This window comes from Grampus griseus (genome assembly GCF_964374135.1).
Source record: "Grampus griseus genome assembly, chromosome: 3".
Classification (NCBI taxonomy): Eukaryota; Metazoa; Chordata; class Mammalia; order Artiodactyla; family Delphinidae; genus Grampus; species Grampus griseus.
The window spans coordinates 44,741,406-44,813,494 of NC_139019.1; the positions used below are offsets into that span (position 1 = coordinate 44,741,406).

A 72,089-nucleotide genomic window follows, 5' to 3' on the forward strand; every position below is an offset into this window, starting at 1 on the left:
TCTTATAAATAAAAGCTTGTGGCCCAAGATCCATAAATATGAATCTGCAGCGTAGATTAGATGTCTATCCTAAACTCAGAAAAGGATAAATACTATTAAAATTAGTGGTAGTTAAGAATCCTAACATAATCCTTTCCCACAGCCTATATAACATTTCATTGCCCTTTTTAGAACATTTTAATCTACCACCATAATAATATAAAATTGAGAAATCAGATCAGCTTAGTCTGGTATTGTATGGCTAGCCCATACCTCGTTTTGTGTACAAAGAGACTTGACCCTGAGGTGCTTTGTAAGTAAATCTTGTAACTGAAGTAAACTACAAATAGAAATAACTGAATAATGTGAAAGCTTTCTCCTTTGCTGTTAAACAATAGTTTTATCTCCAAATAATAAAAATTGGCTGGATGAGTGTTGTTTTGGGGCATACACTCTGTTCTGAAGTTGGCAGAGAAGAATATAAAATGCATAGACGGTGCAGACAGTGCAAACACGGCAAACAAAAATCTGTTACGTACTTCAGAATAATCAGTGGACATGTTACAGGTCTCAGTCACCTAAGTTTTTAGAAGTTAAACAGAAATGTCCTTAATAGGAGAGAAATGAGTAGGAAAAGAATTCTTATATGAGAAGATTCCAGAAATACACCAATGATCAGACAGTTCTGAGAATAAACATGCAGTACTACTGAGGCCAGCAAGATTCCTCGTCAGCAGTCATCAACTCTGATGTGTTCCTTGTGAGGTTAAAATTGTCTGAAAGCGAGCTTCCCAGCTATCCTATTCTCCTAACATATCAGCACGATCTGGCATGCCTAAAGGAGTAGAGAGTCCTAGTTCATAAAACATTTAATAAATCAATTCTATCGTGCTCTCTATTGATTACCCTCTCAAATGCGAATATCACAGCAAATATTACCCAGGAAATGGAATTCAGGATCTTACTGTGGATTCACCATAATAAACACCTCCCATAATCATATCAAAGCAATAAGAAGTGTTTAACAGAGTGCTGGAAAAGAAAGAATTTACAGGGCATGGCTTTATTCTAGTACCTGAATACGTTGACTGGAAGGACAAAATACAAAGTGCACAGACTCTGGACCCAGACACTCTGGGTTCCTATCTCAGTTGTGCCGCTTACTAGTTAGTGAGCCCAGGCATTCCCCGACACTCAGTGCCTCTGAGGCCCCATCAGAGCAAATGGGGGTACTACTGGTACCCACCTCACAGGGCTGCCTGAGAATTAAATGAATTACTATACGGTAAGTGTTTAGAATAGGGAAGAAAACATAACAAATGGTATGCAAGCATTAGCTATGATTATTGGCGATGAGAAACTGACAATGTGGTCTAGACTCTCCTTTATTAAAAACCATCCTCCTTTATATATCTGAAAAAAGTGTATATATAGCTAATTGAGTTCTTAGTATGTAACAGACTCTGTTATAAGCAGTGCAGATATTTTTTTGTGTGTTTTTTTTTGTTTGTTTGTTTTTTTGCGGTACGCGGGCCTCTCACTGTTGTGGCCTCTCCTCTTGCGGAGCACGGGCTCCGGACGCGCAGGCTCAGCGGCCATGGCTCACGGGCCCAGCCGCTCCGCGGCACGTGGGATCTTCCCGGACCGGGGCACGAACCCGCGTCCCCCGCATCGGCAGGCGGACTCTCAAACACTGCGCCACCAGGGAAGCCCGCAGTGCAGATATTTTAAGTCATTTAATATACAAGGGAGATTTCTAATGAAATATTATTTGAACTCCGGTAGAAATAAAAGATATTTCTTTTAAAATTTATTTTAAAAATTACTTATTTTAGCACTTATAGAGATAATCAGCTCCTGAGAGATGTGTAGAAGTTCCATTAATCAAGGTTGGGGTAAAAAACAACCTTTATGAAGCTCAGAGGTGATATGTAGCATACAATTTGAAATTTCTACTGTTCAAGACCAAAGCTAGCACAGTCTCCTTAACTACTAGAAAGGTTATTTTAAATGCAGGCCAGACAGGATCCAAGCTAATTTAGGGTCAACTGAAGCCATATATACTCCAAATCCAAAAAGCGTGCCTATTACCCCTCTCTCTTTTACATACAAGAATATCTCAATCTGTTCTTGTATCAGCATAATTAGCAACTTATGTCACCCTGGCTCTGAGATAAATACTAATTAAAGAACATTTTTGTGCCAGTAAACACTTGCCTCTCAAACCAGCACTTTGAATTGTGTTATCACCTGGTTCTATAAAAAGCAAGCTTGGGGGGCGGCTCCCAAGACAAGCTGGTGTAAATACTTGCCCCTCCCCTAGTGGGTACTTCTTTTGCATACAAACCCCTTTGTAAATATAGCTCACAATTGTTGATATGAAGCACAGGGAAATGAGTTTCTGCGAAGAAAACAGAACTGTTTGCTTATCCCCACAGATCCGGCAATTCTGTGCACTCAGTGACAGCTGGCCATTCCAGAGTGGACAAAAACATTTCCCCCGGGGCATGTTCTCTTCACTGGCCTATGTTGAACAGAGGCCAAGTTCATTTATAGCTATTTCAAGGACAGACTTAAGATTATTTCAAGTGTTCTAACAATATTTACTTTTCTAAGGAGGCTCTGCATGATATCCCATCTCGGTTGGCTCAAATAATGACACCTAGGACATCTCTACAGGCTGGCAAACGTTCATAATTATAAAACACACACTCTTGCTATCCAGAAGCCTTAACAAAACAACTCAAAAACAATGTACATTTTCTTCATTTCCTTCGATATAAACTTCCTCAGAGCACTCTCGGGTTTCTTGATAGCAGAAGGAGGTTAAGTAAATGTTGAAAACAAACCATGAGACTTGCCAGGCTGGATTTTTGAATGCCCTCCAAGTTCCAGCACGGCCACTTCTTTCTGATGTGCCCCTTTTAATCCTAGGATATTAAAGCAGTTGGTAAACATTAACTCACAGATCCTCTTAAAAATCTTTCTGGGTGGTAGATATCTGAGCTTACAACCAGGAAAGTATGTTGACAGGCCATCCCTTTGCAGATCATGGCTAATTCCTGACCATCTCCCAGTCAGATGGGGCAGGTGCATTTTCCCTTTTCACAGGGGACTGTCTCTGCCTGAAGTTACAGTTCAAGTGCCCAGGACAGGGCCTGATGCCTCGTTGATGCTCAGTGTACCTTTGTTGAATGAATGAAACTCTGCACATTATTAAAGCGATTTTTTCTCCTGTGACTTTGGTGTCATTTAAAGTCTAGATCAAGAACGGAAGGGTCCAAATTCACCAGGAAAAATCTATTTTTTAAATTCTTAAGGTGAAGTACTTACACTTGTGGAATAAGAATTTGAATCCTATTTCTTTAAAATCAGTTGAACAATTTCCTCCACTATCAGCTTTAATGAGATATAATTGACAAATAAAATTGTAAGATATTTAAAGTGTACAGCATGATTTTATATACATATACATTGTGAAAGGATTCCCCCATCTAGTTAATTAACACATCCATCACCTCACACATTTACCTTTTGTATGTGTGTGTGTGAGAGAGAGAGAGAAGCATTTAAGTTCTACTCTTTTAGCAAATCTCAATTATATAATACAGTATTAACAATGATACTCTCCGTAGTATACATTAGATCCTCAGATCTTATTCATTTTATAACTGAAAGTTCGTGCCCTTTACAAACCTCTCCCTCTTTTCACCACCCCCAGCCCCTGACAACCACTTTTCCACTCTATTTATGTAAGTTGACTTTTTTTTTTAATTCCACATATAAGTGATACCATGCAGTATTTTATCGTTCTCTGTCTGGCTTATTTCACTCAGCATAATATCCTCCAGTTTCATCCAAGTTGTTGCAAATGACAGGATTTCCTTTTTTAAGGCTGAATAATATGCCATTATATATATACACCACATCTTCTTTATCCACTCATCCACTGACAGACACTTAGGCTGTTTCTATGTCTTGACTATTGTGAATATTGCTGCTATGGACATGGGAATACAGATACCTCAGCTGAACAATTTCTAACCAGTGTCTTCTTTATCCCCTGAATGCTCCCTTATTACAATTTCCTGAACACTTTCTCAGAAATAATAAACACTGGATGTAAAGCTAAGAGTTCCAAATGTGTCCCATAAAACTAGCATGAAGCATTTTTGAATCCTTCAACCTTGTAAATTAATGTGAAGCAAATTAATTAAAAGAACAAACTGGTCATCACAATCTTAAAATTATTCCTTGCATTAGTGTGGCATTGCTTCTGAGCCCCTAGGTTTCAGTGCTAGCAACAATTTCTTGCTATACTGTTTTCAGCTTTATGGTAAAAGGGCTAAGAAAGAATGTGTGGGATTTTGTGGAGAAGGTGTATTTCATACCTCCAGTTTTAAAACTAATTTCTTCATATTAAGGACTTAATGTTCTCTATAAAGGGCCAAATAGTAAATACTTCAGACTGTTGTGGGTCCTACAGTCTTTCTCACAGCTCTGCCACTGTAGCAACAAAGCAGCCACACACACAATATTGAACAAATAGGCATGGCTGTGTTCTAATAAAACTTTATTTACAAAGGTAGGCCACAGGTTAGATCTGGACCTCTCGGCAGTAGTTTGCCAACGCTTTTTTATATCATGCTTCTTGAACTTGGTGATACTAAAAGAATATCATTCATCAGGAAAGCTGGGTTAAAAAATCTTTATTGGATGTTCTGCATTTTATTAGACTAACGAGAGAATGTTCAGCCGTACAATGCGAGTCTAGAGATTGTATCCTGGTGCTCTATAAGTAACGTGCATCATAGCTTCTCCTTTCTGGAAATATATTTTAAAAATTCTATTAGCTACATGGATTTCTTTTAAAAAGGCAGAAGGTAGGCGCATAGCAAAAACACTTCCAATGCCCCCCAAATCCTCATTCAAATGGGAAAATCTCAGGGGATTTGGTACTTGGCAGTCACCCTAGGTCCCAATGACAGTCGTCAATGCTCGGCTTCCCTCTCCCTTCCAACCCTGCCCCTTCATCCCCACCAACGCCACAACCCTGGCTCCTAAGACCTTGCTCCAAGGGAGGAATGCAAGGATGGATCATGGGCCAAAGCTGGCCTCCCAGGAGTGCGTTGCCGGGGAAGCTTCTGAGCAGGTGCGTCAAGAAAAGAAATAGCTGCCTGTGCATCTTCTGCTCATCCCGACTTTCTGTATGTAGTTGAAACCACCTCTTGAAAATACTATGCAATTGGTTTCTTCTTTGCTCGTGAAACATTTGCTTTGCCTGAAGGATCTGATGGTTTTCCACACTTGCAAACACTTAACATGGTTTTCCACACTTGCAAACACTTAACATCATTTTGAGATTTTGGTTATTGTTGTTGTCAACACCAAAACATATCTAAGTGATTCCACCAAAGACAGGCAAGAATAAAGGTCTCGTCATTAGCCCTGATAAATACTACCCATAACTACAGTTTCTAACAATTACGCTTCTAGCCCATTTATCAACTACAATTTAATATTGTTAAAATTTCTACAAAACTTAATGTTGGTAGGACTTCACCTCTTAGTATTAGGGCAAATATTCTCAAATCATTAATATACCTTTTTTTAGTATATGAGGCAATGGTGAGATACCCCATGCCCAATAACTTAAAGATAGAGAAAATAATATAGTCATTTTAGAGTTAAATTGGCAAAACACTAACAAAATCACACTCTGTGTGACCGTCCATCTATGACAATTAACTAAGAACTTTTCTGTAAGCCTGTGTCTCCCCATCTAGCACTCTTGTCACAATGGGGATAACTCAGGGAGCCAGGCTAAGTAAGATAAGACTGCATTTTAGTACGCAGCAACTTAATCAACTGCACTGTACTTATTTGAGTGAAGGCTATCCAGTTTACTGAGTGTTTACCAATTTGTAAATATTTCTTTATGTTCATTTGTTTGCAGTAGGGTGAATGACCTTTCTCCCCATCAAATTCTAACACCAGCAGTGGCAGGGATAAGTGGAAAGCCTGCCCGTGCCCTCAGAGAGCAGGGCTGCCCCCAGATACACATTCAAGGTGGCACTTGTTTTTTTGGATGCATTGAGGTCCAGGGTCTGGCTCTCAAAGTTACAGGCTGATCTTTTGTCACACAGTTTGTGTGAATATTGGGAATTCACAATAACCACACTCAGAGAGACTGCTGGATTAGCTCAATAAAAGTGCTGAAATGTTTGGAGTGGCAGGTCAGTACTCTTTCCTGGAAGGCAAACTACTTGAGAAGTCACATTTTCATAACGTTTCGTGAACCAAAACCAGAACAAAGGGAATTCATTATTGAGCAGGAGTGTTTCATAGTGTTGGGGGTATCATAATTTACATCTCTATAAATGTTCATATCTGTTGCAAATGTAGACCCCTTCCAGGCTGGACAGGTACTACTCACCTAAATCGTGCTCGAATGGGTACAGTTTATATTTTCAACCTGTGGGTTAGTGGTTCCCAACCTTTATGAGCAGCAGAATGTCTTACTGAGCTTTGAAAAGTTAAATTCTTTAATCTCCCATGTTCTTTCTACCCCAAGATCAAATGAATTATAACGGGGGTGACCCAGAATTCTTGTTTAGGGGATTCTGATACAGATAGCCTTAACATTTGGTAACCCAGGTTCTCCGATTCAGACAGACTTGAATCAAAATTCTGGATCGGGTCTTCCCTGGTGGCACAGTGGTTGAGAGTCCGCCTTCCGATGCAGGGGATGCGGATTCGCGCCCCGGTCTGGGAAGATCCCACGTGCCGCGGAGCGGCTGGGCCCAGTGAGCCATGGCTGCTGAGCCTGCGCATCCGGAAAAAAAAAAAAAAAATTCTGGATCTGTCACTTAGAAAAAGCAACTTGGGGGAGTGAAATAATCTCTCAGAGCCTCTTGTCTCTTCATCTGTAAAATGGGTATGATAATGCCTGCCTAACCAGGATGTTGGAAGAATTAAAAGAGAATTTTAAACCCAAGGCTAGCTAAACATTCAGGAAGCTAGAGAGCTGTTTGCTGTCTTCCCCCAAATGGGGTTTGACACAATTGGTTAGGTTGTTGCTTATTAAATTACATTCCTGTTGTAGCCCTGGATCCCTGAGCCCTGAGAAATTTCCTACTCATTCTGATTGCAGTCTAAGTTATACAGATACATGATTGCAGACAAATTCTTGGGTTGTTTTTCAGAAGTGGTTGTGTGGGCTTTACTAATTTAATAGCCCAAAGGCAGTCTTCTTTCCCCTATTCCCAAGTTCTTGGGGGTAGGTGTCTCCTAAATGCTCCCATAACATAGATGAAAAATATCTTTTTGTCTATTTTTATCCCAAAACACTCAAAGCTCTATCAGTGGGTTGAGTATTTCAAAAGAAAACAAGTTTCATCAGAGTCATATTTTGAGAAAATGTTAATGTGCAACTTGTGATGATTGTTAGAAACATTAGTTTCAAATAATGGGCAAAAGGTATATATGACCATTTTGTATTGTTTTTTTGATGCATGTACAGAGCAGAAATTGGCGGGAGAAAACAGGATAATTGGTGTCGGAAAGAAACATACAGGGCAATGCCCTTCCTCATGCCAAATACCTCCCACTAATAGCCTAAAAGTGTGCAACTCGCTTAAGTAGCCTCATTTACTAAAGGAGAGTCCCTTCAATCCTGAAGGGACTCTAATTCACTGAATGACAACATGGGTACAACCCATGCTTCCTCAGGTTTCACAAGCCTAGGGGTTGTAAATGCTATGACCCTAAAAGAAAGAAACTCCACCTCAGCGGATGTTCCCATCCACTCCCAGGGGACTCCCGCGTGCATCAGGGTATCATTAGGGCATTTCTTGGAGAGCCCCTGAATCCTCACACACATGGCCAAGGACAAGGTCTGGCAGTGCCTGTGTGGCCTGTCTCCTCTCACAGTCCCCTCTTGCCTTACGCCCCTTTGGCCTTGTCTGCTGGGACGTCGGGTCCACCGTGTGCTCCCACCAGCCTCTGGCCGTTTGTGCCACACGTTTTGGCTGCTACTGAAATTGAAAAGTCATCTTGATGGCAGACGAGGCTGAGAAGGCTGGCGTCCTTCAGGGGCTAAATCCAATCTGTGTCCCATGTGAAAACAAAAGAATCTCTCTTCCAGCTTTGGTGTTAAACTTCAGAACATGAGCGGAAAACATTGCTCTAAATGCCCTTCCAGAGGGTTTGGTGGAAACAATCCTTTCAGTATCTATCACAGCACCATTCTCCCATTCCCCACATCCTCAGGACCCAGGCTTAAGTCCATGGTACCAGAGACAAGTGCTGGCCTCTTCTCAGTAGCTACACAGCGTTGTAAATCAACTCTAATACAAAATAAAATTTTAAAAAAAGATAAAATAATGTTTTGCAGTGATTTCGGAGGGGATGGAATTAGTCAGGACTGTGAACCTTACATGGTATAATTGTGTTTCACATCCTGAAGGCAACAGGAATGGCAGTTATAAATGTGGGGATGGTGATGCGTCTATAATTTTTAGCTCTTAGGGCAGCCTGATGGATGAAAGGGTACCAGAGGTCTTGGGCCAAAATTGGCAGAGAATCAGAAAATATTTTAATACTTACCTTCCCATTAGGGTATGTACTATATGTTGTTATCAATATTTGATTTAGCTACACGCAACAAAATTCCATTATTTGTATTTATGACATAGATGATGATTTATTACTTTCATATACATCCTGTCGTTTGATCCATGCAAGACAAGTAGCACATTTTTCATTTGTTGGATGAGGCAGTTAAAGCCCAGCGTAGTCTGTGTTAGAAGATAATGCTGCAGCAGGGACAGAGAAGTCACAAATTCCTTATCCTCAAGATGTGCCTGTCACCTGGGAACCACCCGGAGCTTGAGAGAGAACAGAGGGACCTCCACATCCCCTCTTTGCAAGAAGTCTCTTCCCTGCTCTCCTCCCTAAGATGTACACTTTATAGTAACGCAGTCCCAGAGAGTAAACATTTGAAAGAAATTCTCATTCATATCACCTGAAATAGAAACAAAATCAGATTAGTTTACTTTTCTGAACCCATATGTGCGAGTACTCTTAAATCATACAAATATCTCATATTGAATAGTCTTATTAAAATTCAGTTACTATATACATCAATCTTTTTTCCCCCACACCTCTTTACCTACCTCTCCAGGGCTATTCCATGTCTGCTAAATAGATACAATCCCACAGGAAAGTGACACCACGGAAAGGGCAGAGTCTTTTCCCAATACCCTTGGGACAGCTGCCAATAAGAGCTGCAGCTTAGAGAAGACCCCAGGGCAAATAGATACAGTGACAGGCCAGCTGACTGTGACCCGAGAGGTTTGCTTTTAGCTTAACAAGTTCTCAAGGAATTCTAGAGGTCAAATCTCTGCATCTCTATGTGACCCAACATCATGACGTTAACAAAATAAGTATAAATTTAAACAAAAAATCATCCAAGCCATTTGGCTTCCTATCTCCATCCCACTAACAAGTCCCACTTCACTTGTACAAAGACACAATTATTACTCATGAAACGTTGTTTTTGTCTAAAATCTTTAAGGTGACTAAAGCAAAGCTCGTAACGTATGTCAAACCCATTTCTGTGAACTGCTATACAGAGTTTATTTTCTTTTATTGACTCAACTTCTTTAGAAAGTAAAATAAAATACAAACCAATGCTCTCATAAGTACATAGACCCATGAGATCATGCTTCCACTCCTTACTGTGGCTAGATGGGGGAAGGGAGATAAGAGGACAGAGAGCAGGCAAGAGAGAACAAGGAAACAGAGAGCAACAGTAAAGTCGCTGATAAGAGTACAAACGTGAGGTCACATCCTGCCCTTCATGTAAGCTTCAAATTTTTCATTAAGTTATCTAATAATTATTAGTCCCTCCCTAAATTCTAAGATAATCGTCTATATTATATAATGAGAAAAGTCTACCGAAGTGAAATTATTCTTTGGGTATAAGAGCTTAGGGAGGACCCCGTGCTTCAAAGGGCCTGCACTTGGTTTAATGCTCTACTGTTTTGATATTTCCATTCTTAAGAATTTGTGAACGAGGGGCCCTGTATTTTCATGTCACACTGGGTCCCACAAACTGTATAGCTGCTCCTGGACATCATGTCAAGCTACAGCCTTGCTACCTCCATTTAAAAAAAGTGTATGTGTGTGCAATCCTTGAAAAGAAATAGTGTTAGAGTATTTCCCAAAAGGAAGTATCCTTATATTTAGAACCTATAATCTTCTGAATTTACCAGCTTCTATGTTTGATGTACTGTATTTTATATTATTTTTAATGAAAATTTTCTCTTCACCCGGTTTTAGAGGGTGAAGAGAAAATGCATGGGAAAAAAACATGTGAATGAAAAATATTTTTCATTATGAATAACTGTGAAGATTACAAGAATGGCAGTTATAAATATGCAAACACAGGTGCAGCTAGCATTTACACTTTTGGGGGCGGTCTGGGGAGGAATGGGTACTGAGAGGTCCTGGGTCAAAGGGAGCCTGGCATCGAAAAATAACTTAAGGAAATTCTCTACATTTATCAAATCGATTAAGGTTTGACTTCAACGTCTTTCCCCAAACCAACTTTCTCACTCCCAATTCCCATATTTATTTCTAGATCTTTCATAATTGGAGATTGTGTGTGTAATGTCAGCTACTCACTGTGAGAATTGTTCCTTGTGCAAGCTTCTTCATCCTCTTGCTTGGTTGGTGTTAGCTGGGAGATGCAAGCAGCTGTGTAGTCAAGATGTTGCCATCTTCTCAGAGACTAATTTTATTATTCCAAGCATTTTTTTGGCTCCAAATGTTATGGGTTGGCCACCCTAAAAATGATATGTTGGAGTCATAATGCCCAGAACATTAGGATGTGGCCTTATTGGGAGACAATCTTTACACAGGTAATCAAGTTAAAATGAGGTCATTAGGATGGGCCCTAATCCAATGACTGGTGTCTTTATAAAAAGGGGAAACTTGGACACAAAGACAGACATGCATAGAGGGACAAATGCTGTGAAAAGACACAGGGAGAAGACCATCTACAACCCCAAGAGAGGCCTAGAACAGATCTGTCACTCAGAGCCCTCCAGAAAGAAGCAGCCCTGCCAACACCTTGATTTTGGACCTCCTCCAGAACTGAGACAATACAGTTCTGTTCTTTAAGCCACCTAGTTTGGGCACTTTGAACAGCAGCCCTGACAAACTAAACATCAAGTATCTGAAATCTTCAAGGGCATACTTTGTGGTGTCCTAGGCTGCTGTTCTCTGTTCTGGCATCTCAGCAGACTGGTGCGTGACCGTGGTTGGTTAGGTTTAGTATATATTGTTATTCTAATTAATAATAGTTGAAGTGATAAAATATTTTTTAAAATTTTCTTCTCTTATGTATAAGAATTGGTTAAAATTCTCCCTGTAATAAAATCCAGGAGGACTCTTACCCATTTAAATTCTGATATGCTTCCTGGAATGCCATAGAAATAGATGGAAATATAATTAACATGCTTGCAATTGCAAACCACCTTGGGTATGCTCAGTGAAGTGTTTAGCACATGTGACATATATAGAGAAAATATAGAGAAATTAGAAATTAGAAATTAGAAAATATAGAGAAAAAAAAAATGCCACTGCTCTCCATAAGACCAGCTTTCGAACTTTTAGTCACAATCTACCCATTTTGAAAGAAGTTGCCTCACCTGGGATTCCATTTCCTGAATGACTGGTGCATTGTTTTTAGGACATTATTTCTCTCTCTCTTACATGATCATTATGGAATTTACACCAACACAAAGTGTATCTACATGATGTTACTAGGCTATGGTAATCAGAAAGGGAGAAATTTATCCTAACCAATACTGCATAACTGTGTTGGATGCATTTTACTAAATTAACAAACTTGTTCAGAAGAAAAAACTCATAGATACCAGCCATCATTGTTGGTAAAATTCAATAAATTTTCATCAGAGCAACTTAAACATAATTTTATATTTTCTGGGTCAATGCTGAGTCATTGATTATTATTTTACATGTGTTTTCCAGTCAGTTTAGATTGATCATAACTAGATATTTAGGAGCTTATGTGAATTTTTTAAAGTACTTACCAGTGGGATTAATTTAAATGTCAAAAAAGTAAAGTAAGTAAAATCATTGTAATGAGGATCCCCCTCCGAATGACAACCACTAATGGAATTTCATTATTCTCCTCTAGTGTAGAAGATACTCTTGAGGGTTACTTTAAGGAGTCATTTCTCAACTTTTTTTGACTTAAGAATCACATTCATGGCAACATCTAATGTTCTGAACCCTCTTAGCATTTTTTAGTCTTTTCATCATTTTTGCAGGGTATTGAATAAGAAATGGTATTAAGAAAAATCTTTTACTTAATATATATGATTAAAAGATATAAGATCTTTTACTTTAGATATAGACAGAAGTATAACTGAAAAAATAAATTTCACTTTACTGTAATTTTTAGTAATATCCATATTCTATGAAAGCAAATTGCTATCAACAAAACAAAGCTCACCTACTGAATGGGAGAAGATATTTGCAAACAATATATCTGATAAGTGGCTAATATCCAAAATATACAAAGAACTCATACAACTGAACGTCAAAAAACAAAAACAACTCTATTAGAAAATGGGCAGAGAATCTGAATAGACATTTTTCCAAAGAAGACATACAGATAGCCAACAGGCACATGAAAAGATACTCAACATCACTAATAATCAGGGAAATGCAAATCAAAGCCACAATCAGATATAACCTCATACTTGTCAGAATGGCTAGCATCAAAAAGACAACAAGTAACAAGTGTTGAAGAGGATGTGAAGAAAAGGGAACTGAACCCTCAGGTACTGTTGGTGGGAATGTAAATTGGTGCAGCCACTATACAAAACAGAATGGAAATTCCTCAAAAAATTAAAAATAGAATTACCGTATGATCCAACATTTCCACTCCTGGGTATTTATCTGAAGAAAACAAAAACACTAATTAGAAAGGATATATGTACCCCTATGTTCACTGCAGCATTATTTACAATAGCCAAGATATGGAAGCAACCAAAGTGCATAACAATAGACGAATGGATAAAGAAGATGTCATATATATGTACACTGGAATATCATTCATCCATAAAAAGAATGAAATATTGCCATTTGCAACAACATGGATGGACCTAGAGGGAATTATGCTGAATGAAATAAGTCAGAGAAAGACAAACACTGTAGGCTTTCACTTATGTGAAATCTACAAAAGAAAACAAATGAACATACATAAAACAGAAATAGAGTTTTAAATACGGAGGATAAACAGCTGGTTGCCAGAGGAGAGGGGGTTAGGGGGAGGAAAGCAATAGCTAAGGGAGACTGAGGATTATTTTCCAGTTGCAAAAGAAATGAATCATGGGGATGAAATATACAGTATGGGGAATATAGTCAACAACTAAGTAATGTTTTTGTATGGTAAAGTTCGTAACTAGAATTATTGTGGTGATCATTCTGAAACCTACAGAAAAAAATCACTACGGTTGTGTAACAGGAATTAACATAGTGTTGTAGGGTCAATTATACTCCAAAACCGAAAAACAAATAAACTCATAGGAAAAGAGATCGGATATGTGATTACTAGAGGCAGGGCAGTGGGGACTGAAGGAAGGCAGTCAAAGGTACCACACTCTTCCAGTTGTAAGTAAATCCTAGGGTGTAATGTACAACATGATAAACATAGAGAGCACTGATGTATGTTACGTTTGAAAGTTGTTAGGGGAGTAAATTCCAAGAGCTCTCATCACACACAATTTTTTTTCTATTTCTTCAATTTTGTATCTACGTGAGATGATCGATGTCCACTAAACTGATTGTGATGATCATTTCATGATTTATGTAAGTCAAATTATGCTGTAAACCTGAAACTTACACAGTGCTGTATGTCAATTATATCTCCACAAAACTGGAAGAAAAAAAGCGAATTGCAACTTTTCACACTGACCATGTGAAGGCACACAATTTAATTTACTTGAAATAAATTATTTCATAAAAAATACATTTCAGACAAACTTTCAAATGACAGATGATGTTGGTTTAGTGACAATACGTACGAAAATGTAGGTTGAAATTTAACATGTTTTAGCAATCAAAAATAGACAAAATTTGCTTTCATAACTGTTACGAAATCAACTGAGAATTTTGTTTTTAATTTTGGAAGTTTATATTTATGTTTTGTATTTAAAATACCATATCAGAGAGGTTTTAAAGTTCTATGGTGAGCATTTCTTTACATATAGCCCGTTTTGATGTGGCTAGTCTTTATTCCCAAATTGGATATAACAATAATATACTTTGCTTTAAAAATGTCTTTTGGGGCTTTCCTGGTGGCGCAGTGGTTGAGAGTCCGCCTGCCGATGCAGGGGACACGGGTTCGTGCCCCGGTCTGGGAAGATCCCACATGCCGCGGAGCGGTTGGGCCCGTGAGCTATGGCCGCTGAGCCTGTGCTCCGCAACGGGAGAGGCCACCACAGTGAGAGGCCCGCGTACTGCAAAAAAAAAAAAAAAAAAAAAAGTGTTTTGGAAGTTGTAGAGCCATCTTCATATTCTACAAAAGGTTTATTCTAACTTACAGATAAGGCAAAGATCACTGATGCAAATGTATAGCATTGGTATTACCTTTATGTCTGTCCTTAACTTTTATGTTCCAAGATCAAAGTTCTTGAGCTTTTTGTCTTTCAGCAATGGTCAGTTGTAAGTCTAAAGTAAACAATTAGTGTCAATGAATAAAGGGCGCTGAAAGCTGTACAACTGTAAATGGAAGCAGAGGTGTTTAGCTGAGTCCTGGTTATACACATCAGAGTTCTCCCGATACCTTATCCCAGCCATTTAGGAGACTCCAGAGGTTCTCCTGCTGTCATGTTGTAAAGGGAAAAAATATTAAAATATTATTTAAGATTGGATTAAGATGGCTGTCTGGGTGTAGATGCATCTATTCTCTTCCCTCCTCAAATACCTTGGAATAAAGAAAAAAAAATCTATATATTTAAAAGGAAAACTCATTAACTGAACTGTTAGAAAATAATCTTCCTAGCATACTAGGTAATCTTAAGAAGTTTCTGAAATAGAGAAATCAAACAGGATTGGAATGACAGAGATGCAAGACTGGAGGGCATCATAGCCCCATACACTGCAAGGGTTGATTGGCCAGTGGCTTTGGGAATGCTCCAAATTAAAAATCCAGTCAATAAAGAGAGCAGGAGGGTTCCCAGGGGTGATGGAAAGGACCATCATTTGTGTTAGTCTTTGTAGGAGCAGTAGAACTTTCCCCTGGGCTAAAACAATGAGAATGAGCAGAGGACACAGGAGAGTTGGTGCTCTAGGTAGCCAGTGACCCCAGGAAGAAATGAAGCCGCAACATCTAGAAGAAGGGTCCTCAGAATACCCCAGCAAGACATGCTATGCAGGCCATAATCACCACCAGAGTCAGTGTTACAAGCAGCAGGCCTTCACCACTAGATGAACCAGCTCTCAGGGACCCACATGAAACAGGAGGCCGAATTATATCATCCTTAAAGCAGGAGGTAATGTGTGGTAGTGTCTAACGTTGGTAAGCCAAGAAACAAAGCCAAAAGTCTATTACTTAAAGTTATGGTGGAAAGTACCAGAAAAACTAAGAACCCAAACATTGAAAAGGGACATGACAGTGTTTCTGGACTGGGAGTGGATGAGGCAAGAGGCTGTTTTTCATTCTGTAAAGTTTAATCTTTGTTTCTGTTTTTCTTCTTGTTTTACAATATACATTATTGTAAACTAATGAATTATTAACAATGTAATCCTAAGAATATTCATTTTCTTTGATTGGTGTAACGTTTTAAAACCAACCATCATGCATGTATAAAATGAAAGAAATTCAATAAAGATATTTCCATTAAAATAGCAGAACTTCTAAATACCTTGGAGAGGATATTATAAAAAAATAAGCAGGCTCGGTGTCATGGGCCCGGGGAAGACGCTGTTGGTGAAACGCTTGCAGACGATCCTTCTGTGCAGGGTAGGGGGTACGGCGATCCGGGGGGCTCTGGCGGTGAGCAGGGTGGGGGGCGCCCGGGGCGGGGTCCGCCAGTGCTTACTCCCTGGCCCCGCTCAGAGACCTTTTTTTTTCAGCACCTTTATTGGAGTATAATTGCTTTACAATGGTGTGTTAGTTTCTGCTTTATAACAAAGTGAATCAGTTATACATATACATATATCCCCATATCCCCTCCCTCTTGTGTCTCCCTCCCTCCCACCCTCCCTATCCCACCCCTCTAGGTGGTCACAAAGCACTGAGCTGATCTCCCTGTGCTATGTGGCTGCTTCCCACTAGCTATCTATTTTACGTTTGGTAGTGTATATATGTCCATGCCACTCTCTCACTTCGTCCCAGCTTACCCTTCCCCCTCCCCTTGTCCTCAAGTCCATTCTCTACGTCTGCGTCTTTATTCCTGCCCTGCCACTAGGTTCTTCAGAACTTTTTTTGTTTTTTAGATTCCATATATATGTGTTAGCATACGGTGTTTGTTTTTCTCTTTCTGACTTACCTCACTCTGTGTGACAGACTCTAGGTCCATCCACCTCACTATGGAGACCTTGACTGCCTTACACAGCTGAGCTCCCAGGATGGGAAGGGCAACCTGGGCGATCCTCCCCCGACGCGGCCCACGGTGGGTACCAACCTAACTGGACATGGCGGCTCAGAGAAAGATCACCATCCAGGAGCTGGGGGGTGGTGCATGGGCCCCATCTGGTCCAGTTACTATGGAAACTGTCACTCTCTCCTGTTCATGGTGGATGCCTCTAACCCCACCCAGCTCTCTGCATCCTCTGCACAGCTCCTGGGTCTCCTTTCGGCAGAACAACTTGAAGAAGCATCGGTTCTGATTCTCTTCAATAAAATTGACCTGCCCTGTTACATGACCATAGAAGAGATGAAGTCGTTAATCAGGCTCCTCGACCTCATTGCTTGTGCCAAGCGGAATATCACCACGTAGAGATCAGTGCCCGGAAAGGCACTGGCTTGTCAGAAGTGCTGCGCTGGCTCCAGGACATCCACAGAACTAATGGTTGACTGCAGGGCGGAGAAGCATGGCTGGCCCGCTCTGTGGCAAGAAGGCAGAAGAAAACACTGCTTGGCCTCTGGCTATCTGTTGCTTTTATAAGGGCAAGTAAGCCCTAGAATATCGGGTTCTGTGCTGAGTTGCAGTGATGGGTAAACTGAGGCACCCAGGTTATAGAAACTCCTGACATCTGCCCTCTGGCTCCAGCGCTGGGAGAGGAGGACAGGCATGCTGGGTGGCTTGTGTCCTACATCACCCTGGGATGGTTCTAGGGGATTTGTTCCCCTCCCCCCAGGAGAGCTGCTCTCTCAGCTCTGACAGAAGCTCCAACCTGTTGAGTTTCTGATACCGTGACAGTATAAGGAAGCTTGTGGGAAAACACCTATTGCTTGGTGCATTTGTGTCCTAGGGCCTCTGTAACAAATCGCCACAAATGGTGGCTTGCAGCAGCATAAACTTACGTTCACGGTGCTGGAAGCCAGAAGTGTGGAGGCTCTGAGGGAGAATCCGTTCCCTGCTTCTAGTGGCTGCTGGTGTCGCTTGGTGTCGGCTTGTGGCTCGCAGGACTTGAATTTCTGCCTCTGTCTTCACGTGGTCTTCTCCCCTCTTTTTATAAGGAGGATGTAGGGCCCACCCTAAATCCAAGGTGGTCTCATCTCAAGATCCACAGTTACATGTGCAAAGATCTTTTTTTCCAAAGAAGGTCACCTTTGCATGTTCCGGGGGTTACAACTTGGACATATCTTTTGGGGCCACTATTAAACCTACTGCAGTCTGGTAAGAAAAAATTAAAAAATAAGCACACTTACTCAATGAAATCTATAATACTTAAGAGCATAAAAATTAGGCTTGAATGTACTGGGGAGAATCCACATTACTTGATGAGAATAAGCAATCATAAAATATCAGATTTACCACGAGTAATCTAAAAAATTAATAAAAACTCCATGGGAGTTTTTAGAAAATAAAACTTGAAGGTGCTTCTTGATTTCATCTGATAGAGGTATACAAGAATATGTGTTTCCCCTAAAAAGTAGCAACTAAGGGAACTTGCCTTACAGAGGGAAAACATATGATAAAATTATAATAACTATGAGTCGTAGGTAAGGGCACATAAATAGGTAAGTAGGCCAAGAGAACAAAATAAAGTCCAATAACAGGCCCAACTATGATTATTACTTCAATGATCAAAATGGCCTTTCTCGTCATTGGAGAAAAGACAGACCATTCTATAACTTATGTTGGAACAATTGGCTATCGATTGTTCAAAAAGGAAGTTCTCCCTCACACCATATGTAAAAATATATCATGTATGGATTAAAACCTAGGTTTACAAATAAAATTATAAAAGTTTTAGAAGACAGTATAAGAGAATTTATTTTTCTTTGGGTGGGAAAAGCCTTACCTAAATCCCAGGAATCAAAAAGGAAAACACGAAGCTGTGAACTCGCACGTATGTTCAGGAAAGGGATTAAGTTTGAGGTAGGAGGTGAGGAACATATACTGCATATTTTTGTATTATTTGAATCTTGTACAATCACGTTAACTTAATATATTATCTATGTTCTTCACTTTAAAAATAAAGAATCAGTAATATCTCATAACTAGCAGCTTCTCACAATTTCTTGTGTATGCCAATCTCAGTCTACCTCCGGGAACCCTGACTAGAAACCATTGAGTTATGCCACCTAAACCCCCTCTACCAGTGGCATTAGCCCTGCTCCCTGGAGCAAGGGGCAGGCAGGTGAAGGAATGCCCAGAAGCTGCTTACATTTAGCTTCAACTTGAATTTGTTTCTTACTCACATGATAGATCACATCATTAGGGATCTGCTTACCCAAAAAGTAGTTTTGCAGGGAACTTACCTGGTTACTAGCATTATTGTTACATAGAATTTGCAAGTTGATACATTTCTTTTTGGCTCCTTTTAACTCCTTTGTTTGTTTTCATGAAACTTTTCGCTACCTCCTGTAAAGTTATCTTTTTACAGTTTCTAGACTCTCAATGCCCCTATATAACATTTTCACTCCTCACAGATGAACCCAACCCAATTTTACCTTCCCTAAAGGTTTCAACTTTCCCATTTTCTATCTGTTTTCACAATTATATTAACATCTTTTCTAAAGAAGTAATGACCAATAAGGTGCAAAAACTGACACATGTCTCTCACTGATATTGACATTAAAAAATGGAATCTGTTACCCCTAATAAAACCCTATAATTTATGGGCTATATGGAAAAATCTTGTCAAGGCAGTATTTTTCTCATTTCTTTCCCCCTTTTTCTTATAACAATATTTAAACAACATTAAAAAAAAAAAAAGGTCAGCACCTTTCCAACGTGCATTTGAAAGACTTTTAACTCTTACTTAGATTGAGTCTTGATTGTGTGCTTAAATACTGCTACGAAGACTTGAACAGAGGAAGAATGAGATTCAGCTGAGCTGCATGTACTTTTCCTTTTGTGCTTTATGAACACCCATGTGTTTGAGAAACTGATTATTAATGAGTTTCATCATCTGGTCTAGCAATTCTTCAGAAATCCAAGATCTGTTGACAAACCTACAACTTTCAAAGTTGGCTTTTCTCCAATTTAAAATGCCTTAATCTGATATTTTACATTTAAAAGTTGCTGCTGTTTTTTGAAACTCTAAGATAAAACTGTGCCTTTTTGAGTAGTCCTATTCTATTCTTGGTCCCTGCTAGGAAGAGTTGCATCTCTAACAGCTTTCCTTTTATGGGCTCCTAAAGTAATTCTAAAATGGGCAAGTCTTCCACATTTCATTGGTTATTAACTGCATCTCACCGATTGCAGGAGATCGACTTTCTCAGATCTCAGCCCCTCAACACAGCTTTTGCTGTATTTTGCCATGAGTTCTGAAGGGAGCTAACAACAATGTATGTAAAATTCTTAGCTCACTGTCTGAAACATAATAGCTGCTAAAATATTATTGATTCTTACTGCTCCTTTGCATGGCATAATCACCACCAAAGCAGCACTTATAATAATAGTAAACATATATTGAATGTTTATAAATGACACAGTACGGTGTTAAGCACCTTCCAGGGGATTAGTTAATGAAATAGATATAACCTTATTATCCTCCTTTTACAGATGAGAAAACTAAGGCTTTGAGAGTTTATTCAAGTTTAATCTGGGATGGAAGCCAGTTGCCTCCATAGCCGGGGCTCCTCAGAGAGGAATAAGACCAAGGATCCCTTTACTAGCCTAAAGTCACTATGGTGCAGAAGATGCATAGAAAACATCAAGAAATGAGCTACTAGGGAACTAATTTCTCCGTAGAGCATGACATTCTATATTTGCCTTCTATTGATTGCTACTACCACTCACCATAATGGTGCCTCTAACTGCAGTGCATCTCCTTTTCTGTGGCCAGTCTTTGAATTACGAATTTTCTCAGTTTTCAATAGAGTAGGAATTCAGCTTTGTGAGACGTGGGGAATTAAATAAATGAAAGAGGATTTACTGAGGTCAGCTGCAATAGATTGCTCTTCAGTGTTCTTCAGAATCACCAGTCCTGCTTAGAATCAAATGCAGCCCATGGACTTCCATTGCTGCCCAGAGTTAGCGTCTTATCACTCTGCTGAATTCCTTTCAATTTCTACGCTTGAAGTCATTGGTCTCACTTAGTTCCTCAACTTGATTTCCTCCTGCTGTTGAAGGCTGCTGAATAGCTGTCTGGAAAGCCACTATCAGCAGCTGTCTCTCCCCTGCCAAGGAAAGGCTTTAACAGTGAAAAGCTGCACACTGCTTCCGATTGCACGCATGTGTGATTTTCATAAATTGAATTGAAATGATTCAGAAGGAAAAAATGATTGAGAGGTGGTGCAATGGTGACACAATATCCCCATGAGGACTATGAAGTGATATCCCAAGCATGCTGTTCATTCTTGTTTCTACAACTACAGGATAATATTTATCTGGCTTTTGCATAGTGTATCAGGTGACAGGAGGAAGCCTAAGTAAGATGCTAACGCCTTTGCTGTATGTATTAAGCTGCAACGATTTTTCTCTGGTATTTATTTACTAAATCACAGATGCTCAAAAGAAAAAGGACTTTGAGGTGTCTATTGGCATGTCTTTCTGTCTTAAGCACTGATCTCTTAAAATAATTCTGCAACCTCTCTCGTTTATCTATGTCAGTATTTATTACAGGGCTTATTGTCACTTTTCATTAAGAAATATGAGGTACGTTTTCAAACATAAATACTTTAAATAGTAAATACTGCACTTCCCTTCTACTGACAGCCCCAACCAATAAAGGACCAGAATCTCACGACTGTCTGGTTCTCCCGTTACTGAGAGCTCATCAGAAAATGATAGCATCTGGTAATTGTCTTTGAGTAGAAATTTAATTAATAGAGTATCACAATTGACATCAAATGGAAAATAACTTTGAGGAAAAGTATGAAGTAGGGGGAACACATGATTTCTTCTTGCTTGATCAAATAAATCCTGTTCTTCATTAAAAAAAATAGGAGTTGTTCTACCTTCTGTCAGGATCATTCCAACTTTAAGGTTATTAATGTCCATCACTGGCAGATAGTACAATTTTCTATTACACTAATGGTCATTGTCTACTTGGAGACTCCTCTTGAAATTATTCCTTAATGCCTACTTCATGAAAGGTAGATCTAAAGAAGGCTTTTTACGCAGACATAGAGAATGGATTTGAGGACACGGGGAGGGGGAAGTATAAGCTGGGATGAAGTGAGAGAGTGGCATGGACATATATACACTATCTAATGTAAAATCGATAGCTAGCGGGAAGCAACCGCATAGCACAGGGAGATCAGCTCGTGCTTTGTGACCACCTAGAGGGGTGGGATAAGGAGGGTGGGAGGGAGATGAAAGAGGGAGGGGATATGGGGATATATGTATATGTATAGCTGATTCACTTTGTTATAAAGTAGAAACTAACACACTATTGCAAAGCAATTATACTCCAATAAAGATGTTTAAAAAAATTTTTTTTAAATAAAGAAGGCTTTTTTGTTGTTTTGGGGGCAGACCACCAGGTTTCATGTCTTACTGAATTGATTGTATTGTTTGTGACAACATATGTAAAGCTAATTAAGCTGTGCTTGACATGGTCCTAGCTTCTTCATCTGCACCATAAAAAGGCTAACCTAGCAGCTGTCTAAATCTATGAAGTCAAAAAAGTATCAAAGCAGAGACACAATTTCCTCTGAACTTGAAATGAAAATGAGTGTGTTTCCGGTGTCTATCAAACTGCCTAAAACCAAGTAAATCATTTCAGAAGAAGCTTTCAGCACTCTATCAAGGTGATGGAGGTAGTGGAGTGGTAAAGTAGAAACACGTTTACAACTTCATTTCTATTGACTAGATAAATAACCTCCATTATTCAACAAGATAAAACCAACCAGAAACAGAAGTTAAGATGTTCATATATCAATCCACTAGTAGGACTTAAACTCCATCAGAGGAATAGAAGAAAATAAACAAAAATGGGAGGATAATGTCTCAATGTTATTTAGTTGTGATTCGCCTAGTGTTAGGTCACTTATTCCCAGATACGCATGACTAGCTTGTTGCATATCTATTTAGTTTGAATGCAAAATTTGCATGAATACACGTAATAATATTTATGAGCCAAGTAATGTGCTGCGTGCTTTACATATACATAAATTTGCCCAACAAAATTGTGATGCAATTTTTATTATCACTATTTTAAAGATGAGAAAACTGAGCATTGATAGAATTGAAAAATAACTTCCCAACCATCCAGAACTAGTAAGTAGTGAGTCCAGGATTCAAGTCCTCATCTATTTAATTTAAAGCCCATATTTTAAATCATTTACAATCATTACCCTAAAGTTCTCTATGTGATAATATAATCTTGGATAAGATGAGAAAAAAAAACAGGTTTTAAGACTGTGTGTTCTGAATTTTCTGACACAATATGGTTATGATTTTCTCCATTTGACAAAAAGAGAAGCATTAGCCTAATTATGCTTACGGCTCATGGCAGATATCTCAATCTGACCAGAGAAATCCTTTCTTATTTTTTTTAGTTGGAAGATACTTGATTTACAATGCTGTGTTACTTTCTGCAGTACAGCAAAGTGAGTCAGTTTTATATATATATATATGTAAAAAATATCGTGTGATATCGCTTATATGAGGAGTCCTCTCTTATTTCTTTTAGTAGCCAGTCTCTGTGAATGTGGATTTAAGCCATTGAAGCTTTACAATTTTATAAGGCAAAGAAGAAAGAATCCCTACTTTTCTGATAGCAGCTTGGATGAAAAAGGCTAATGAGAGGCTCTCACGTAAGTGTTCTGTAACTTTTTGTGCCATGAATTGCACTATATAGTCTGAGGAAGCCTATGGACCTCTTCTCAGAAAGATGTTTTTAAATGCATAAAATAATCTACATAGGATTACAAAGGAAGCCAACTGTACAGAAGTTTAGTTATCAAGAATTTTTAAAAAACAATACAGTAATATATGAATTTCTTTATTATACATTAAGTAACAAGACCTAGTGGCATGTCTAATAACTACCGCACATTTGAAGCAGGGGTGGATGCAGAAAACTATTGGAAGATCTGTCACTACTGTAATGTTCTATTCCTTTAAGTATTACCTGCACATTTTAATATGAATACTTGACTTAGTCTCAAACTAATCAACACTTCTACCCTCCTCCCAAATAATGTAAGAGATTTTAGAAAGCTTTAACCACTTATCTTCTGAATTACATGATATTGTTGTCCACTATTTCCATACCACTTTCTAGCTATACCTCCAAAGTTAGTTGTTACTATTTTTGTGGTTTTAAACAATTAATGATTATTTTGATTTTTCCACATGTTGACCATTAAAAAAAAATTACCATTATTATTTGCACTTCATTATTTGCTTCTGTGCTCAATTTCCTTCATTCAAAAGTATATCTATGGGCTTCCCTGGTGGCGCAGTGGTTGAGAGTCCGCCTGCCGATGCAGGGGACACGGGTTCGTGCCCCGGTGCGGGAAGATCCCACATGCGGTGGAGCGGCTGGGCCCGTGAGCCATGGCCGCTGAGCCTACGCGTCCGGAGCCTGTGCTCCGCAATGGGAGAGACCACAGCAGTGAGAGGCCCGTGTACTGCAAAAAAAAAAAAAAGTATATCTATTAGTAATTCTCATTAAACTTTACAGGGTCTGTGAATGGTAAACACCACCAGTATCTGCCAAAAATGTTTGCTTCGCCCTGAATGCTGAAAGGTATTTTAACTGCATATAGAATTCTAGATTGAGGGTTATTTTGTTTAAAATAAATTAAAGATAGTATTCCCTTTGTCTGGTTTTTATTATACAGATAAAGCAAGAATAGGATGGTTTGAAACAAAAAACTTCTTGGTATGAGAAAGAGCTCTTAGAAATTTAAATATGGTAGCTGAAATTTAAACATGCAGTGAAGATTTGTACTATCTGCATCAATAACCTTTCCCTGATGTATTAATTTTCTATCACTGCTGTAACAAATTACCAAAACTTGGTAGCTTAAAACAACGCGAATTTCTTATTTTAAAGTTCTGGAGGCCAGCTGTCCAGCAGGGTCTCATTAGGCTAAAATCACAATGTTGTCAGCCTTCTTTCTGGAGACTCTAGGAGAGGATCAGTTTTCTTGCCTTTTCTAGCTTCTAAAATCCTTCTAGAATCCATTCCCATCACTTGGCACATGGGTCCCTTTCTCCATCTTTAAAGTCAGCCATGGTGAGTTGAGTCTTTCTCACATTACAACACTCTGACTTCCTCTTCTGCCTCCGTCTTTCATACGTAAGAACTTTTGTAATTACATCGGGCCCACCTAGATAATCCACGAGAATCTCCCTAGTTTAAAGTCAGTGGATTAGCAAACTTAATCCCGTCTGTATCCTTCAATTTTAAAGTGTACTGCTTGCAATATCGGAGGGTGTTACCCCGGAAGTATAATAGAATCAGACAATTAGGAGAGGCCACTGGGAAATTAAGTCTGGATGCCTCTCCAATGGCACATATTCTTGGGAGCTATCTGGATTGCCTTAATCACACGACAAAGTCATATATTGAAATTGGAAGCCTTGACTGGAATACCACAACATGTCATGCTGACCACTTTGAAAGCCTTTATTAGCTATAGTTGTTTTGCTCAGTCGGAGTGTCAACTCTTTTAACCTCTCCCATCTGAATTCTACATATCCTTTCAGGCTCAACTTTGGTCCATCTTTACCATAAAACATTTTTTTTTTTTTTTTTTTTTTTTGCGGTATGCGGGCCTCTCACTGCTGTGGCCTCTCCCGCTGCGGAGCGCAGGCTGCGGAGCACAGGCTCCAGATGTGCAGGCTCAGTGGCCATGGCTCACGGGCCCAGCCGCTCCGCGGCACGTGGGATCTTCCCGGGCCGGGGCACGAACCCGCGTCCCCTGCATCGGCAGGCGGACTCTCAACCACTACGCCACCAGGGAAGCCCGCCATAAAACATTTTTGATTGCTTCACCCCAACGGGCTCTCCCTTTTCCAAATTCCTATCAGTCTATAGTCTATATTTTATTATTTTGCTTCTAATTACTCTATTGTTTACTGTTGTTTCATCTTCATTGTCATCATCTTTGCTCCCATGTAGTGAGCCCCCACTATGGAATCAGACTCTGCTCTAAATGCATTTTGAGCACTACTTCAATTCTCATAACTACCCTTCAAGGTAGTTATTATTATCCTCAGTTCGTGGTGGAGAAAATAGAAACTCAGGAGGTAACATCTGGCACCCAGGTTCAGACAACCTGAAAGTGGAGGAACAGGAATTTGAACCCAATCTACCTGACACGAATCTGGTGCCTCTGATCCTTTTCCTATACTGCTCCAGACAATGTTTGTTTTGTTCTTAGGCTATAAGCTCCTCCATGGTAGGGACTCTATTTTTCTGAAACTCCCACAGCATCTAGCACAGACTTAAGCCTAAAGCAGGAGTCCAATGCAAGCATGGCATGGCAGGTTCGGCAAAAACATGGACTTGAAGCAGAATAGTGTCATAAGCAATGCAAACAGCCCCAGCTTTGGTTTATTGCATGAGTGAAGTGATTATACAAGAAGTCAAAGAACCTATTTCAACAGCTTTTATTTTGTGCCTTTAAAGGATGCCCGGTAGGTTAGGAAAATTTGGGGAATTCCCTTTAGTGGTTTTGCAAGGATGACTATGGTAACCTCGGTCAACGAGTCACCTAGCTAAACCTATGGAACCAGAAGAACACCAATGCCTGCAACCAGAGGGTTTACAAAGTTTCAATATCCAACCAGTTGTTGCTAAAATAATTTCAAATAATTTCTCTCAAAGGAGTGCTCTGTGGTTATGCCCAAGTCTCAGTGGGCCTGCTCCCTGCTGCCCTCAGCCAACCCTTCAGGGAAATTGAAGTGCTAGTTCACAGATCCCATCCTGGTATGAAACTCCAGAGCACTTACACTTGTGTTTAATGATAATAATTAAGGATTAAAAAGGGCTCTTCAGTGCACACAGATAATGCATTTTTTAGCCATGCAGAAGCATATCATTTCTTAGATCAGAGCATCTTCTAGTATAAAGTGTCCCAAATCTGTGCCTTGCCCAGAGGGGCACAGATGCACCCAAACATATTTTTCAGACATTCATGCACTTTATGTTCATGTGGTTGCAAAAGAACAGACAAAAGCCCTCCTGGAATCTGTGGAAACTGCAAAGATAAGCTCATTCGTGGGCTGCCCCTCAGATACTACTGCTGTAGGTGAATTGGCCAAGCTCAGACTTGGACAAGCAGATAATGTGAAGGAAAGAGGGAAGGTGCCATTGCTGAAAAGCAGGCCCTTGGGCCAAGATAGGGCTTGTAGAGAAACCCCCAGGCGATGCGGGAAGCCTGTGGGAATACTTCCTGGCCCTGTGTGTACATCCTGCTTTGTTTCTGAAGAGGGTGTTTGGCACAGGGTAGGTGTTTGTGGGTTGGATGAAGATGCTTCTCAGCTCACTGGCACAGGGTCCTCCCATAAAATGGGCATATAACTGGGGCTAGAAATATGCAGAATTATAGCTGGTGATGCTTTTAGAGTTTTTATTAAACCCTAGTCTACCCAGCCCACTTTGTTATTTTACTCTTTCCATCCAGCTCTGTGGGTCTGGATGCGGTTTCCACATGTGGCAGAATCCCCCACTCTGGCCTCCAGTCCGCTCTCTCCCAGAGTCCTGCGAGGGTGAGACTTGGCACATTTTCCTGTGTCCCATCCCCTCCACACCGTGCCCTGGCTACACCGCCAGTCTGACACCAGAGCTTCCCAACCTGTATGCCTCTGCACACCCTGAAAATGAGTGAAGGGTGGTCTGAAACGGTCAGGGTGCCAGTTTGGGGGACAGGCAGGGCCTGGGGCACAGGAGCCGCCCCCTCCTATGTCCTTACCCCATACAGCTTCTAGGAACAGCAGCTTTCTCTGTTGGCCCCAGCGAGTCTCATAACTGGTGTCATTTTCTGTGAGTGTCCTGAGAAGATTCAGAGGCGCTGTTAATTGCTGCCAATATAATCAATGAAGGCAAATGTCTATCTGCAGCAGTTTTTAATTTTTGGTGTGCATCAAATTTACTGACTAAGCTTTTTAAATTACGATGCCAATTCCCTATCCCCTGAAATTCTAATTCAGTCAACATGGGGATTCGAATCTGCATTTGAATTAACCCCCCTGAGCTATCTTTCTGAACCTCGTATTTATTGAGATAGAGGAGGCATTTTTAGCAAATAATCCCCAAACCTGGCAGGTTTATCTCTTGCCCATGATACATGTGTTTCTAACACAGACTGGCATGTGTGTATAGGATGTAGGTGGGGGAAATCACAGATAGGGAAACTGAGGCCCACAGAAGTGAACTGACTTTCTCAAAATCACAGAGAAAGTTGGAAGGATCGAGTCCTTGTTCTACAGTTGGCACTTCCGCCACTATCCCACACTATCTTTCTTCTTCAAGCTTTAACATGAGTTAAGAGAGGACTACTCCCTCAGCAGAACCCTGACATATTAGAAAAATGGGCTTGAGGAAGGGAGTGGAGTCAGGACTGTGATGGGAGTTGAAGAAGAGGCTGCCAATATCACGGAAAAGTGCCAGGTGAGGATTATATTACCTTTCAATAGTGTATTAAAGAGTTACTAAATTGGGGAATTAGGAATCTTAACTTAGTATAAAATCATAACTTTTGAATTGGATAGAGATATTAGAGGTTATCAAGTCTAATCTCCAGACGAGGAGAATGAGTGCCCTGAATGAATCCTAATCGTGATGGAGCTATGACCAAAACCCGACTCGATCAAGGTCAGTGGGCCTTCTGCTACTTTGCCTTCCCGAGTCCTTGATATGTTTTCCTGGCATGGCTTATAGGATCCCAGTTAAGGAAACTCATCATCTTTCACTTTTGAGGAAACAGGACTTTTCTGTGTAGCAAACTCATCTACTCAGACCACAATGGTCTCCATATCCTCACGGGTGCTTCCAGTGCTCTCAGAGCTTCTGAAGAGGGGGCAAGAGACACTTGGCATCTGTTACATACCAGCAGCTAACATAACTGCTGGCAGTAGTAGGCTCTGAATAAATGGTTGATGATGGATGGCATAATACAGAATCTGCCTTTCCATGAACTCCATGGACTATTTTCCTGCATATTGCGTTATTCAAGATGTTAGTCTTATGTGGCAAACAGCCCTAAAGTTTTTGATCTTTTTTGGGTTTTTTGTTTGTTTGGTTGGTTGGTTTTTTTTGTGGTATGCGGGACTCTCACTGTTGTAGCCTCTCCCGTTGCGGAGCACAGGCTCCGGACGCGCAGGCCCAGCGGTCATGGCTCACGGGCCCAGCCGCTCCGCGGTATATGGGATCTTCCCGGACCGGGGCACGAACCCGTGTCCCCTGCATCGGCAGGCGGACTCTTCCAGGCGCCACCAGGGAAGCCCTGATCTTTTTTCCATGTATCAGCAGTAACATTCTGAGGGTTTTTGTTTGTTTGTTTGTTTTTTTAATGTATCTTGAACAACTCTCTAAATTCTAATATGCTACAATCTCTTTCGGGACACAGACTGTGTTATTTACCTCTTCACACCTAGAACAGAGTCTGGTACATAGTGTATCCCAACTGAATGGATGAAGGATGAAGGACTGTCTTCCCCTCTCCACCTTCCGTGCCCTCCTCTCTCCTTTATCCGCACATGCTTACAGGAGTCCTCAGTAGCTGGTCAGAAATCTCGCAGGTGTCATGGAGCTGAGCAGTTCAGTGGTATTTGTGTGTGTGTGTGTGTGTGTGTGTGTGTGTGTAAAATATACGGGGGCACCGCTCCGCATGAGAAATCTGACAAAGGACATGGAATCTGTGTCAGAGCAGCTAGTGCTAGCAATGTGTACCCTTAGAATTCTGTCCTTACCAAAAGGTGACAGAGCCCACATCAAGCTTTGCCGTGGTTCTTGGATCCTATGTCCACGGCCTTTCTGCTCTCCCCCCGCCCCCTCCAGCTTCCCCCTCCTCCTAAGTCACTCCCGTTGTATACATGCGTCATTAGCAACCTCTCACTGTGGCAGGAACGTGGCTTTCATCTATGAATAGATTTTAACAGCCTCCTTCAAGCTTCCTCTCAGGGCTGCACTGACTCAGCCACGCGGGGGAACAGGGAGTGCTTTTACTGACAGCAAGCCTTACCATTCTAAGGTGTGATGATGGGAATGCAAGGAGAGAAGGGCAAGAAGACCCAGCCTGAAGGAAGCCTTCCTAAATGAATACATCCACCATGGAAGAGCCAGAAAGAAAGATGCTGAGCAGTTGGACAACTATTGTGGGTTGTTGTGGATAAAGGGATCATTCAGGATATGAAATTAGTGATTTCAAAAATAAGACCTCTTTCAGATTTGTGCTTTGATCTAAAGATTAAGAAGAAATTGCTTCCCCTGAGAAAGGCTATTTAGAGAGTCAATCTGCAAACAGCCAAGCTGGGGAAAAAGAGGATTTCCAGAAGGCAAATTCAGATCATGAGTGATGGGTGCCGTGCCTTGCAGGCTGAGTCATAGCTACCGCCTTTAATCAGTGACCGGACGCAGTTACCACAGCAGCCAGCTGCAAAACGCCCCTCTGCGGACCTTCAGAGATCCGAGGGACCGCTTCTGGCTCACGCTGCTTCACGCACCCAGAATGTGTGGGAACAAACCAAGTTAGAGCCTTAGGTGGGATGGAACCAGCCAAAGAGGTTTTTCCAGAAAGAAGTAACCTCATGGCTGTTTATGACTAGGACAAAAGATTCCCCTGATAGAAATGTTTGGTGTCTGCTTAATTGTTCTCAGGCAGTTATCACTGCAATCGGCAAGCTGCAATGTTGCAAAACCTGGTCTAGACCAGTATTAAAAAGAACCTGTTTGTGATTGTTTTTTTAAAATTTAAAAAAAATTTTTTTTTTTTTTTTTGCGGTACGCGGGCCTCTCACTGTTGTGACCTCTCCCATTGCGGAGCACAGGCTCCAGACTCGCAGGCTCAGTAATTGTGGCTCGCGGGCCCAGCTGCTCTGCAGCATGTGGGATCTTCCCGGACCGGGGCACGAACCCGTGTCCCCTGCATCAGCAGGCGGACTCTCAACCACTGCACCACCAGGGAAGCTCTGCGATTGTTTTTTGTTGGAGAGAGTAGATAAACAGTTCCACCCAAAGTCTCACTCAAGTGTTTACTCCGTCCCCCTCTCTTTGCCTCTCTTTCTGTGTGGCTTCTCAGGAGGGTGAGCATGAGGTGGGGTTTGAGGACACACCGAGATGCAAGTATATGCAGTGCTCCCTTCATGCCACTCGTCCTTAGCTGCAACAGGCAACACCTGGGTTAGTGAGCCAGGCTGGTGTTCCCAGAAGCAATGACTATGAAGGTTCTGGTTTTTATTTTCGTCAACTGGAGACTCTGCCCAGGAACATACTAGAATGACAGGGGCAGCTTCAGTCAGGTGGGGTTCAGAAACATGATGATTAGGAATATACCCATGCCCCCAAATACCACTTCCCACTGGAAACTCCACACTCAGACCTTCGTTTCTCTGACTCAGATTCTATGAACTCCCACTGCTGGGGTTTCTCCTCCCACTGACAATGATTCTTCTTCATCTCCTCTTTCTTTGTTCACAGCCAGGCATAGCCTCCATCCCCCTTTCCTCCTGGAGTCAGTATTAAGCGGAGAGTTAAATTTACCTTCTTAACCACGTGCTGAATGTTTTCTTCTCTGAAAGGTCATAGCATTTTCCATCTATTCCATTCGTCTGTGCACTTAACTGTGTGAATCCTTGGGTTATTACTTGATGGTTTGATGGGTGTACATGATCTTCCCAATTATATTTTAAGTACTTGGGAGCAGTGACATAATCAGGAGTCTCTGCCATTAACAACAGATTCTAACACATAAGAGGCCTTTAAGAAATACTTGTAGGGCTTTCCTGGTGGTGCAGTGGTTGACAGTCCGTCTGCCGATGCAGGGGACACGGATTCGCGCCCCAGTCCGGGAAGATCCCACATGCCGCGGAGCGGCTGGGCCCATGAGCCATGGCTGCTGAGCCTGCGTGTCCGGAGCCTGTGCTCTGCAGTGGGAGAGGCCACAACAGTGAGAGGCCCACGTACCGCAAAAAAAAAAAACAAAAAACCCTGTAGTTTGAAGATTTTTTTTGGAATTAATAAAATTTGTTTTTGAGCAGTTTTAGGTTTATAAAAAACTGGAAGGTACATAGTTCCTCCTGCCAACCACAACCTCCCCCCTCCCCAGTCTCCCCTACTATTGGTAGCATGGTATATTTGTTGCAATTGACAAGACAATATTGATACTTAAATTATTAATTTAAGTCCATGGTTCACCTTAGGATTCACTCTTCTGGTTGTACATTTCATATGCTTTGACAATATATAATGTCACGGAATCATACAGAGAGTTTCACTGCCTTAAAAATCTCTAGTGCTTCACCTGCTTCATTCCCCCTCCCCCATTCCCCACTCCCCATGTGCCAAAGCCAGACGGCCACTAGTCATTTTCTTGTCTCTATAGTTTTACTTTTTTCCAGAATGTCATATAGTTGGAATCATAAAATATGTAGCCTTTTCAGACTATCTTTCACTTAACATTGTGCATTTAAGTTTCCTTCATGTCTTTTCATTGCTTGAGAACTCATTTCTTTTTAATGCTGAATAATATTCCATTGCCTGGATGTACCACAGTTTATCTATTCACCTACTGAAAGGCATCTTCATTGCTTCCACATTTGGGCAACTATGAAGAAAGCTGCTATAGGCACCTATGCACAGGTTTTTGCGTGGACCTAAGTCTTCAACTTATTTGGGTGAATACCAAGAGGTCCAAATGTTGACTCATATGGTGTGAGTATGTTCCATTCTGTAAGAAACTGGCAAACTGTCTTCAAAGTGGCTGTACCATTTGCATTCCCACCAGTGATGAATGAAAATTCTTGTTGCTCAGATGATCTTCTGAGACTGGCTTTCGGTAAGTGGAAAAGAAACATTTATGGGGTGGAATGAATTCAGAGTCACCTATCCCTACCCTTAGACTGTCCTGCAGAGAACAGTGAGGGGTAGTGGAGTGTGAGTAGAGATACAACATGCACACCCAGGTGATAGCTTCACCCTGCTACTTATTAGCTCCACGGTCAAAGCAAATTACTTAACCTGAGCTTCCTTTCCTCTTATTTAACGACTGGGACAATAGTACCAACTTCCTCAGACTCTAGTAAACATAGTAAACAAGATAATGTATGCAAAGACTCTAGCATACCCCTGCGTGCGTAACAGGCACTCCATAAAACTGTTTCCCAACTGTAAGGAGTTAACAAGTTTTCACTAGAATTTTTGTAAATGTGATGATATGCAGTATCCACTCCCTCTACTTCAAGTTCCTTTATGATAACTGTAAAGTCCTAACTGTGAGATCTTGTGTTAGTGATTAAGACAAGAAAATAACCTCAGGGTTCTTAATGGGAGTGGAATGTCCCTGTTGCTATTTTCACCTGGAAAAGATACTGAGGGACTAGAAATTTCACTTTGACTTTCTGATGCAGGGAGACCTCTGACTCTGGAACATAGGACTGCACACTTCTGCGGGTTTGCCTCACCTCAGCCACATCTCCGCAAGTGAGGTCACCACAGGAGCTGTGCCGGGCAAGTGGTTCCTCTTGATTCCCTCTCACGTGAGCCTCGCTGACCATGGGACTTTCATCTGAGAAAAGTGGTCAGCAGCAGTGTGCAAACATGGCCTACTCACAGCGTTTAGAGAGGTCAAAAACTGCAATTGCCCTGAGATATTTTCACTCATCTTTCTGTACTTGCCATGGGAAATATCACTGACCATTCAGACCATCATGAAATGCCTGTGTGGTGGGTCATAATTTCATATTTTCCATTGCTTTTGCTGTGTATACGTGAGCAAGTATGGGTGTGTATGTGTGCTGCCTGCAGCCTAATTTCTTATAAACTATTTAAAGTATATTTTAGATCCTGCTTCTCTGGCCCTAAGCTAATAGCCATCTTTGGTTTGTATGTTGAGTGTAATTCAAAGTATAAAAACACCCTTTGGCCCTTAGCTCCTTGTGCCATGGTACTATCTTCATCTGATGATTTCCAATTTGGGAAGAGCTCAGAGACCCTGAATCTACCAGTGGTGTTGTATTGTGCAGGTGGGCCAGATTCCTGCTTTGGACATGGCTGTAGATATGACCAGTCTGACTGTCATTGCTTAGTCACTACCGGATGCAGAGCACTGTGCTGGGTGGGAAGTGGTGAGTGAGGACCAAAAATTCAGACTCAAAAACTAGAGAGTTACAATTTCTTTACTTTCAGGTGTCTATTCCTATGAACAAAGTATGGTTTAGCGACTGGAGGGGAAACTTATTGATTGGCCTCTGTTACCACACAGTTATTGACCTATTCAACCCTGGCTCTCCCTTTATCTACACACAGGTCTAGCACTGTGATGGTCAGGGACCCCTGTGCAGGTGAGCTGTAGAGGGGAGAAGTTGCTTCAGCAATACCTTCCTTTGGAGAAGAGCACGAGCTTTTACATTAAACAAATTCTGCACTGAGTCCACAAAAGCCAGTAAGTAGAAATTATACTTTAGGCTATACAGTGTGGAAAGAAGATGGGTCACATTTCAACAGCAGTTTGGAAGAATTCTATTACTATGTTACGTACTGGAAGAATGATATTTTGGAGTAAAAAACCCAACATAGTAACAAGACTAAAGTTTTTTTTTTTTTTGATCTGAGAACAGATGGCTTTGTGTTGTCTAAAAGAAACAGAACTAGGAGTTGGATCATGGTTTAAACGTTTATATTTCCACAAAGTAATAAGTAAACTAAGTTGATCAAGTGGTATGATTCCCACTCATGCTCCATATTTCCAGTGGCAGGCAGATTACAGTAACTAGATGCAGTATTTCATTTTCTGGACTAATACAATATTAGCTATGTTAATAGTTTTACTTTAACAATATTAATCTTAAAAAGGTTGGTGCTTTTCTCCTAGGATCCATGACTGAAGTTAAATAGTTTAGGCGTCACTAGCCCAACTGTTAAGATTTCTCTGGGTGTAAGTAATGAAGAAAGTAGACATAATGCGTGTATTCACCTGATTGTGTTTTCATTTTTTAAAACACAAAATTGTAATGTTCTTTTCAGGGCTAATATCTGGCCTGTGCTTACCCATGTGGCTATACTGCTTGTTAAAATACTGAAATATTTCCATAGAAGTTGGTAAAGAGTTGCTGCTTCAAGCTCCCCTAACACCCTCCTAGAACCTGAGTTGACTCAGAGCCTCTCCTGGCCCTTTCCCCCCTGAATTAGTCATTATAGTAGATTGTTCGCAAAAATGGTCACCCTTTCTTCTCTACATCCACACCCCTTTGCAATATGACTTGTGGTCCTTCTAATTAAGAGGTAGTCTCTTTTTTTTCACTTCCTGAATTTGGGCTGACCTTGGTACATGGTTTCACCAATAGAATGCAGTAAAAATTATGTTATACAAATTATAAACCTAGGCCTAAACAAGTCTTATGCACATCTGTTCTCTCTCCCAGAAACATGCTCTGGAATCATAAGGACGAGTCCAAGACACACTGATGGAGGATGAGAAACCAAATGGATTTGAGATGAACTATCTCAGTTCAGGCCATCTCAGATTAGCCTGACTGGCAACTGACCAAATACGTAGGTGCCAGCCCAGCTAACAGCAGCAGAACCATCCAACTGAGCCTAGCCCAAATTGCTGACCCTAAGATTTATGAGCTAAATAGACAGTTATTAAGCTACTTGGTTCTGAGATAGTTTCTTATGTAGAAACATTTGTTGCACATTTATAAGATTATATATAATTTATAATATTACACAGAAATAGGTAAATAATATACCAATAATCCAGGATCTAGAGGGGTAACAACTAGAACAGCAGGGGTCCTCCAAAAATCTGCTCTCATGCCAAGGCCAATCTCTACTTTGATTGATCCCCATGGTACAGCAATAATTTTATTAGGAGTGCATGAGCTTTTACATTTTAAAAATTCTATATTGAGTCTATGAAGGCTAGAAAGTAGAAATTACACTTTAAGCTGTAGAGTATGGAAAGAAGATTTGTCACATTTCACCAGGAGTCTGAAAGGATCCTATTACTAGACTATTGTATACCTAGCTGTCATCATTAATTTGTTAATTGCAATTAGAAACTCGTTGTTACTTTAGAGAAATTTTTTAACGTATGTTATTCATTAAATTTGATTTTTTGTAATCACTGTTTATCTTACCAAGGTTAATAAGAAAAAAAGTTTTCAAATCAAGTTAAATATTTCTTTTAGGTAAAACTGATTAAAAAGACAAACAACCTAATTTTTAAAATGAATAAAAACCAAATGAGCCGAAAACTTATGTCCACAAAAAAACCTGCCCATGGATGCTTATAGCAGCTTTATTCATAATTTCCAAAATGTGGGCATATACCCTGAGAAAACCATAATTCAAAAAGAGTCATGTACCAAAATGTTCATTGCAGCTCTATTTACAATAGCCAGGACGTGAAAGCAACCTAAATGTCCATCATCGGATGAATGGATAAAGAAGATGTGGCACATATATACAATGGAATATTACTCAGCCATAAAAAGAAATGAAATTGAGCTATTTGTAATGAGGTGGATAGACCTAGAGTCTGTCATACAGAGTGAAGTAAGTCAGAAAGGGAAAGACAAATACCGTATGCTAACACATATATATGGAATTTAAGAAAAAAATGTCATGAAGAACCTAGGGATAAGACAGAAATAAGGACACAGACCTACTAGAGAATGGACTTGAGGATATGGGGAGGGGGTAAGGGTAAGCTGTGACAAAGCGAGAGAGAGGCATGGACATATATACACTACCAAACGTAAGGTAGATAGCTAGTGGGAAGCAGCCTCATAGCACAGGGAGATCAGCTCGGTGCTTTGTGACCACCTAGAGGGGTGGGATGGGGAGGGTGGGAGGGAGGGAGATGCAAGAAGGAAGAGATATGGGAACATATGTATATGTATAACTGATTCACTTTGTTATAAAGCAGAAACTAACACACCATTGTAAAGCAATTATACGCTAATAAAGATGTAAAAAAAAAAAAAATGTGGAAGCGACCAAGGTGTTCTTCAATAGAACATCTTCAAGATGTTCTTCAAACTATACCAGACTGTGGTCTGTCTATATAATGGAATGTTACTCAGTGCTAAGAAGAAATGAGCTGTCAAGCCATGAAAAGACATGGAGGAACCTTAAATGCCTATTACTTAGTGAAAGAAGTCACTCTGAAATGGGTACTTAACTTACTGTGTGATTCCAACTATATGACATTCTGAAAAAGGACAAAACTATGGAGACATGAAAATGATCAGCGGTTGCCAGGGGTTTGTGGGGAGGAAGGGGTGAAAAGATGGAGCACTGCAGATTTTTAGGGCAGTAGAACTATTCTGTATGATACTTTAATGGTGGGTACATGTTATCACACATTTGTCAAAACCCACAGAGCAAGGCACAACCCATAGAACATCAAGAGTGAAATCTAAAGTAAACTATGGATTCTGGTTGATAATGACAATGTTAGTTCATTGATTGTAACAAATGTACCACACTGGTATGGAATGTTGATGGTGAGGGAGGCTGTGTGTGTTGGGAGAGGGTGTATGTGAAAACATTCTGCTCTATTTTGCTGTGAACTGAAAACTAGCCTAAAGCATAGTCTATATTAAAAAATTAGGTCAAAGACTTGAACAGATATTTTACAACAAATGCTTAATGGGTACATGAAAAAATTTCTCCACATTATTAGTTACCAGGGAATTCAAACTACAATGGAACACCACACTACATACCCACTACAATGGCTAATATTAAAAAGACCATCAGTATCTATTGTCAAGGATACAGAGCACCTAGAGCATTTACATATTACTGGTGGGAGTATAAAATGGTGCAACCACTATTTCTTATAAAGTTAAAACATGCATTTACCCAGCAGTTCTACTATTTGATATTAATCCATGAGAACTGGGACATATATTAATAAAAAGATGTGTGCACAAATGTTCATACCAGCTTTATCCATAATAACCTCAAATTAGAAATAATCCAAATGTATAACAACTGGTGAATGGATAGACGAATTATGGTATATTCTAACAATAAATTCTATTACGCTATAACGTAAAATGAACTACTAATTCAGGCCACAACACGGATGAATCTCACAATTATGCTGACCAAACCACACCGAAGAGTACAGATTGTATGATTGTTTTTATATGATATTCTATACCAGGCAAAATCATTCAAAGTGATGAAAAATAGGTCAGTGGTCATCTCGGGGTGGAGAGAGAGATTGATTACAAACAAAGGGGCATGAGGAACTTTTCTGGGGAAATGCAAATATTCTTATGTCTTGAATGGGTTGGTGATTATACAAAGGTATGTTTGTCAAAGGTAAGAGAACGATACCTTTAAAATGTGTGATATATTGTTACGTTATTTATACATCAATAAAGTAGATTTAAAAATTTATACTTCCTAAAGTCAGATATCATTTCTAGGGATGGAAAACATATCCCATGCTCGTGGTGGATATTGCTAATGGATTATGGTGCATGTTTCAGCTTCCTAGGCATTCAAAGCCAATGCTCCAGGTAGCCACTATGTTCCAGTAGAGTTGACCCAGTTCTTGAAACTTTGCTATTCCAGGCTATACCCACCAGATACACCCATGCCCCAGAGCAGGAAACAGGACTGGCTTTATGGGTGTGGACCACATGCAGTCACAGAGTGCTCATGTCTACAGTGGTCCCATGCTTGGTGTAATGCTCTGCTGTCACCATCTTGAAATTATTAACAGATTTTTTTTTAACATCTTTATTGGGGTATAATTGCTTTACAATGGTGTGTTAGTTTCTGCTTTATAACAAACTGAATCAGTTATACATATACATATGTTCCCATATGTCTTCCCTCTTGCGTCTCCCTCCCTCTCACCCTCCCTATCCCACCCCTATTAACAGATTTTTAATAAAACTTTCATATTGCATTGGACCCAGTTTTCTTAAGATACAGAGATAACATTAGCTCTCTCCCTAATGCTTTTCTTTTTCAATATCTGGCTCTCTTCCTCAAGGCAGAGGAAGTAGGTTGAACAATCTTTTGTGATGGGAATAGATGTTATATTCTCTTGAATCAGAAAGCAGCAATTACTACTTTGAATGACATTGGTTTCCAGTAAGTCTTAGTTTAGCTTTTTCATTTTCCCATGGGGCTTCTTGTAAAGACGCCATACCCTTTAACTACCTAGGAGTTTTAAAACACAGGATGGGATATTTCAATGGTAGACTCGGTTCATATTCTCCCTTTTGAATCTTATTTCTCTTATATTTTTAATACTTGTATCAGCATAAAGTAAAATAAAAATCTCTGTACTACTGTTACGAGTTGAATTGTATCCCACCAAAAGATGTTGCAATCCTAACCCCCAGCACCTGTGAACGTGACCTTAAATGGAGAAGAGACTGTGAAGGCGGGGAAAACACCAGCTGCAAGCCGAGGCTCCCAGAAGCCAAGAGAGAGGCATGGAGCAGATTGTCCCTCAGAGCTCTCAGAAGGAACCAATACTGCCCACACCTTGATCTCAAATGTCTAGCCTTCAGAACTGTGTGAGACAGTAAATTTCTGTTGTTGAAGACACCTAATTTGTACTAATTTGCATACCAGCCCCAGCAAACTAATAGAGCTACTGAAATTGAAGGAGAGAAATGCATTACAATCAAACTCTAGGATACATTGCAGGGGTTTCATTTGTTTTCTCCGTTATTTTCCATACATATATACGTGTATATATACACACACATACATATATATATACATATGCGGTCTCTGTTTCCTTACCCTCTCCAACCCCTTCTACCCCAGCTGCAGAGAAAAGAGCCACTAGTACAAATTACATCATAGAAGAGCAACTTCATCCTTCTTTATCAAAAACAGCAGAGGGATTCCTAGAATCAGAATCTTCCTACAAGACTATTCTTCACCCTAACATTTCCCAGAAGGAAAGAAAGTATTTGAGTAAATAGTTGAACTATTGATTACAATAATTTTTACCTCACTCTTTACCACAGAAAACCAAGCTATACACCAAGAATTTATTAGCTAGACTTGCTTTTATAAACTACTTTAGGACTGAAAAGCCGTGCTACACTATGTCAAAAGGTGACTTCTTGCTGCTCCAAATCTCGGTTAAACCTGTGTTGAACTGGCTAGAAAACTCAAGGCCCCAAGCCATCCTTTTTATGTTTCCCTCTCTCTAGGGTCCTTTTGTTTTTCGCAGGATGTAAGAAACGACTGATCCTTAAAAGGAAGAGGATCGTACTCAAGACAGAAAAGGGTAGATAAAGAAAGGAGAAGGGGCTTCCCTGGTGGCGCAGTGGTTGAGAGTCCACCTGCCGATGCAGGGGATACGAACCCCGATGCAGGGGATACGAACCCCGATGCAGGGGATACGGGTTCGTGCCCCGGTCCAGGAGGATCCCACATGCTGCGGAGCGGCTGGGCCCATGAGCCATGGCTGCTGAGCCTCCGCATCTGGAGCCTGTGCTATGGAATTATGAAAGTTTTGTTGGGCCGTCTTTTCCCTAGGCAAACCTGGAGTTCCCCAAATTTCTACAGGGAAGTGGTTGAAACTCCTCCTAGCCTTTTAACTGTTAAGACAAAAGGTGGTACTGCAATTCCACCCTAGGCTATCTCTAGCATTTCTTTCCTAAGCTCTTTGTCTTCCTGGGATCAGCTGCTACATCTTTGGAGTCTGGTACATTGGGGTATTTGTTGTCAAAGTAAAACCTCCAGTGACTCGCCTGAGGAAGGGGAGTTTTAGGGTCTCTGTCTGAAGGATACTTTTTAGCATATGACATAAGATTTTAATTTGGCACCCCAAGGAAAAGGGTCTTTTACTGTAAACACCAAGGCTTTCAAAAAAAAAAAACAGTTTTTAAATTCAAAGATAACATCTCCTCTGTTCCTTTCCCTCTTTTTAGAGAGAAAGTCAAGTGTAAAATCAGATGACTCTAAATGTATTCAATTTTCATCTCATCACAGCACTGGTTTTCCTGGCTCGAGCTAACTGGACTATTGGTGTCCTCTTGACCACTCTTCCTAAGTCCCAAACTGAAAGATACAGTTTCCTCCACACCTTTTTCCTTAGATTCCAATTCCTCAGTACCTTTAGTTAGCGCCATGAATTTCTAATCATACCTTCCATGCACAAGTTCAAGAGGCAGATGTTTGCAAAATGCAATATTGCCCGTGTTCCAGAAGCTCCCCAGCGCTGTTGCTTCTCTCAACTCTCTGGTCTCACGCGGTTGAGATGGTGTGGTGTGCGCATGCACGTGAGTGTGTGTCTAGGGCTTGAAGATGAAGGGGTGCGGTTTTTGTTTCCCAGAGTAGTATTAACTAACAGATTTATGCAAAATATATTTTCCTCTCTGGATTCAGTTTCACTTTAATTATTTGAACTCGTAAAATAATTTTAATTTTTACTCAAAACATAAGACTTACTAGCCTTTATTAGATACTTGAGAAATAGAATTACATAGGAGAAAAAGGAAACAGAAGAGATTAGATTTTAAGCTCAAGTTCAAGAAAAATTCAGAAAAAGGTAAAAACTCAAAGTACTTTACCCTCAAATAGGCCAACATTGTCAACCATATCAATTTTTGTATGGCCCCTATTTCATAAAGTATAAAAATATTATTATTTATTAGAACTAATAATTTATTTAAGATTAGATTTGGTCCTTAAATATAATTTGTTTTAAAGGAAAGTTTCCCAACAGTGTCAACTCTTTCATAAATTGATCTGTAGTTTTTCCCTTTTTTAAAATTCCAATTTATTTGGATTTAACAAATAAATACCACACATCCACAGGAAACTGTCTTTTATCACAACCAAATATATAAGGAGTCAGTAAATCAGTATGTTACAAAGGAGAAATTCATAGCATTTAACAGCATATTACTATACTATTATTGGACTGACCAAAATATAAATACTTCTTTGTATATACACAAAGTCTGATAAGAAAGACACTGGAAAATAGAGGAAATGAAATGCTAGGGCTAAAACTTAGTTACATTAAAACAACTTTTTTTTTTTAATATCAAAACTCGCCAAACCTAATACAATTTGAAAGAAAGTGATGAAAGATGCTGCCCACATAAACTAGCATTTGTATCATCTGTCTTAGGAAAATCACCAATTCAGTAGCTGATCTTAATGTGTAGGCAAAATCAGGGGGCTTAATCATTATTCATTAGGTACTGGGAGAAGACTACTACGTTATTTTGAAAAAAAAAAACCAAACTCCCTCCCTCCAAAAGAAACGACCACATGTTGTGTTCTTTCAGATAATCTGTCTTTTGTGGGGGAAGACATCCCAACCTTACTTAAAATAACACGCACACAAATATACAAAATAAAGCAATAACAAAAAATCAAACAATAGCAACAACAAAACTGTGATATTGAATTCAGTTCGTACCAGAAATACAGCTAGAAACTCTAACAAATTGCTTATGTATAGCAACAGCATATGGGACTGGTGCCAGGTCCTTTGTACAGCATCTCTTTGATGCAGTGTAAATTTCTTCTTGGCCACCTATCGAGGACTGAAGTGTAATAATGTATACTGTGGCTTGATCACTAAAGCCATAGATACAAGTGGCCAGTGCCATTATTCACGTCTGCTGGCTGAATATTACTCTTGGGAAATACTTAGACACGACTTTTTTCTTAATAAGCAGTTTTCCATTAACAAGTTCTAGTCAATAATGACTTAGAATGAATCTCAACGTACCTCCTTGGATCTTGGTGGAACAAAAAACTTCAATGACCTCCCTCTAAACAAATCCAGGGCATCTTTTATATTACTAAATTTAATTAATATGGAAGAGATTTAAAACAGAGTAGGTTTTTGCCATATTTAGAAAATATTTTATTTTCTAGATTCTAGAATCATATATTCCAATTTTAATATTTTTATGTAAATCAATTTTACATGGCGTGGAGTTTTTTCAAAGCAGTATGTTGTATAAAAATACATGCCTTGTATATAAAAGTCACAAAACATTCCATTTTAACTTGTATTCTATACTTTCCTAGAGAATGTCTGTTTTTTATTTAAAGTTGTATTGTGTATTTTTCTAGTAACATTCTGGATGTGTTGGACAGTAATTGCACAGAAAGAATTATACTTGGAATATATCATTTTTAAATTTTTCCACTTGTGTTTGCCCATAATAAGATTTGTATCAACTCTCTTCCGTCTCTAAAGATAAAATTCTATAAATATGTCTGGTCTGTAGACCATCTGTCTTTGAGTTGTGGTCTGTTCTCCAGAATCTTATAAAGCTCTTTGGCACTAAGGAGTAAACTCAGGATGTGATCCATTTGTTGTAAAGAAAGATCTTTGTTTCCTGGCTGGATTAAGTGGTAGGACACCCAAATAATTTTCTTGCTGGGAAGAGAACGAAGAAAACATCTATTTTCCTCCAGGATCTTATCTTTCACAGATAAAGACAGCTCTTGTTACATATCAACTTCATAACTTTGTTGATGAGTCATATACAATGAAATCCCTCAACCTTATACAAGAGGACCAAAAATTTAACCACCTACAGAATTTTATCGATCTGTCTGCTCTCATAGGAATACATGAAAAAGAAAAGATAAAGAAATTCTGCTTTCTTATTCACTACAAGTCTTAGCTGAGCCTTAAAAATGGACAAATGGCTATTTTCTAGGCTTTTCTTTAGGAAAAAAATCACTAATCTTAGAAGTCTCAGATCTATTTTTAGTTCTATCTCATCTAGAACTTTGACCTCAAAAAGTTTGATTTTAAACACTTGTTTTCTTCCCTATTTGGCTTTTCTTCTTTTAACTGCCACCTAGCTATCTGAGCTAGACATCTGGGTTCATCCTTAACTCTCTCCTCTTCCTTGATCTTCAATATTACACATCTGTGCATCAACATTTCCTACCAATTTTGCCTTTTAATTAGATTCCAGTCCATTTGCTTCTCTCCATATGAACAACCATCAACCTAATTGGGACTCATCATCGCTCTACCTACTAGTGTAGTCATGTCTGAATTGGTTTTCCTCTCTCTAGCCATAGTACCCTCAAGTCCATCTTCAACACAACCAACAGAATATGTCTAAAATTGGATGTTTGACAATGGCATTTCTCTGCTGAGAACCCAGCAATATTCCCTTGTCATCCATTAAATGATAAACTCCAAGCTCTTTCACATTCCTTAAAAGATCTTCCTGGTATAGCAATTATCTTTTTTTCCAAGCTACAAAATTTTGTGTATTTTATTAATCATGCTGGTTGCTCAATCCCTGTCTCTATATCATCTAGTCTAGCCCTGATCATTTTACGTAATTCCTAAGCATGACTTTTAAGCCTCAACACAGATATAACCTAGGAAGCTTTCTCTCATTCTCACTCCTGCTTCTTGGCTAATGTAAGTATTCTCTCCAAGTTTCCAAATATTCCTTGTGTATCTCTAATATTGTAGTCACTACACTGAGTTATAATTCTGTCTATGTATATATTGTCTCCTCGATTAGAAGGCTGGGGCTGAGACATTCTTATAGAATACCTGGCACAAGATAAATGCTTACTCAGTGTTGGATAAATGAATTTGGTCTTAAGTCACAGAGCTAGAAGAATATAAGACTTTGGGATATGTTATTCAAGGATATCATGAAGTACCTATTTCATCAATAAACCAGGTGATACTAATTTCTAAATTTCAGCGCTTCTGTGAAGATTAAATAAATAAAATAGAACATGAAGTATAACTTTTATCTTAAAAATCTGTCCCTTTTAAGTGTTTACCATTTCAGTAGATGGGCCCCCCATCAACTCTTCTTCTACTAGAATTTTGATATCATCCTTTATCTCTCTTTCTCATTCTCACACTGAGAATCATGTTGATTCTACCTCAAAAATATAAGTGGAATCCTTCTGCTTCTTTGTTACTATTACCACCATCCTTGTCCAGGACATTATCTTTGTTTAGATACCATGACAGCATCCTAACTTGCTATTCTTACTTCCATTCTTGACCCTTTTTAAGCTTTTCTTATTATAGCAGTTAGAATATCTCTTAAAAACAAAATCTTATCACAGCTTCTCATTGCTTCTAACCTTATAAAGACTTCCCATTTTCTACAGTGACTCCCTTTCCCTCGCTATGCCTACTGAACCTAGCTCAATGCCACAACTTCAAGGATGTCTTGCTTGATCCACAAGTCCTAATTAGGTTCCTGTTACATTGCATCATAGCACACTAAATGTTTTCTTAATATTTTTCACAACTGTGATAATACATTTTTATATCTGCATATTCATTGTTTGATTCCTTCATTAGACTGACTATATGTTCCATGAAATTAGCGACAGTATCTATCTTGTTTCCTGCTCTATCCCCAGTGTCTAATACAATGCTGGGATATACTGAGCACTCAATACATATTTGTTAAATAAATAATTTAACATTCATAGCACATAACAGGCACATAACTGACATATAAAAAGTGGCTTTTTTGTCCTTTCTGTAATAACATTAAAGACAAACAGCTTTTTCAGTGGATGGGTTTGAGTGAATTGGTGGATGCATATAGGGTAAAAGAGAAATTCTTCCCATGTCTTTTCTGGCTCTAAGAGCCCATGATTTATCAAATATTAAGTAATATTATAACATTATAGATTCTTTCACTAAATGACATGTAATAAAGAGCACAGCTATTACTCACCAATCATCCGATTAAGAGGCTTAAAGTCCACACGTATTAGTTTGCTAAGGTTGCCATAACAAAGTATCCCAAACCAGGTGGCTTAAACAAATAAGTATATTGTCCCACAGTTTTAGAAGCTAAAAGTCTGAGACCAAGATGTTGACAGGGTTGGTTCCTTCTGTGAGCTGTGAGGAAGATGCCGTTCCAGGCCTCTCCCTAGCTTCTGGTGTTTTGCTGGCAATCTTTGGCGTTCCTTGGCTTGTAGAAACATCACCATGATCTCTGCCTCGGTATACATATGGTGCTCTCCCTGTGTTCATGTCTGTCTTTAAATTTCTCCTTTTTTAATAAGGACACCAGTCATATTGGATTAGTGCTCACCCTAAGGACCTCATTTTAACTTGTTGTTAAAGGATTTTTATTAATTAGTATAAGAGAGGTAAAGTTTTATCACCAAGGAGTGACAAAATAATTCTAGGATCCTAGGAGAGAAGGGTGAAAGAGATTTGGTTTATTAGGCCAGATGTTTGTTACTCAAATAGGTAGTGTAGGTGAAGCCTGTATGGACAGTCGTTTCAGGAGTCTAAAAGAAACAGAGCCTAAGGGTAGTCTAGCTATAGGAGCTTCTGAGGAGGGAATGAACAAAGATTAGAAGTAGAGAATGCCAGAATCTAAGGAATCCAGAGGTAAGGATATCTAGATCAGGAAAACTCTGTACTAGAGCAGCTGAGCAGAGGATCTGGAATTTCTAGAACTCAATTATGATGGATTTTGGCATGAGGGTGGAGGATAGGATGGGATAGGGAGTAATATAATACATGTCCATCTTTCTCTTCCAAATTCTGAGCCAACGTAGAAGAAGGAGACAGGGTCAGACAGATATTATACATCTATATCTATATCTATAATCTATATATATATATATATATATATATATATATATATAAAACTTTTACTAGTGACAGAGTTTATTGAATAAGAACAAGGCATGGATCTGTGGTCAAATGGGTTTGCTAATTCTTTTCCCCAAATTTTAAAAGCTGCCCACTGTATGTGCAAGAGACAAATAAGTTCATCCTAGTATAGGACACTTTTAAAAAGACTTCAGAAAGGGTTAGGCTAGGTTCCTTCTCCCCATCTCACCAATCAATTCTTCTTGAGTCTTATTGAGTCTTATCAATTCTTATTGAGTCTGGAGAATCATATAAATCTTTTATGAGGATATTCTTTTACATTTTATCAACTTCAATTCGTGCTGATAAAAACTAAACTATAGGTGATACATATTTAATAAGGGAATTTCTCTTGATCTAAGTATAATATGCCAGGTATATATTTATTATAATATATAATGCCCTTAAATATGGTATAATTTATAGTCACAGGTCAGTTTTTCAATCTATATGTTATATTAACTTAAAATCCAAAGAACAACCCCTCCTATAATTTCCTACTTCTTCCTAAGACCTGATTGGCACTGTTCTAGTGGTTTAAACTTCAGCTGTGTCTGTATGATGGGAACCAATTAAATCAGTAAAACTAACCAGTCTTATTGTTGATATCTTGTAGAATAAGCAGTAGGCTGTTGGAAACCATAGTTTTTTTGTCAGCTGGTTCTGATCATGTCATATGCTTTTATTCACTGTCTTCCTTAGTTTATAATGTTTGCCTAACAAAAAAATCTTAAGTGGTGGGGAAGAAGTTTATTCTTACAGATTCTAAGCAAAGGGATTGGGCAGTCTGCCTGCCCCAGAATATGCCCTGCTGTTACACAAAGTGCAGCGATGACCTTAGTCAATAAAACTTTTGTAGATTTGGGTCTTCCAAATGATTCCATTTTCTTGACTTGTAAAAGATGAAATTAGTGATCCCTAAGCCATCTACGATTTTATGGATAATAACTTTCAAGTTGAGCCAAATTGAGGACAAGATGGTTAGTTTTCAATATTCACTAGAAGTTCTTTGCTTACCTACCATTCTTAAGACTCCCCCCCTCATAAAAGCCCCGTAAATTTAAATATCAAGAGAGAGCTCACATTTAAATAGAGTGCTAATTCATCATTTCATATTTGATTTTTTTCTTTTGCTATAGTTAATGTTACTGCCTATATAATCTCAAATATATGTTTATGTAATATCAAAATTGATAAGTCCTATTGATTCAGTGTGTTTTAATAACCAATGATTAGCTGAGTCTATACATAGGGACCATTTCAAGGGTTTAACTGGTAACCCAGTAAATTTATTATTTGTGCTTTCTGAAGTTGTCAGTTCTAGATCAATTTAGTACTACCAATTTCTCCTTAGATAAACAAGCAAATAGCTTTTTTTGGGTAGTTCGTTTTCCCCATAAAGTCTAATAAAAATAAAAAATGTCTCAAGACAAAATTGCCCAAATGCTTCAAAGACTACAAACTAATATTTTGAGAGGAATTAGGTAAATGTAGTCTCAGTGTTTCACACCCTAATCCTGCAAAATGTCTTCCTCGGAAAAAAATTATAGCAGCTTATTTTACATAACTAAAAATGTAATGGTATATGGTATATAAATAAGGGTTTTGGAGAAAGATTGTTGATAAGAATTTCTTATGTAATTACAGAAAATGCTGCTTCCTGATGCTGTTCCCAGAGATTGATTCAGCAACAGGTATTTTTATAAACTTTTTCTAGTGGTTCTGATAGAAGTGGCCAGGAACACCTCTTTGACAACACTGTTATAAGCAACTAGTAAAAATATTGCAACTATTCTTACATATGGCCCAAAGATTTGCTTTGGCCTCTCAGTGTTGGAATTCCAATATTCCAAGTACTGATTGGTGGATCCCTGGTCTTACTCTTCCACTTTGCTGGGTCCAAAGAAAGAATAAGCTGGCTTTGGAGCTAATATCACAGTTTTGTTTAGTTTTATATTTGGTATCCTAGAGCAGCAGTCCCCAACCTTTTTGGCACCAGGGACCGGTTTCATGGAAGACAATTGTTCCACGGACCAGTGGGGTGGGATGGTTTGGGGATGATTCAAGCACATTACATTTATTGTGCACTTTATTTCTATTATTATTACATTGTAATATATAATAAAATAATTATACAACTCACCATAATGCAGAATCAGTGGGAGCCCTGAGCTTGTTTTCCTACAACTAGATGGTCCCATCTAGGGTGATGGGAGACAATGACACCTGAAGCGCGTTGCTTATAATCCAATCTACTCCGTGATCTCGTTTTGGCTGCTGTCACTGCAGAAAACCCTGCTTCACAAAGACAGGATGTTGGAAATGGAAGCAGGCTTTTCAGTGCCTTTGTGGCAATCTTAGGATATTCCACCTTGACTTGAATCCAGAACGTACGGAGATTTGAATTTGTCTCAAACATACTTTTAAGGCTACCATCATTTGCGATTCCAAGCAGTTGATCCTCTTCTAGCACGGACAAAGTCGATTCACCTGGCTTATTCACAAATGGGTTGCGGATCCATTCCTTCGCAGTTCCGGGGAAGTTGTCAGTTCTAGATCAATTTAGTGGTTGATCTAGAAAGTAATAGTTGGGGAGTAATGCTCAAACTCTTTTGAAAGCCGAGATAGGTGATCACGCACCAGCTGGGAGGAAGAATGCCCTGGCTCAGTCTCTTTCAAAATCTCTGCTAGTGTTTGAAACATGTCAAAAATCCCAATGCTCACCTTTCTCCCCCATAATTCCAGTTTGGCTTTGAATGCAGCCACGTTATCTGCTGACTTAAACACAGTTGTTGTTCTCCTGTGAAGTGACAGATTGAGTTTGTTGAGCAGGTTGAATCTGTCACACAAGTAAGCAAGTTTTGTGACCCATTCTGTGTCACTGAAATGTGCTGCCAGTGGTGACTGTTTTTCTAAATGAAATCTCTGGAGCAGCTCTTGTAACTCAGAAACTCTGGCCAGTGACCTACCTTTAGAAAGCCACCTCACTTCTGTGTATAAGAGAAGACGTGTGTGCTCTGCGTCCGTCTCCTCATGGAGCTGCACGAACAGACCTGAGTTAAGGGCATGTACTTTAATGCGGTTGATAATTTTATTTATTTATTATTTTATTTTATTTTATTAATTAATTTATTTTTTTTGCTGTACTCAGGCCTCTCACTGTTGTGGCCTCTCCCGTCGCGGAGCACAAGCTCCAGACACGCAGGCTTAGCGGCCATGGCACACGGGCCCAGCCGCTCCGCGGCATGTGGAATCTTCCCAGACCAGGGCATGAACCCGCGTCCCCTGCATCAGCAGGTGGACTCTCAACCACTGCGCCACCAGGGAAGCCCATGGTCGATAATTTTAATCACATCCTGCAAAACGTTGTTTAGTTCAGGTGACATTTTTCGGCTAGCCAGCATTTCTCTATGGATGACACAGTGCATAGACCCACATTCAGAAGCGACCTCTTTGTTCCGAGTAATGAAACCAGAAAGCCATCCAGTCATGGCAGCTGCTCTGTCCATGAATATACCGACACAAAATGACCAATTCAATTTTCCTGATATGTAATCATTCAAAGACTTGAATAGTTCTGCAGCTGTGGTGTTGGTTGGCAACAAAAGTGCACATAACATATCCTCATGCACAGTCTCCTGAAAAATATATCGCACAAAAACAAGCATTGTTGCCTTGTTGTCAACATCAGTAGACTCGTCAACCTGGATTGCGTACTACAGTGACTCATTAATCCTAACAATCGTACCTCAGTATCTTCTGATGTTTCATCAATTCATCTACTTATGGTGCTAGCTGAAAGAGGAACACATGCCGCCTTTTGAACTGCAGCCTCTTCTAAAAGTTCACAACAAATGTCTTTAGTAGCAGGCAGGATCAACTCTTCACTAATAGTAAAGGGCTTCTTAGCTTTAGCAATGTGGATAGCCACTAAGAATGATGCTCTCAGTGCAGATATGTTTGATGAAGTGGTGGCCTTCAATAATTGCTTCTGCTCTTCGTGTTGACGTTTTTTTCTTTTGAAAAACTCCAAAGGCTTGTCTTTTAATGCAGGGTGCTTCATCTCCATGTGGCGAAGCAGTTTTGAAGGTTCCATGGCTTCGTTGGATAGGCAGCCACCACGTATTATACAAAGCAGGCTTGGAGAATGTGAATCACCTGTTTCAATGAACCTGTAATTTAAGTTGAACTCTTGGTATTTTCTTTTAAATGCAGCTTTCTTTTTGTTGGCAGTCTTAGAGTCTTCTGCTATTTCATCATTGGGTCTTTCCCCCTTTTCAAAGAAGCTCTCCAGCAACGTTTGTTTTTTTACTCATTTTGGCTAGGGTTAGCTTGTGGGATTACCAAAACAGTGACTGAGACAAGTGCACAGTGCGGGAAAGAGGTACAGATGGAAGTGGTAAATAAAATAATGGGTGGGCTGTGTGCAGGCTAAAATAAGTGTCGGATTCTGACTTAATGCCTGCCACCAGCTGCAGCTGTACAACTGAAGTACATCAACTCACTTGCCACTGTAAAGCCTGCCACCAGATGCAGCTTAATTGTCGTCGCTTGCCACTCACTGATAGGGTTTTGATGTGAGTCTGCAAGCAGTTGATTTATTATGGTCTCTGTGCAGTCAAACCTCTCTGCTGATGATAATCTGTGTTTGCAGCCGCTCCCTAGCGCTAGCGTCACTGCCTCAGCCCTACCTCAGATCATCAGGCGTTAGATTCTCATAAGGAGCTCGCAACCTAGATCCCTCGCATGCGCAGTTCATAGTAGGGATTGCGCTCCTAAGAGAATCTAATGCCGCTGCTCATCTGACAGGAGGCGGAGCTCAGGTGGTAATGCGAGCGATGGGGAGCGGCTGTAAATACAGATGAAGCTTCCCTGGCTCGCCTGTCGCTCACCTCCTGCTGTGTGGCCTGGTTCCTAACAGGCCATGGACCACTACCCGTCTGTGGTCCGGGGGTTGGCCACCCCTGCCCTAGAGGGCCTTCTTACCCTTTTTTAACTTTAGCGAAGGGGTCATTTTCACCCTGCTCCTCTTCAGGAAGCTGGTGTCTGGGCGAGCCAGGATGACAGCATCTGGCAGGGAACCATCCCCTTTAAGGAGGGGTCAAGCCAGGGGAACAGGGCTTTTCCAGAACTTGACCAGAAAAGTCCTTAACACTCAAACTTCTTCTTAAAGGACAAATATCTTCCAGCCCACAAATACCGACTGTCTAAAAGACATAACTCATCATTAAACATGAGGCAGAGAAAGGAAAACTACTAAGCAGCTGCAGAGATTTCCTCCTGGCTTTACCACGACAGAAGTTGTTTTTGACTAAATGGTAATGATCAGTCAGCAAGCGGCTCACCTGCCAGATGCTGAAACCTTTTTCCAGGGAAGCCTAAGTCTCCATTTTGGAGAAACGTGACTGTTTGCGCATCTTTATCTTTAATCTCTAAGCAAACTTCCTTGGGAGCCACATCTCTTATTTAGTTTCTACCAGGGAGAAAGGTTTACCTTGCGGTAGTTAGAAAACTAGAAACAAGATTTGCCCCAGGAGGAGAAGTCATTTATTTTGAGTAGTAGAGATGCAAAGGATATTCTTGGATGTAAAACTGAGAACTCTGGATCTCTCTTAGTATTGCCTAGAAAATAATCAGCTTGATTTCTGGTGCACACTATGTGTTTCCTAATCTTTGGAGACAAAGAGCAGGAAGTACAACTCAAAGTTAGCCTTGCATTGTCTGAGATGGGGGGAAATGTGAGTCCACTGTAATCAGCAAAGTCAGAGGGAACGAATCACACCATTGCTCCATTCTGCATCTGGAAAATGTTCACGTATCTCTTTAAGGACAAAATTGGGTCTAATCCCAATACCTGATCTTTAAGGCCACAGACTCTTAAAGGAATAGTACAGATCCAGCCCTCTAGGAAGCACACATACTGGCTAACAAGCCCTTGTGTCTATTGAGCAACTGACTTCCGCCATCACGTAGCCCTGTGTTGCTCAGGACTTCTGGCGTGTGACTGTCACTAGCACAAAGCACTGGCCCTTGCCCTCTTCCCCTTTGGTGTCCAGACTCCCGCTGAGTTGTAGTTTCTGTGTATTTGTTTTGGATCTGCCTGCAGCTGTGAAGACAAGTCAGAGACAGCTTCCATAAATGCTACCTGTGTGTCCCTAGTGGTGCCTCAGGAGTCAGGAGGTGGCGGCTGCCAACTGTGTTATTCAGTCACCTGCTTAGTCCAGGTATTAACCCCCAAGTCAGGCTGAGACCACTGAAGCACTGACACTATTAAGCAAACAGTTAAAATTAAGACTCCCAATCTGAGTCACCAAAAAGAATCTAATTCAACTAAATGGATAATGTTAAGTGCCTGAAAACTAGAACACTGCTCTTATAATCATGACCTTTGAAAAGAATGTGATCTTTTCTTTAATGTAAAAGGCTATTTGGTAATGCACACTATTTATGGGTCGTGCCCACACTTTATGTGTGTGTACTTTCTTGTGTAAAACAATACAGGCAGGAAACCAAGTTGATCTGAACACTATTTAAGTTGCAGGGTAAGGATCTAACAGATAAACTGGTGATAAGTACTGTGTCTGTCCACCCTGCCCGCGAATATAGAAACCACGTGGAACAGGAGATGAATAACTATCGGCTGTTTTAGGCTTTGAGTGTTAAGGACTCCAGAGAGAGAATATTTTACCTTTTGCTTGGGTACTTCTCAGATATGCAGTTGTGCAATTTGGGCTCAGCACTTTGAATGTTTGTTAATTTATAATCTATTAAACACTTGCTATGTGCCAGGTCTGTAATAGACATTGGAATTAGAAAACCCTACCTGCTCTCGGGCATCTGAAAATTTAACGGGAGGTTCAGAGATGAACACTGATCATTTCTTTTATTTAAAAAATTAATTAACTTATTTATTTTTGGCTGCCTTGGGTCTTCGTTGCTGCCCACGGGCTTTCTCTACTAGCGGCAGGTGGAGGCTACTCTTCATTGCGGTGCGCGGGCTTCTCACTGTGGTGGCTTCTCTTGTGGAGCACGGGCTCTAGGCACACGGGCTTCAGTACTTGTGGCACACGGGCTCAGTACTTGTGGCTTGCGGGCTCTAGAGCGTAGGCTCAGTAGTTGTGGCTCACGGGCTTAGTTGCTCTGCGGCATGTGGGCTCTTCCCAGACCAGGGCTCGAACCCATGTCTCCTGCATTGGCAGGTGGATTCTTAACCACGGTGCCACCAGGGAAGCCCATTGATCATTTCATTACAGGATTTGTGACCTGGGAGGTAAGAGCTGGTACTTTAGGATCCCTTCGAGAGCTGGAGGAGGCCAGCAGGGAAGATCTCTGGTACGAGGTAACTATGAAGAATTCGCCAGATAATATGTGGAGAAAGAGGAGAATGATTTTGACTGAGGGAGGAACATGGCAGAGGCACTAAGGAGTGTGTGGACCAGGTAAGGTGTTGCAAATACTGTAGTTTAGTTACAGTAAGCGAGAGACTGAGATGAGACCAGAGAAATAGACAGGCAGCAGATCATGCAAAGGAGTTTGGGTTTTATCCTGAGGGCAAATGGGCAGCCATTGAAGGATTCTAATTGGAAGTGACATGATCAGATTGACAGTTTGGAAAATTCTTTCCGACAGCCTTCGGGAGGATAAATTGAAGGGAGATAGTCCAGGAAGCAGGACAAGATAGTTAGGAGGTAATTATGGTTAGAGGGAGAAACATGAAAAGGAACTAAATAGATGTGGGTTAGCTGAACAGTATCAGCACACACGTGATGGTGAGAGCAGCCGCGAAGCGTTAATGGCAGCTGTGCGCAGCGCATGCATAAGAGCTTGCACGAATTATGTTCATGCCCTTCTCAAGGAGATATGTCTGTACGAATAGACGTGATTGATTTATTTCCATGCATCTTTTAAACATACTCCTGAGCACAGGCGTTGGTGTATAGTCCTACGCAGGGCTTGATAATTAATTGCTTTTTCATAAACGTCCATAAAACTGGGTTTGGGACAAAGAGATGAATGAGGGTCTTCTTCACCTACTTGTCTACTCAGAACCTGGTCTATGAGCTGAGTAGATAAACAGAGATGAGGAAACCCTGAATTAATGCTTGCTGTCCCAAGCAGATTTGATTTTTACCATCTTTGCTTGAAACTATGCCAACCAAGTACTACAGAAATGGCAGTGGCTACACGGACATGTCATGAGTTATAATGGGATTAACTGGACTTGTCAATGATTTACAGAATATTGATACAACTCAAAAGTATTTTAGGTATGGCAAGACTTTTGGGGATTCCCTTATTTATTAATGATTTGGTTAAGCTAGTAAAATCAGTGGTGGAAAGTAAGAAGATATAAATGAAAATATTGACTATCAGATGCTTGATCAGGAATGCAATACAAATCTGTCTGATGAAGCAGGAACTATTTACACAGGGTTAAGCTTTTCATCCAAAAATGTTTACTGAGTACCAGTTATGCACAAGTAATTAGGAAATGTCTTGGCCCTGTCTCTGAAAGGTGCTAACTGAAAAACGAAGTCATTTTTTCCATTTAAGCTATAATTCTGTTCAGAAATTGAAGAGCAAAGGTAGTGAATGTCACTCTTTTTGGGGGAGGGGGCTTCTAAGAATCAATAGGCAATTACACTGACCCAGGAGGCAAAACAAACTCACCCTAATATTTGAGTTTACCGTTCAGAGAACAGCACATACTTTTACACGCCTATTTAAACATGTGTTGCTACAGTCATTTTTGAACTTGTGAGGACTTCCTTATACGTCATGAAAAAATATTACCCCTAACTGACAAGGGAAAGGATTGTAAGTATTCAAATAATCCTTTCAAAAGATGATAAGTTATTTTCAAGCTCTCTTTCAGGGCATAATACTGAGATTCACTGAAAAAATATTTTTGTTGGTATTTGGCACCTGGAATAATCTTAGCAACACGTCTTTAATGATATTACTTCAGCCACACTGTTTCGTTGCACAGACAGTGATGCTCTTTGGCTAAGTAGCTTACTAGCAATTACCCGTTCCATTTGTCTAGACTTTTTCAGTTCTAGTGCAGGATTATTACTCTCATTTTAACACTGAGAAAACTGAAGCTAAGAGGGCTAAAAGGCTATGAAGCACAGACTTGGAGGTGTCTGTCTGGGTTCAAATTCTGACCCCATAGCTTGTCAAACGTGTGTAATTTGTGGCAAATTGCTTAACATTTTTTGCATCAGTTTACCCATCAGTAAGATGGGGTAATAATAGCATCTACCTTGCGTCGTTGTGACAAGCTGAGTTAATGTACGTTAGGTTCTTAGAACGGTACCTGGCACATACTAATGCTGTATCCATGTCAGAAGTGGACCCAGATTTCTGGGATACCATGTCTAGGGTCCCTTTCATTACAGTGGGGTCTGAGTTTCTTGTCTCATCACTTCATGTGGTGGTTGATGGGGTACGGGACCAGAGGGAAAAGAAGTGTTTCTAATGCTGTAACTTCTACAGCTTCTTGAGTTAAAAACTTTCTAAATGATAAATATGGCAAAGTGAACAATGTATTCAGCAGGCCCTCATCAAGGGCCAGACTCAGTACCAAGTGCTTTATAGGTATTTTTCTACCCAATCCTCATACCAGATCTATTTACCCCCATTTTACAAATGGGAAAATGGAGTTACCAAGAGGGGAAGGTATGGAACTAATCAGAGGAGAGTGATAGGTATCAAAAGGGAGTTTCACATCCGCCCTAGTAATGGTCGCCGTGGAATGAAAGGGGAATGTACTTAATCATATCAAGTGATCTGGTAGTCAAAGCTTATCCTCACTGAAGGCCACTGGCCTAGCAGTCACGGCACAAGGCAAAACTGAAATCAAACCGAAAAGCCTTGTGAACTTTCAGACTATGACTGTTCACTGGTGGCTAGCTAGCGTAGGTTCTAATAAGTTGAAAATTGAAAGTGAGGGAAAAATAAGTTAATAGACTCATTAAACTGTTCATATTCTTGCATAAAGCTTTCTTCTCCACTATTAGGGACTGAATAATTGTGTCCTCTCCCCAGATCCATATGTTGAAATCTAATTCCCAATGAGATGGTATTTGGAGGTGGGGTCTTTGGGAGGTGATCAGGTTGTGATGGTAGAGCCTTCACGAATGGGATTAGAGCCCTTATAAGAAGAGGCCAGAGAGCTGGTTTGCTCCTTTTCTGCTGTGTGAAGACACCGTGAGAAAGTCAGCCGTCTGCAGCCTGGAAGAGAGCTCTCGCCAGAACCCAACCACGCTGACACCATGATCTCAGAATCCCAGCCTCTGCAGTCGACAAACCACACAGTTTATGGCCTTTTGTTATAGCAGCCTGAGCTGACTAAGATGCCCACCTATAGTGATTCTTTAAGAATTTGATTTCATTTACTGCTTAAGTTACTTTAAAAATTTATTATTGAATAGCTAAATTACATGCCGATTTTCTTTTTCCTAATCTAAGGTTAAAATAAATGACCTCGTAATAGTAATTGTATGGAATTATATGGAAACATGATACTCATATTTTCTTTTTTATTTTTTTCACACTCAGTAAACTTTATTGCTATGACCTTCATTATCACATGTGGCTTTAAACAGAGATTTCAGAGAAAAACAGCCTCCAAGATGGCATCAGTGAATCTCCTTTACTGTAATCTCGTCCAGGACTGTTCCTTCCCCTGAGACAATATTCCTAACACACTTCATCTTTCAAAAAAGACTGCACCCACTGCCACTGTCGCTACCATATGATGTCTCTCCTTCCCTGCAGTTTCAATATCCGAGAAATTTGCTTTGTCCACTTTTCCTCCCTTTCCTTCAACTTTTGACCCACCACTGCCAGGTTCCGCCACTACCAACCAATGCAACCATGGTTTCCTCCCATGGCTGCACTGGGACCTCAGCCCTTGGCCTCCACTATTGCTCTGAATCACATTCCTTGGTGGCTCTGTGCCACCCACTGCGCTGTCCAGAAGGGTGACCAACTGGGCAGACAGTTATTGAACACTTGAACTGTGCCAGTGCACCAAGCAAATGGGTTGTTCACTTAATTTGAATCATTTAAAATTTAAATTTGAATGCAGTTATTGAAAAACTTTCAGTATGATTGCAACAACTTGGGTTTTGCATCACAGTTTTTTCAACTGTAATGCTCATATTTCCAATGCCTCGCGACACTGCGGAATCTTTGGAGAGTCTCACATTGCTATGTCATTCTTTGTATGCTATGTCATTTTTGGCTGCCTCAGAGGACAAGAGCTCCCATCAGCTTAGGGGTAGCCCCAAAACATTATTATCAGAAGGAGAAAAAAGGAAGTGGGACGATCACTTTTAAGCAATTTAATCCAAAATAGTTGTTCCACATTGTTTTAGCTTTGGAGTGTAACTTCTGGTCTGGTCTAATTTTGGAACTATACAACACTAGTTTTGTAGGGGAATCCCCTAGGATGCTGTTGAGAAAACTCGCAGCATGAACTAAACCCGACTGATAATTCAAAACTCTGCTTTTATAGATGCTAACCTCTGGTATAATGAATCATAAAATTGAAACTGATGAAACGGAATGTCTTGTTGAATAATGGGATGTGAGTTTACACACGTTTCTTATCTCCTTGTATATTAAAAGGAGCCATATTTTTGGCAATGTCTCAATCCTGAGTGTCCTGGAAGGGCCACAGCCCATTCACAGTAATCACCCTGGGGACCCAAAAGAAGAGCAGTAAACACAAACTTCAGGATGAATTTGTTTTGTGACATGCTGGGGCTTCCAACTCCTCTTGAACTGAGTAAGGATAGGACATTCTTCATTCCTGTAGACTTGGAAGAACTGTCTCTCCTTCCTTTGCTGCTTTTGAATCACACCAAGCCTGGGCACAGGCAACACTAACAGGAACGAGAGAACTGGATCTCTGTCCCTCTCCTCAGATATTCTGGTATAGTCCTGATGCACATAATAGGAGGCCAAGGTATGAAGTTTCTGTTGGGCAATAATTTCCAATTTCACTTTTCTAGAATTTTATAGGTATTATTTTAAGTTATTGTTTCAAAGAAACAAATCACTGACATTTTTTGAAGCATCTTTAATTAATGGACATGTTATTTTAAATTGCTAGCAATTAGGCTTTAAACATCGAGCATCAAATCATTAATTAATTTATTTATTTTTGGCTGCGTTGGGTCTTCGTTTCTGTGCGAGGGCTTTTCTCTAGTTGCGGCGAGCGGGGGCCACTCTTCATCGCGGTGCGTGGGCCTCTCACTATCGCGGCCTCTCTTGTGGAGCACAGGCTCCAGATGCGCAGGCTCAGTAGTTGTGGCTCATGGGCCTAGTTGCTCCGTGGCATGTGGGATCCTCCCAGACCAGGGCTCGAACCCATGTCCCCTGCATTAGCAGGCAGATTCTCAACCACTGCGCCACCAGGGAAGCCCTCAAATCATTAATAAGTTCAACTGAAGTAATGAAGATCAAAGTTGATGAAGAGAAAGTAAGACTAGAAGGACATCCTAGAGTATCCTTCTTCCCCTCCCCCACAAATCACACTGGAAAAATGTGATCCCAGATGAATAAAGCTACACACAAACATGTGCTGATTTATTAGGTCAGCAGGCCATTTAATGTGATTTTTAGCTATCACACAACTTGCATGACAAAATTTGTAGATTTTACTTGAACTCCTCTTACATGTGTGCCAAGATAGACAATGCTTTCATAAGCACAGTATAGACGCAACAAAATACAGTTAACAAAACATACAGAATGATAATAGTGTAAATTTTATAGGATACAGTTTCATGTCTACATAATTATTTACCTCCTTCTTAATATTGGTTGCTAATCATGAAAATAGTTTTCCTATTCACATACTGTATCTTACCACAATTAATGTTCAATGCATTTTTACAGGTATTGTAAGAAATTTTCTCAAATACAGAGCAAATTACCCCAAAGAGATGCTAAATCTGAAAAATGGTACTTCTTTGCCCCAGTCATGCATTTTATCTCCTCTCCCTCTGCTGCTTGCAAAGGAATTCTGTCTGTGGAAATAAATGATAATGAAATGAGGACACAGATTTTTAAAGAAGCAGATTAGAGCTCTTACCACCCTTGGGTATTGCCCACCTCAAAGTAGATTAGTGTTCCCTTTGTTTCTTCTCTTTGGTCATAATGGTTTTCCTTGTACTAAATTGGTAAAACCTGTGAAATCAAAATTTGTCATTTAGGGTAAACATACATAGAAAGGCTTTTTCATCTATTTTGGTTCTAGGTCAATAGGACTGAATTATCCTGGGCGAAATGATTCTTTGACTCAGTCTTGCTAAGCAATAAAGTGTTCCTTTGCCTGCCTTTGTTCTGTGCCTGCATCTCCTTTGGGTTTCTCTCAGGAAGGGGTGGCCAGGAGCGGAAGGAGCTGGGACCTACCATCTAATGCTCCCTCTATGAATATCTATTGGCATTCCTTTTGGCAGCGCTTGTGCTACCCAACTCTCCATTTGCATCTGTCTCCTCTCTGCCTCTGGGTCCTGTTCTCTAATCCCTCTGGCCTCCCATCAGTTTCAAAGTTACCATGATGCTTTATCTCTTTGACATTATTTTTCCTCTTTTGGGTAAAATTGTCTTTTGTAGCATTTATCACAATTTGCGATCATATACTTACTATGTGATTGTTCAATGTTTGTTTCACTCAGCAGACAAGCTCCACGCAGCAGGGACTTTATCAGTACTGCTTATCTTTGTAATGCCAGTGCCTTGCATGCGCCAGGGATATAATAAGCTCTCAGTATTCTGTGAATGAAAAGTTGCTCAGAATTTTTAATCAACATGAAAGATTACCAGTATAACACACTTTGCATTTATATATGACAGCTAATCAGTATCATTCATCCTATTTTGGTTATATTTCAGAATGAGATCTCCTAAATGAAACCTGGGGAGATTTCCCTAGGCTGACTGGTGAGGCCTGGTTGTCAAATTTGTCTCAACAACTACACTTATAATTGTCGTGGGAAGCACAAAGCCTAGGAAGATATTGAGAAATAGATAATATGATTAGTTTTATGTTGATTCAATGGATTCTGTTTCAGAGAGTAATGTCTTTCCTGTCTTGAAATCTGAAGGCTCATTCATTTGTTCATCGATGTAAGTCAACAAACATTTATTGGGTGCTTTTATATGATGAGCATTGCCGAGGCCCTGAATATCAGGCAGTGAGCCAGACATGGTCCAGAGTCTTCTGTTGTGTAACTACAAATCATCACCCAGGTTATACCCTCTACTGTCACCCACTAGCCCAGGTTATCCACTTATCTCATCATTAGCTCTGGATGTTTCAATAAAGTAGAAGTAGAAGGGCCACTGCTGATGAAAAAGTAAAGATCTTTGAAATTTTCTTGATGTATGGAATATGATAAATACAGATTTAACAAGAAATTCACAGGGAACTATATTCAACATTCTGTAATAATTCATAAAGGAAAATAATATGAAAAAGAATATATGTATAACTGAATCGCTTTGCTATACACCAGAAACTAACAAAACATTGTAAATCAAATATACTTCAATAAAAAAAAGAACAGGAAATTGAAGTTAGAAATAACAACATGGTACAATTAAAGAAAACAAACACCTTAGACTTCAAATATGATAACAAAAAATATCCCATAGCATTGATTCTTAGCTGGGGCGGGCACTGTTTGGGATATATCATAATCATCTGAACTGCTGTTTTTTTTTTTTCCCCCCTCCAAATGCAACCCCATTTGGTCACACACACATTACACTTCAAAGCAGGTGGGCCTACACAGTGAAGTATTTTGGGTGATAAGCCTTCTGCACTTATTAAACAAGGATCAGAATTTCTATTCTCATGAGTCATGAAGCTATTGATTCTTAATAACATACCTATCTCACTTTATCATTTTTTTTGCAATTCTAGAATGCATGGGCATTATCCTGTGGGAAAGAAGAGACTATGTTTCATATATGATACAATTAATTAAACAATCTTTTTTGTAAAGCTCTTTGTCATATTCATTGAGGAGGATGCTCAAGAAACAAACGTTTTTCACAATTATATGAGCAGAACAATTAATTTATTTCACTTTCTTCTCTAGATATAATCAGTAAATCATTACCTCTTTTTACAATGAATTTACCTTGGTTATTGTCTTCAACTCTATCTTTGGCTTATTAATAGAGTCATCTGTTAACATAAATTGCTGTATGGTGGATTAAAAGTGTGCATGTTAAGAAAATAGAAAACTCAAATAAAATTAAAAAAAAAAAAAAACAGTGGTACTATAGCTCACTTTTTGTAGGAGCCTTTATAATTGTCCTATCTTACTGATTGGTCACTTACAAACTGTTGACCTCTGTATTAACTAAAACAGGAGGGCTTACCCTCTGCAAAATACATTTTAATATGCATAAAATATCATTTTTTTAGTGATATTTGATGTTTTGAAATATATCACCTATCAAGTTTACAAGTAATCCAAGTTATTGTCATATTGGATGTTGTTATCAAAATGCCCCTGCTGCCTCTCTCTCCCTGCCAGACATTCTGATACTGCTGTAGGGGAGTAACCCAGTCACTTTTACCTCATCACCAATCCTCTGCCTGAGCTTTACCAAGAGGGTAAAAAATTTATTTTTAAAATCACTGTTTTCCTTTCTGTTCCCTCCAATTTGCTCTGGAGGGACACGTTCATTATCCACTAGACCTGGTCATTTCACTCCCAGTTTTGTCTGTGCTCTCTGCTGGGAATGTCCCACCACTACTTTTCAGGTGAGATACTTGTGGATAAGAGAACACCAGAGCCACTCTCCTTGTGATTCTGAAAATTCATAAAACTTCATCAATCTTTAAAATAGTAATCAATTCTGCCTGGGAGAGAGTAGCATGTAATTTAGTAACTTCAACTGAAGGCTGCATTTCTTCCCTACTGTATAGGTTTTGTATATCAAACTATATTTTTTAAGACAATTAAACATCTTGTTTTTATTTACTCTCTGTTTTCAAGGCTTTTGAAAAATTACTTAGTGATTAGGACTCCTATGGAAAAGAGTTAAACAATATTTGAGATAAGTGTGTCCATACAAACACAGGCACAATTCATTTTCATGGAGTTAGCTAATTCATGAAGTTAGCAAACAAGGACTTTTTAAAACTTTGTGTAATATGTTCAAGAAGAAAAGATGGACATAGGAGAGTAGAGGACAGAAAATTTCTCCAGAGAATTATAAATAATAAAAGAAAAAAAAGGAAGGGAGGGAAGGAAAGAAGAAAAAAAGAAACAAAGGAATAAGGAAGAAAAAAATACTTAATGAATTCTGTAGAATGGGAGAATATCTGAAATTGATAAATCAATGGATGTGTCCAATATCACATTAGAAATGGAAACAATTAGTGAACTGAAAGGTCAATAGAAAAATACATAAATAAAATACACAGAAAAAAATAATTGAAAAAACGGTTAAGAATGTAAGATACTTATATAACTTACTTAAAACATTAATTATATCTATAACTGAAGTCCTAGATTGACAGGAAAGAGAATTTTCCAAAAACTGAATTTAAGAAATACACATTATTTTCAAAGAAACAAAAATAAGACTGATAGCTGATGCCTCAAAAGAGATGATGGACACCAGAATACATCTTCATGTGCTAAAAGAAATTAATCGCCAACATAGAATTCCATAACAAGCAAAATTTTATTTTAAAATAAAGGTGAAAAACATCAAACTTTAGACAAATAAAAACTGAGAAAATTCATTGCAGGGGATAAATAGGATAAAAAACAGTATGGGAATTCTTCAGGCAAAAGAAAAATGATCCCAAGATGGAACCATGGAAATACCAGAACAAATGAAGACAGGGTAAATATGTGAGTAAATATAAATGAATATTGAATTTTAAAAGTAACTATGATGTGTGGTGGAGTTTAAAGTACGTGTTGAACTAAAATGAATGGCAACAGTAACACAAAAGCAGGAAGGAGGTAAGTAGAATTAAATAGTTAAGTACTAGAAGTATTGGAGAAGTGGTAAAATTAATCATTTTTATTAGAACATTATAAATCAATATTCTCTGTATGCAATAGAATGGAAAAATATAATACCTGTAATTGATAAATCAATAGATCTCTAGAAAAACACTAGAAGAATAGCAACAGAGTTGTCCCTATAACAAGAGACACAAATTCCCAAGACATTCATCAAAACATACTAAAAGTCAAATGTTTCAAGAGTTTAGAGAATGAAGGACCTGAATTAATTTTTCATGGTACTGCAGAGGAACAGGTAATCATATATTGTAGCTATATTTATTCTAAAGGATTATACAAATGTTTTCATCATAAATTATTTTACTGATTCCCAACTTCTAACACATAACCATTATGACCTTTAGAAATAAAGTCAGTATAATAAAATTTCACTGTGACAATATTAATTTCAACGCCCCATAGAAAATATTATATGAAATTCCTCTAGTTAACAATATGGTAATCCCAATTGGACAAGACCCTGGATTTTAATCTTTGTTTCCTTATCAAATATTCTGTGGCTATGAAAATGTCATAAACAAAAGTTCACCAAATATTAGGAAGTTGTAATTGGTAATGGAATTACAACCCTAAATATAATACAAAGAGTCCATGCTGGAATTGGTTCTGTCAAATGAGTTAGACTAATATTTTCCCTAAATGGACAGGTTGCTTAACATGGAGATTCTAATTCAGTAGATCTGTCCTGGAGCCCTGAATCTATAGTTTTCCAAACCTTCTCAGGTGCTGGTGATGACAAACCAGGTTTGGAAACAATTGTACAAATCCATGTATTAATGGTCCCAAAGAATGTTCACACAGAGTCACTTTTAAACTTTTGTAGGAAGTCAGTCTTTTCTTTTTGGAGACCATTACTTCTTCATATTATTTGGGAATAACTTCTTAATATCATTGGAAAATTTTTAAAAACTTTAATGTCAAAAGATAACAGCTAAATGTACCTCTTGGTACTTAATTGGATTCTGGTCTAAAGAAAGCAGCTATTAAATAAATTTGGAGAAAAATGGGAGAATATGAAATCTGAAATCAAATATGAACTGGGAATAAGATGGTAGAAATAAATTATGATTTTGTTAAGTGTGATAATGGTATTCTGGGTATGTTAAGAAATACTCATTTGGGGGATGCAAATTGACATATTTATGACTAAAACTTTATGCTATCAATAATTTGTGTTAAAATACTTCAATTAAAAATTAAGTGACAAGGGTGGAGTCAAGATGGCAGACTAGGAGGACATGGAATTCGTATCTCCACACAACTAGGGCACCTACCAGGCACCAGTGGGGGACAATGGACACCTAAGGGGATAGGAGGAACCCCCAGCAACCAGTTTGTGGGATTTTGTTTCCCAGGCCGGAGATAAGGCCTGAGATCCTGTGATGGGAGCTCCGAGTCCAAACCGCTAGACTAACAGACAACCTCAGACCCCAGGGAATATTAATCGGAGTGAGACCTCCAGGAGGTCCTCATCTCAACACCAACACCCAGCTCTATCCAACTGCCTGCAAACTACAGTGCTGGACATCTCAGGCCAAACAACAAGTAAAAGAGGAATACAGCATCACCCATTAAAAAAAAAAAAAAAGACAAATGTGTTACAGACAAAAGAGCAAGGTAAAAACCTACAAGACCAAATAAATGAAGACAAAATAGGCAACGTACCTGAAAAAGAATTCAGAGTAATGACAGTAAAGATGATCCAAAATCTTGGAAACAGAATGGAGAAAATACAAGAAACATTTAACAAGGATATAGAAGAACTAAAGAGCAAACAAACAGGGATGAACATCACAATAACTGAAATTAAAAATACTCTAGAAGGAATCAATAGCAGAATAACTGAGGCAGAAGAACAGATAAGTGAGCTGGAAGACAAAATGGTGGAAATAACTGCCAGGGAGCAGAATAAAGAAAAAAGAATGAAAAGAATTGAGGACAGTCTCAGAGACCTCTAGGACAACATTAAATGCACAAATATTCGAATTGTAGGGGTCCCAGAAGAAGAAGAGAAAAATAAAGGGTCTGAGAAAATATTTGAAGAGATTACAGTCAAAAACTTCCTTAACATAGGATAGGAAATAGTCAATCAAGTCCAGGAAGCACAGAGAGTACGACACAGGATAAGCCCAAAGAGAAACACACTGAGACATATATTAATCAAACTATCAAAAATTGAATAAAAAGAAAAAATATTAAAAGCAGCAAGGGAAAAGCAACAAATAACATAAAAGGGAATCCCCAAAAGGGTAACAGCTGATCTTTCAGCAGAAACTCTGCAAGTCAGAAGGCAGTGGCTGGACATATTTAAAGCGATGAAAAGGAAAAACCTACAACCAAGAATTCTCTACACAGCAAGGATCTCATTCAGATGTGATGGAGAAATGAAAACCTTTACAGACAAGCAAAAGTAAAGAGAATTCAGCACCACTAAACCAGCTTTACAATAAATGCTAAAGGAACTTCTCTAGGCAGGAAAGACAAGAGAAGGAAAAGACCAACAATAACAAACCCAAAACAATGAAGAAAATGGTAATAGGAACATACGTATGGATAATTACCTTAAACTTAAATGGATTAAATGCTCCAATCAAAAGACATAGACTGGCTGAATGGGTACAAAAGCAAAACCTGTATATATGCTGTCTACAAGAGACCCACTTCAGACCTAGAGACACATACAGACTGAAAGTGAGGGGATGGAAAAAGATATTCCATGCAAATGGAATTCAAAAGAAAGCTGGAGTAGCAATTCTCATATCAGACAAAATAGACTTTAAAATAAAGAATGTTACAAGAGACAAAGAAGGACACTACTTAATGATCAAGGGATCAATCCAAAAAGAAGATATAACAATGGTAAATATTTATGCACTCAACACAGGAGCACCTCAATACATAAGGCAAATGTTAACAGCCATAAAAGGTGAAATCGAGAGTAACACAATAATAGTAGGGGACTTTAACACCCCACTTTCACCTATGGACAGATCATCCAAAATGAAAATAAATAAGGAAACACAAGCTTTAAATGACACATTAAACAAGATGGATTTAATTGGTATTTATAGGATATTCCATCCAAAAACATCAGAATACACTTTCTTCTCAAGTGCTCATGGAAGATTCTCCAGGATAGACCATATCTTGGGTCACAAATAAAGCCTTGGTAAATTTAAGAAAACTGAAATCATATCAAGTATCGTTTCCAACCACAACGCTATGAACTAGATATCAATTACAGGAGAAAAAAACTGTAAAAAATACAAACACATGGAGGCTAAACAATATGCTACTAAATAACTAAGAGATCATTGAAGAAATCAAGAAATACCTAGAAACAAATAACAATGAAAACATGACGACTCAAAACCTATGGGATGTGGCAAAAGAAATTCTAAGAGGGAAGTTTATAGCAATACAATCCTACCTCAAGAAAAAAGGAAAAATCTCAAATAAACAACCTAACTTTACACCTAAAGCAATTAGGGAAAGAAGAACAAAACCCCCCAAATTTAGCAGAAGGAAAGAAATCATAAAGATCAGATCAGAAATAAATGAAAAAGAAATGAAGGAAACAATAGCAAAGATCAGTAAAACTAAAAGCTGGTTCTTCGAGAAGATAAACAAAATTGATAAACCATAGACAGACTCATCAAGAAAAAAAAGGAGAAGACTCAAATCAACAGAATTAGAAATGAAAGAGAAGTAACAACTGACACTGCAGAAATACAAAGGATCATGAGAGATTACTACAAGCAAATATATGCCAATAAAATGGACAATCTGGAAGAAATGGACATATTCTTAGAAAAGCACAACCTTCCAAGACTGAACCAGGAAGAAATAGAAAATGTAAACAGACGAATCACAAGCACTGAAATTGAAACTGTGACTAAAAATCTTCCAAACAAACAAGAGCCCAGGACCAGATGTTTTCCCAGGTGAATTCTGTCAAACATTTAGAGAAGAGCTAATACCTATCCTTCTCAAACTCTTCTAAAATATAGCAGTGGGAGGAACACTGTCAAACTCATTCCATGAGGCAATCATCATCCTGATACCAAAACCAGACAAAGATGTCACAAAAGAAGAAAACTACAGGCCAATATCACTGATGAACATAGATGCAAAAATCCTCAACAAAATACTAGCAAACAGAATCCAACAGCACATTAAAAGGATCATACACCATGATGAGGTGGGGTTTATCCAAGGAATGCAAGGATTATTAAATACATGCAAATCAACGGGATACACCAAATTAATAAATTGAAGGATAAATACTATATGATCATCTCAACAGATGCAAAAAACGCTTTGGACAAAATTCAACACCTATTTATGATAAAAGCTTTCCAGAAAGTAGGCATAGAGGGAACCTACCTCAACATAATAAAGGCCATATATGACAAACCGCAGCCAACATTGTTCTCAGTGGTGAAAAACTGAAACCATTTCCACTAAGATCAGGAATAAGACAAGGTTGCCTACTCTCACCACTGTTAATTCAACATAGTTTTGGAAGTTTTACCCACAGCAATTGGAGAAGAAAAGGAAATAAAAGGAATCCAAATCAGAAAAGAAGTAAAACTGTCACTGTTTGCAGGTGACATGATACTATACATAGAGAATCTCAAAGATGCTACCAGAAAACTAGTAGAGCTAATCAGTGAATTTGGTAAAGTAGCAGGATAAAAAATTAATGCACAGAAATCTCTGGCATTCCTATACACTAATGATGAAAAATCTGAAAGATAAATTAAGGAAATACTCCCATTTACCATTGCAACAAAAAGAATAAAATACGTAGGAATAAAGCTATCTAAGGTGACAAAAGACCTGTATGCAAAAAACTCTAAGACACTGATAAAAGAAATTAAGGACGATAGAGACAGATGGAGAGATATACCATGCTCTTTGATTGGAAGAATCAACGTTGTGAAAATGACTATACTACCCAAAGCAATCTACAGATTCAATGCAATCTCTATCAAACTACCAATGGCATTTTTTACAGAACTAGAACAAAAAATTTTACAATTTGTATGTAAACACAAAAGACCCCGAATAGCCAAAGCAATCTTGAGAACTAAAAACGGAGCTAGAGGAATCAGGCTCCCTGACTTCAGACTATACTACAAAGCTACAGTAATCAAGACAGTATGGTACTGGCACAAAAACAGAAATACAGATCAATGGAACAGGATAGAAAGCCCAGCGATAAACCCACACACCTATGGTCACCTTAACTTTGATAAAGGAGGCAAGAATATACAATGGAGAAAAGACAGCCTCTTCGATAAGTGGTGCTGGGAAAGCTGGACAGCTACATGTAAAAGAATGAAATTAGAGTACTCCATAACACCATACACAAAAATAAACTCAAAATGGATTAAAGACCTAAATGTAAGGCCAGACACTATAAAACTCTTAGAGGGAAACAGAGGCAGAACACTGTATGACATAAATCACAGCAAGATCCTTTTTGGTCCACCTCCTAGAGAAATGGAAATAAAAACAAAAATAAACAAATGGGACCTAATGAAACTTAAAAGCTTTTGCATAGCAAAGGAAACCATAAACAAGATGAAAAGACAACCCTCAGAATGGGAGAAAATATTTGCAAATGAAGCAACTGACAAAGGATTAATCTCCAAAATATGTAAGCAGCCCATTCAGTTCAATATCCAAAAAACAAACAACCCAATCCAAAAATGGGCAGAAGACCTAAATAGACATTTCTCCAAAGAAGATATACAGATTGCCAACAAACACATGAAAGAATGCTCAACATCACTAATCATTTGAGAAATGCAAATCAAAACTACAATGAGGTATCACCTCACACTGGTCAGAATGACCATCATTAAAAAATCTACAAACAATAAATGCTTGAGAGTGTTTGGAGAAAAGGGAATCCTCTTGCACTGTTGTTGGGAATGTAATTTGATACAGCCACTATGGAGAACAGTACGGAGGTTCCTTAAAAAACTGAAAATAGAACTAGCATATGACCCAGCAATCCCACTACTGGGCATCTACCTTGAGAAAAGAATAATTCAAAGAGTCATGTACTACAATGTTCTTTGCAGCACTATTCACAATAGCCAGGACATGGAAACAACCTAAGTGTCCATCATCGGATGAATGGATAAAGAAGATGTGGCACATATATACAATGGAATATTACTCTGCCATAAAATGAAATGAAATTGAGTTATTTGTAGTGAGGTGGATGGACCTAGAGTCTGTCATACAGAGTGAAGTAAGTCAGAAAGAGAAAAACAAATACCGTATGCTAACACATGTATATGGAATCTAAAAAAATAAATGGTTCTGATGAACCTAGGGGCAAGACAGGAATAAAGACGCAGATGTAAAGAATGGCCTTGAGGACACGGGGAGGGGGAAGGGTAAGTTCGGACCAAGTGACAGAGCAGCATTGACATATATACACTACGAAATGTATAATAGATAGCTAGTGGGAAGCAGCCCCATAGCACAGGGAGATCAGCTCGGTGCTTTGTGTCCACCTAGAGGGGAGGGATAGGGAAGGTGGGAGGGAGACACAAGAGGGAGGAGATATGGGGATGTATGTATATGTATAACTGATTCACTTTGTTATAAGGCAGACACTAACACACCAGTGTCAAGCAATTATACTCCGATAAAGATGTTAAAAAAGAAAAAAACCTGTTAGGGTATGAGAGGGAGGGGGAAAAAAGGCCTCCTTTCATTTTCATCCATATTTGCCAGATTGGCTGAATTACTGATTCTTTGACCCATCATTTTTATTAATATGATTAGTAAACTATCTGTTTATTGATTTAAAAAATGTTAAGTGACATACAGAAAAATCTTTATGACAGTTACATATTCGTTATAGCTTTATAAATATTGTAATGTTCTTTGGCTTTTAAGTTTTTACAATTATTTTTAATTTTTTCATAGTTTTCATAAAAGTATTAGTAATAATTTTTCTAAGTGAAGAAAAACTCTTGAAAAACTCTTCTCTCTGTCACCTTTTCTCTCTCCTCTCTCTTTCTCAGAATGTACAAGTGTTTGTTGAAGTCTTCTTGTTGAATATACTAAGAAGTCCTTGGAGCCAGTTAGTCCTGATCTAAGCTACTCTGATTTTTCTAGGGCATGTTCAGGCTTTATTTGTTATGTTTCAGGCAGTACAAGTACATTTTAGGTAATAAATGACTTTGTTGAGTACATTGGGTCAGTTTGAGATTTTATGTGACATGAGCATCTATGAAATAAAAGCTGTTCTGAGAGTCTTTCATCTTGTGCTTGCCGACAAGAATATAGTCCTGACAGTGAACTAGATCGACACCGAGCTGAAGAAAGACTGAAGTCACATACACTCTGACCTCCCTCAAGGAACTATCTTGAGGCATGTGATGAGCGTTATCTACCCAGAAGCTAAGTTTTATGAATTGTATTCTCACTTAAACCTCTCCCTCCTCATTCATCTTCAATCACACACAACAATGTGTGTCCTTGCAGCCATGTGCCTCAGTCTCCTCCCATTAAAACGCTTTATTAGTGGGAGATTCTTTCTATGAACAACCACGATGTCAAAGATGGCCATTATATCTCACTAAAATTGGGCAAAGCACAAATTGCAGTGGAGTCACAATGCATTGATGGAGCCTGTAAGTTAAAGCTTTCCTAGTATGAAAGAAACAAAAACAAATAGTGCTTACTTTATGATTGTTTCCTCAGTGCTTTTTCAAGGTGGCACAAGGGTTGATTTTGTTAGTAACTATTCACAAACGACTGTCATGGGATAGACAGTTTCCTGAAGCCTAATGCAGAGGCTGTCCAACACTTGCTTCATGGTCCTTGTAGAAAGACAGAGCAAGGAATGTGCAGCTCAACATACCTAGAGAAGTATCTCAATGCAATAGAGTGCATGGCCCAGAAACTTAATAGAAATTATTCCTCTACTTCTGCCAAGTAAAATGGATTCTCCAAGCTCCAGGCCCCCATCCTACTCTCACTTAGTCTGTTTTCCTGAGTCATCTCATTCTCATCTATAATTTCAACCATCACCAGGCAATGATACTTCTAAAAGTAACCTAAAACTTCCTATCTTCCTACAGGATATCTTCCTAGATATTACACAGGGGGCTCAAACTTAAAATAACTGAAAAGCATTTGTGTTTTTTTTCCTCCCTCCAAGCTATCCTTCTCCTCCATTTATCTTTATTTCATTTAGAGATACTACCAGTCCCCAAACAAATAATAGAATTATTCAAGTATTTTATCTCCTTCATGCTCTCACAGCCAAAATGTCAGGAAGAGCTATCAGTTCTACCTCAATGTATCTCTACAAATTATTTGTTGTTCTCTAGCCTCACTACCATGGTTATAATCCAGCCCTCATTATTTCCTGAATTATTACAGTAACTTTGAACTGGTAATCTTATTTTCAGCCTATTCAAATCCATCGGTATTAGTTAGGGTTCTCCAGACAAACAGAGCTAACAGGAGAGAGAGAGAGAGGGAGGTATTTATTTTAAGACATTAGCTCACATGATTATAGGGGCTTGCAAGTCCAAAATTAGCATGGCAGAGTGGTAGGCTGGAGT

At 39.2% G+C, this 72,089-nt stretch overlaps 1 pseudogene across 1 annotated transcript; it reads left to right on the forward strand.

Annotated features, from left to right (window-relative positions):
* The first annotated feature begins 15,985 nt into the window (after positions 1-15,985).
* On the forward strand, positions 15,986-17,098 carry LOC309819820 (ADP-ribosylation factor-like protein 16; annotated as a pseudogene). The gene is made up of 2 exons: positions 15,986-16,042; positions 16,638-17,098. The product of its transcript is annotated as an ADP-ribosylation factor-like protein 16 (transcript).
* The last annotated feature ends 54,991 nt before the right edge of the window (positions 17,099-72,089 follow it).